Below are 72,089 nucleotides of genomic sequence, written 5' to 3'. Positions count from 1 at the left end.
AGTGATACTTCCCAAATTGTCAAATTGTGATCAGGCATACTTGCAAACATGCAATTAAATTCAAATAATGAATCATAATAATGAAAAAACAATGCTGAAATAAACCGCTGAAGATGTTTCAATGATCAATAATTTAAAAACACTTTGATTTTTCATGATATTCCTGGAACTTTTCAGTAAAAAAATGGTGAAATCATTCAGTTTCCAGAGCCTCAAACTATTGATTATGTTGCTGTTGGTGATGATATGCCATCAGTGTGACGTCAATGAGGTTAATATGGCATAACAACAGTATGCGGAAATGCAGTTTCTAGGAGGCAACAAATTTTTACTCCAAGTAAATTAAATCTTAAATTTGAGCAAAACCCGAGTAAATTTTTTTAAATTATTGCCAATGCATACACCTCCTATGGTTCAGTTTGTGGCAACTATCCACACACATTGTCCCACATTGCTACATTATGTAACTGCTCACATCTGGCTTCAATTTATAGCTTTCCAAATGGTTACAGGTAATGAGATATGATGCTATTTAAGTAACGTTGATTCTTACAAAAAAAATATATGCATCACTGTTGTATGAAGTGTACTAATGTGGCCATATCCATTTATCAATATTTGATTTCATGTGACACTGATAATCCAGTATATTGTTATACTTAAACATTTACTGGGGCTGCACTCAGAACAAACAACTACACTCCATAGTCTGTGTTTATTGACTGAAAACATGTAGTTCTGTAAAGTTTTCCAGTTGCATGGAAGAGAAATAAGATGTGTTCTCCTGCCCTACTACATAGTATTCACTGAATGCAAACAAAAATAATGACACACACATAGTGGATTTTCGACTTCTCTGCTCCACGGTAACCAGTGTGTATTCTCGTATGTGTACGAATCAAAATATGGTTCAAACTCTGCAAAAGTTCACATTTTCACCTGCTAAACATCTGTGATTGCTTTTTTTCCATAGAAATGACATTATGCTTTATGATTTCATAAGTGTTTTCTTCTCAACAGGTCTTTGAAGCTGGCTATCTTTTGTGAGGCACTCATGCACATCAACTGTTTTACATCAGCTGATTAGGAGAACATAGAAGAAGCAACCCCAGAAAATGATTAAGTAAATACAAAATACTGGCTCTTTGCCTTTACTAGGAAATTGTATTTTTCTTTTTCATGTAAGGATACTGATGATATATCTTCCTTTCTGATATAAATGTTTACCAAATCTCTCAAGCAAGCTGAAACCCTAAAACCTCAGGTTTAACCTTCAACAATCTTCTCAGGATTAGGCAGGCACAGATGCCACAAAAACATGCATGATTCCTATAGTGACATGTCTGAAAGGTCTATACCACCTCATCTCTCCAGTTCAATCTACATGAAGAATGCCAACATCAATGTGTTTGATGTCTTGCAGATTCCTGGGGAAAAATAATGTTCTCCTGCAAGACATTTTAAATAACACTGATGTTTTGCGAAAATCTTTTGTGGGAATACTTCATATACTATTATTCTACATTCAAGGTTTTATTTTACTAGGACCTTTTATTTAATAATTTTTCAAGTCAAATTGAAAATATGAAGTGCTACTGGCAGTTCTTCTTCTACTGGCAGTTCTTCTCAATGAATTTCCAAGCACAAAAAAAATCATTCAATGAAATTCATCAGCTCATCCACCATCAGTAGGCCATTTTATTAATAACCAAGCTGCAAATCAATGTAAAATGCATTTTATCAAAGAAGCAATTACCACAAGTGAAGCATCTGCCATATCCTCCAAAAAAACCACCATGCTCCCCAGGGACGTAGTCATACTCCCCTGAACTCTGGCTGCTGAGACTGCTCTGGCTACTAGCACCTGATGATAATTCACTGTCCCTGGAACTCTCATCTTCATCCTCTATAAAGATAACTGCAGCTGGGGCTGCACCGACTTCTCTAGTACCTCCAGTGTTTCTTCCACCCCCTCGAATACCACCTCTACGTCGATTTCGACCACCTCGACCACGCCCTCTTCCTGCTGGCCCAGCAGAAGCTGCAGTCTGATTTGCTTTAGTTTGTTCATCAAATTTGACCTGTTCAGCTGAAGAAAAAAAGAACATAAAGCCATAAAGCAATACTGCACTGCACCTCCTAATCTATTATATGATGATTTGCATCCATTACCTGTTAAAATTTGTCATAAATTTATTTGCTGATATTGCTGTTTTGCATTTAATGCCATTTCAGTTTTGAAATTATGAAAACATCTAGTCCAACAGAAAATTAGTAGTCTCAAACTAGCAGACTACTACTAATGTTGAATCTTGTATCACAAGAAAGCTCTTAGCAGAAACAGTCATCTGCAATCATCCGGAAAAATGTATCCAATGACATGTACAAGTAAAGACTATTTGTCTTTGATTCAAGATGTCATACTGCTCCACATCAGTATTTTCACAAAACTTTTGAACTGGCAGCAAAATGTTAGTAATAAACTGAAGGAAGAAAAAGAACAATTTTCTGACTAACTATAGATTTAAACAAAATATTGACAGAAAATTAAAAAACAGCCAATTCCACCAAAAGCAGGTTTTCAGCACGATAATTTTGAGGATGTGGAGAAATGTCATAATGATTACAATTTCAACATTCCTGCAACCTGGCCTTAAATGCAAACAATGTTTCAGCACTCAATTGATACAAAGGAAATTTTTATTACCTATCTGACCATATTACATTAGAAATTTACTACTGCTACCTTCCAAAAAACAGCCATCCCAGAAAGATGAACAAATTTGTCTTTCAAATCTAAATACAACTTTGAGTAAGAAAGAATTGTATCATTCAATAGAAATGAAATGAAAAAGGAGGAAATGCATGAGCATCTACATTAGTCACCCTTCAGAAGTCATTATGGAAAGGGTCCTCATGTGTGGGTTAATACCATTCTATTGACCAGATGCAACTCAACACGAGTTAATAGCTAGTGACACATGATTACTGTAACAAGTCTGCTGGATGTCTTGGAAACTGCCAAATGGCCAATCATATCACATCAAAGGACAATATATGGAAAAGGAAAGTGAAGGAGGCGATCAAAATACAACAGTGGAGGCCAACACTAAACAGGGACGAGGGGCTTGAATTACCACCTATCTACACCAGTCTCCTTGTATCATGTGGCCATTATAGGTCATGTGATCATCATTAGTTGCTGATGAAGGCAATATGATATTGCCAAAAATTTTGAACTCTTAAGATATTTATGCTCTGAGCAAGGGAAATTACTAATGATCATGAAATGCTCACATTTTGCAATTTATTCAAAGAAACATTTCCACTGATCACCAGCTTTATTAAAGTTGGCTTCGACATTCTCATTCAATGCAGTGATGTGTAATAACATACGTACTTCAGTTAACTTTCTTTGACGTACTTAACTGGTGACTTGGATTGTTCTACTTTGTGCACTTTACCTATGTGAAAGAATTTCACAGGACACATCACCCTAGCTATTATCAGCCAGTTAAGTAATCTCTGAAACATAGTTGTTTATCTCTGATCACCTTATTGTTTAACTGCCCCTGTAAGAGTTCTTACATACTATAGATTACGGCATATACCACAGTGGTCAAGAAAGACTGGGTGGGTGGGGGTGCTTTATAAAGTAAACTTTGCCACTAAGATTCCTGAAAACTCTGTTTTTGAAAACAAGATCATATTGGGGGTTTGGAAGTATACTGTGACTTGGATTGTTATGGCAGCTATGCAGAAATGCATTCAGTTTTTTTGTTCTGAAAATTTAAATGCATTTCTTTCAGAACATTTCTGACCTCATTTTGAATCATAATTGTAGCTGACATGCATACACTTGACCAATAGCATATCAAGAGTCATTTGATTCTAATAAAGTCAGATCTATAATTTAGGCATCTCATTATGTTGTAAATTCTTATGCTAAAAAAGGTGCCTGATCAAGTAAACCCATATCCTGAGTACACAGTCAGGAAAGGTAAAATCTACCTTAAATTTCTTTCAAAATAAATGGGTATAAAAATAGGTATGTGGTGCCTAATACGTAAGTTAAACAGGGCATTCTTTATGTTGTACTTCATAAGCTTTCTCCAAGTCAAAGAAAATGGTTGTTATACACTCTTTTATTACAAAATCTTCCCTTATATATGTTTCAAGTCACATTAAATCATTAATTATTCTTCTCTGATGCTTACATCCCCACTAAAAGTCTGACAACAGTTTACTGGATTCAAGGTAAAAGAGGAGTCATTCATTCCAAGGTTTATCAAATTTAGACCATCAGTGTTATGGGACAATTGTTGAAAGGTTTGGAATGGACTTTCCAGGTTTGGACACTGGTATCACTGTTACCTCTGACCATGATGGCATAAAGTCACCACTGTCCCCATGTTTATTGCACAACAATGTGAAGTAGTGCACTTAGGGCTGTATTAGATAAGTGTTTAAAAAACTGATAGTGTATATCACCTGAACCTGCTGAACTATCATCAGATTAATCAAGGTCTTCTCTGAGAGTGAAACATTTCTTATAATCTTCAGCCAAAGCAGATTTAAAATTTAAAGGAACCTTTTCTTTGTTTTTTTTTTTACATACTCTCTGGTGAAAAATTTGTGGAGAATGCCTCATCCAAGTGCTTGAAAATTTGTGTACATAACTTTTTAGATTTTTGTACAAGATTGATACAGCTGTTTTTATATTTGTGCTAATTATTTTCCATACCATAGTTCATACTAATTATTTTTAAACAAATGCAGCAACATTTCAACCTCAAGAAATATGATCTCCATTATATTATCTTGCTCTAACATTAATGTATTCCCAGCAACTTTTTGGGGTGTGTTAATAAATAAAAGTATCAGATCCACTATGATCAGTTATCAAATATTATTTGTAGAGGGACTGACAAAGTTCCCAGTAAACTTTATTCAATTTCCATCTCTGGCCTAGCCCTTATGGTTGGGTGAAGTACTTAAGTACACAGTGATCCCCTCTTATACGGCCACCCCTTCTGCACTGGGGAAGTGGCCTTATAAGACAGGTGGCCCTTTCAGAGGAGGACTATATTTGTGAGATGTGTATGTATATGCGTATGCATTTTAGCAGGAAAACTATGTAAGACTTAAAACAGTTAATATCTTCATTTAAAAGTATCCTTAATTATTAAAATGTTCTTCTTGTCTTAAAAACAGTTATTTCAAGGTAACATAAATTAACAGTTCTTATTCTTAGGCACGAAATGCTGGTGGGGTATTGTTGGCATGTGCATTACTAAAATCATTCAAAAATGTTTATAATTACTTACCTTAGGTAAATTGTCTATAATTACTTGCCTTAGGTAAATTGTCTATAATTACTTGCCTTAGGTAAATGGGGTTTGGGGTAAAACAGTATATATATCTTTATTCTAAATCTCTGATAACATCAAAAATATTCTTTGTGTTTCCAAATCACACTGACATTTGTACCTTTTCTAGTTTTCACAAGTTCCTTTCTTCGTTCTTTCATTTCCTCACTTAGATGTTCCACCATCTTGTCAATATAACTGTCTAATACAATGGATCTCATTACTGTGGTAATTGGGGACCTACACACTGGGCACTCCTTCTTTTGCTTCATCCATTGATTGATGCAAAGTGCACAGTATGAGTGGGAACAGTTCAGAGATGTAGCCTGCAAGTATATAACATAATACTTAATGATTATTTTTATGAAGTTTCAGTAATAAAGTGCTGCATGAACTCTAAGGTCAACTGACTATTTAACTTGTTGCATTTCATTTCTTCAACCGAACACCTAAGTAAGAGGGTAAATTTAAGATGTGGAATTTAAACCATCATCTTTGTATAACATTCAAATGACCACATCCATGACAGTTTATTCAGAAACTACAGCAGGTGAAAGAATAACCCATGAAAAATGATAGAAAAATTTCACTTCAAAGGCATTACACACCCTGTGGCAACTGCCTTTCATACCATATATCAAGGTTTGTGTTTTAAGGAGTGTGATAGTTCTCACATGCCAGTGTACTCCTTAACTTGCTTCCAGGAGAGTGATTCATCTCTCCCCAATCTCAATGTTCAAAATAAAGATTTCCTGATTTTGTTTCTCTCAGTGTTTTTCTCAGTTTTTGTCCCAGACTTTCTGGCAGTTGTGTTTCACAAATATTGATGTGTTTACAGGTTCTGCCATTTGGATATATGTCATGTACCATACACAATGATGTGCCTTCAATGATGATGTTGTAAATATCTGAGACTAGTGAATAACTCTCCTTGACACTTCCAGGTGAGCTGTTTGCAGCTCTCCTGCATTTTACAAAACTCAAGCCCTGATATATGCTTGCTTGAAAGTATAACTGCAAACAACAAAGTCCATGATCTGCCCTCGCATACTGTACCAACAAATCAGTGTCTATGTTGTTTGTTCCACTGATTATTCCAAAACAAAGTGCATAGATCCAGCTCTGATGGTGCATTTATGCAAAGGCAGGTCTGGGTCTGTGCAGTTTGCATTTGGACTTGATTTAAAAGCAAGATATACAGTAATTGTATCAAGAATTATAAAATGATGACTAATTCTTTGGGGACTGCTCCGGTGGCCTAGCGGTTAGAGCATCTGCCTCGGATGCAGGAGGTCGTGGGTTAGAACCCCAGCCGAGTCATACCAAAGACATAAAAATGGTACTAGCAGCTGCCTCGCTTGGCACTCAGCATTAGGAGGTTAGTGTTAGGACTGGTCAGCCTGGTGTCAGGATAATGTGACTGGGTGGGACATCATGCTACATGTTGGCAGCATAATGCCCCAGTGCTAGACATCATTATAAACTGTCACACTGCAGACATTGTAGCGATATGACTGAAAAATTGTTAAAGCTACATTAAAAATCCAAATCACACACACACTAATTCTTTACCAATGGACATGACTATCTTTACAGTCAGAAACAATTTATCTTACATCCAATGTCTGATCTGACAAAGTACTGTTAATCCAGTTTTTCAAAAGGTACCAAAACTTTTTGGATTTCATGTTTGCCACAAAGCAAAACCTTGAAAACCAAATGAACACTAAGTCCATACAAAGAATAGGGAAAGACCCCTTGCCCAATTCATGAGATGTAATACCAACAAAACTGTTATTTTTTGGCCAAATCACAAAAACCAATATCAATGAAAAAAGCAACAAAAGCAAAATTCACAGTACTAATCCAACAGTACTAAAATGGGCTCAAAATAATTTTACTGTTTGCAAAATCTGCAACAGTAATTTAATCATAAAATGTGCAATCGCACAAATCCTCAATAAATTTAATAAATTTTCTTAAAATGAGTGACTCCGTCAAAATTGTGCACAGATTTGCCATGCATCTAATGAAACAAGCAACCTTCAATAACATTTTTTTGCTCACATTCATCATGTAAGTGCTTAATTTCTATACCCTTTTCTTGATTAACCACCAAATCTAGCACTTACTAAGTGACAAATCATCAGAACAATAAGACTTTCATAGATTATCTCGGATTCGGCCAACGTGGATATGTGAGAAAGCTTGCCAGTAGCATCTTGAGGGTCGGTGGTTCTTTCTGGCGATTTCCTGGGTTCTTCCTCCACCATTAATACTGGCTGCCATGTATAGTCTATCGTGTGCTGAAAAATGGCGTTAAATCCTACAACATCATCATAGATTATCTACTTATTAAAACTATTTTATCAAATGCATTTAAGTATTACAATGGTGGCTATGTAGTTTTGGTTATTCAGTGATAATATCTCTGTTGTTATGCTGTTCTGATGTATGTGTCAAAACTTTCATTGTCATAAAACTACTGTTGGTGTTGTGCCAATATTGAAGATAAACAACTGCGCATTTTATCTTCTTTCATTAAAATTTGTCACACACTTTACTGAAATGTAAGGGGATCTATTAATAGCTATAATTTTAAAGTAAAAACACTCCCAATTAAAAAATGACAACCACAACAGAACAATTGTGTACTGCACCAAACATCTTCCAATGATAACCAATAGCAGTGAATTTTTTATGCCAAACTAATCAATTTGATATCTCACTGTACCTGTCAAACAATGGTTTCAGCTTAGTATATGTATCATTTGCAGGCACAGACTAAAGAGCATTCAATATTCTGTGACTTGGATGTGCTAAGAAACAAAAGATAAAATTGAAGTTCCAATCACAATTTTCTGCAAAAATATTTAATTCTCACATCAGTGACATACATAACAGAAATAACTCATTTGCTCAGTTGTCCAGACACAGACTAGCTATTATGAGTAAACAAAACTGACTATGATCGGGCACTACATAAAGCAACAGCACAGACCCTGAGTTGGAACTGCTTAAAGCAACAGTAGACTCTATATGGCACTGCTTAAAGCAACAGTAGACTAGCTGGCACTTCATAAAGCAACAGCAGACTCTATCTGGCACTGCTTAAAGCAACAGAGACTCTATCTGGCACTGCTTAAAGCAACAGTAGAATCTATCTGGTACTGCTTAAAGCAACAGTAGACTCTATCTGGCACTACTTAAAGCAACAGTAGACGCTATCTGGCACTGCTTAAAGTAACAGCAGACTCTATCTGGTACTGCTTAAAGCAACAGTAGACTCTGGCACTGCTTAAAGCAACAGTAGAATCTATCTGATACTGCTTAAAGCAACAGTAGACTATCTGGCACTACTTAAAGCAACAGTAGATGCTATCTGGCACTGCTTAAAGCAACAGTATACTCTATCTGGTGCTGCTTAAAGCAACAGAGACTATCCAGCATTGCTTAAAGCAACAGAGGCTCTATCTGGTACTGCTTAAAGAAACAGTAAACTCTATCTGGCACTGCTTAAAGCAACAGCAGACTATATCTGGTACTGCTTAAAGCAACAGGAGACTCTATCTGGCACTGCTTAAAGCAACAGTAGACTCTATCTGGCACTGCTTAAAGCAACAGTAGACTATCTAGCACTGCTTAAAGCAACAGCAGACTATCTGGTACTGCTTAAAGCAACAGGAGAATCTATCTGATACTGCTTAAAGCAACAGTAGACAATCTGGCACTACTTAAAGCAACAGTAGACACTATCTGGCACTGATTAAAGCAACAGTAGACTATCTGGCACTACTTAAAGCAACAGTAGACTCAGTTTGTGTTCCAAGGTACCTAACAAGAATGGCCACCCCTCTAACATGACCAGTGGCCAGCATAATAGTACAAAAATGTACAAATGTTCTCCTCATTAGCTGCCAAATTTGATTTTAAATGTGTTCAGAACCAAGAATTAATTCATATGGTAAGGTAAGTAATCCGATTATCTCTACCAATATCTGTCTTCTGATGTTAGGTGTCCATAACTGAAAGAAGTGTTGGCTAAAGTACGTGTTACACTGAGATTAAACTCATATCATTATCTGTAAAAGCCAACGTTTACAGGAAACTGGCTCAACAACGTTGTGATAGAGTTCCGGGTTCATACAGCTGTCAAGTTCTTCTCTCTGATGATTACAACTGGATGTAATTGTCAAGATCATAACATGGTCAGCATAAGCTAAATATAGATTCTGTGGATTAACACACACAGAAATTAACCTTAAACAAAACAGAGTACCAGACAAAGACCAAGAAATCATGTCACATGTATAAAGAGGGCATTTCGTCCACTCTACATAATTAAATCGCAGTACAGTACAAGCAGGAATAAATCATTACAAAACTTTAATGTGCCATTAGGTGAATGGAGAATTATTACACATGGGGGGGGGGGAGAGAGAGACTTACAGAATGATTTTATGTTGAAAGGACTTGAATAAAGAATGTCGCAATAGATAAGGAGAATTTTCAGCAGCAGTGGGAAAATGGAGGAAATGGAAAGAGAATTACGTATGTACCAAGATTTAAATGATGTTTTTGAATGGTTTTGCAATGTGCATGACAACAATACCCACTAGTATTTTATGCCTATGTCAAAAAAAAAAAAGGATAATGGGTGTTCAGTTAAAATAAGTCTATTCTTAAGAAAAGAAGAACATTTTAATTTACTTTTAAATTAAGATATTAATTGCTTTGAAGTATGTAGCTTTCTTACCATGTATGTTACATATAGTTCTTACAAAAAATTTAGTGCCCTTTTGGCAAGGGGACCTGTCTTAAAAGGCCACTTTCCTGGTGCAGAAGGGGTGGCCATATAAGAGCGGGACTACTGTAACATGTATTTATACAAATGTAAGCTGTGTGAAAATCTTACTGGCATTACATAAGAGTTCCGAAAGTAATCATATCAGTATAAATTGTTTACTACATTTATGTCCAACATCATAGGTATGATAAATAAAAAAACATTATTAAAACAAATGATGAAGATGAATATAACATTTCTTGGTTATAACAGTCTAGAAACCCAGTCCCCTGTGAAATGTTATAAATGATCTTCACTCTATATATATATATATATATATATATATATATATATATATATATATATATATATATATATATAGCATAATATAACAACCAACAGAAGTACAGTGCAATAACACATGTGGAATGATGAAATTATATCTTTCCATTCCAACATTCATGCCCCCTTTCACAAAATATGTGTAATTATAAGATACAACCTGGACAAAGAGTTCACTGCATATACTACACTGCAATTCTGTCTCCATGATCTCTGAGAAATTTGCTAGTACGTCCTCTCGAGCTCGGAGAACCTGCTCCTGTTGTTTGTCTTTTTCAGCCTTAGTTTCATTTAGCTGGCTCTCAAGCATTTTTTGTTTTAGTTCTTTGTTTTCTATCACTTTTTCAAGGTGTTCCTTTTGTTGTAAAAGTTCATCTTCAAGCATTTTATCTTTTTCTTCCAGAGCTCGAGTCATCTCTCTCTGTAAATTCTCTTCTACCATTTGTTTTTCCTTTATAAGTGCCTGACGCTGACTTTCCAGCTGACTGAGGAGATTTATTTCTTTCTCCTTCAACTGCTGTTCCAACTCCAGCTTCATTTTCTTTGCCAGTTCTTCTTTCTCCTGTTTTAATCTCTCCTGAAATCAATATGTGAGGCATTTATTATTGATAAAGCATAAACAGAAAATGGGTACGAAGGAACAAATGTTTAATGTATACTATCTACTAGCCCATTCTTTTCATAGAATTGCAACCCAAAAGGAATATTTATCTTACATTTTTCACTAGCATAAAATTCTCTTGTACCAATTTATTTATGTTAAAAGCAAAGCAGGTCACAAATATGCTGTCAGATTGTCAATTTGATAAACTGAATGTTTTTATTTTTGCATATTTTGTGGGGTTTAAAACCATTTTTGAGCATCTGATAGGCTGTACATGGTGACCTAAATATTTTTTATAGAAAGTCCCCAGGTAGAACCACCAACCCATGGAAGCTACTTGCAAGCTTTCTCACATACCCCTTTGGTCAAGGTTAGACTGGAACCTACATCGATTGAGGTGAGTGTGAATGATCTGTAATGGTTGGTGATGATAACTGGTCAGAATTTGATAATCAATAATAGGTTCCACTTAACCAACTGATAATCGATTATAATCGGTTACTAAGAGCAAATTTTAATTTTTTTTATACAGTTATATCTTTGCTCAAGAGATAAAAATGTTAATAAATGTAAAGGAGTTAATTATATCTTTTAATGGCATGTATACTTTAACCTGAAAAAAATATTACATTTTTTCTATTGTGTTGTGTTATATTTGCTCCACAACTTTGTTAAATGAAAGGAACTTTTAATACTTATCAGTCTTATGTAATGGAAATACTGTTCCAAGATCCTTTCATTTATATGTGATGTGTCATTAATTTAAAATATGGAAGGACATGGTTTTCTTGTTTGTCATTATTTACGAATACTGCAGAGGATTTTATGTTTAAACTAAAAGAAATCATCAAAAATTCAATTTGTTAACTCAACAATTCATCAGTTTAATTATATAATCATGACTATTTGTTACTAATTATGAAAGTCTGCATGTATGGAATATTGTATGGTGTTATATTTGTAAGTAGTTAAGGAAGTAAATAATTCAGATCAACTTTAGTGGATTGGAAGCCCTATTTAGCTTACCATTTACACAGAGTTTTACTAACCTTTGTGTTTTGCATGCAACTAAAAAGAAGTAGTCTCCCTTTATACACAAACGATTATGTAGTTTCACAATCAATTATCTTATTGGTTTGCTCAAGCAACCGATGATTGATTATAATCGATAATAGGAACAACACTAGTAATGGTGAAGACAATAGACCAAAATGCCACCTGGGGCCCCTATACTGAAAGTACCAAATTCTGTAGGATTTAATAACACCTACATATGATTTCTTTGTCTGATCTTGTGATTGCCAAAATCTTCAAAAGTGAAAAAAAAAACAACCACAAATTTTCTAATACTAATTTCCATAAGAGCAAAATATCTGATTCAAATTTTTGTTTGTCATGTTTGTACTTCCATATACCAACTACATTCAAAAGTAAAACTAAATCTTCTTCAAAATCATTAAAGCAAACCAACAATTTTTAAGCCCTAAAAGCACAACCTATGCAGGGCCATCACAAGTTTGTGCTGGATAAAATGGCAGCATCCTGGATGAGTGATGCCTATTTGGAAAAATAATACCATAAACTCACCCAAATTCACTCATTTATGAAAAAAGCTCTCAGTTAATAAAGACATTGTTTCAAGTAACATAAACTGATTGACCAGGTGCATCAGGGTAGGATAAACTTAATAATCTCTCAATGATAATATGCATTTTTGAGAAAAAGATAAATGCATCAATGAAAATCATGATGTACACTGAAGAAAGAAACCTTTTGAAATTCTTAACATCCAAAAACAGTTTCATGGACAACATTTGCACAGCTGGAAGTTTTTGAGACTCCAAACATGTGTTATGAGGCTGAGGGTGGGTCAGAAGTGACCAACAGAAAAAAAATTGTTATCTAATTCAAAATAACTAGTTTCATATAAACTTGTAGAATAATAATTGGAAATTCAAACCTGAAGAAAAGAAACTAGCTTTTCTGTTTCCTTTAAAGCATCTGATACACTTACAAATAAAAAAAAAACAGTGGTTGACCTGGTATTGTCAAATATCATCAGTACATATAGACATGTGAAAACACATAATCAATACCTATACTGACGTTATATAAAATCATACACCAAACTTTAAAATCCACTGGATAGCAAAATATAGGCTTGAATAGAAGCAGTATTTGCTGCTTTCAGCAGGAGGTTTTAAGGTAATGCATATGTCATTTGTTTTCATCTTTGCACTCATCAGTATGAAAGTACTGTTGTTCAAACTTCCTGCTGGAGTTGTTCTTGAAGGATATAATGTTAGCATTGTCAGAAATGTATCTGATGCAGTCTGACCATAAGATATGCTAGTCTCTATATTAAAAAGAATACACATCACATCTGGGACTGACCATTTCATTTGGAGAAGGGGTGTGAGAATGGGACATAATATTTTCAAGTTTAATGGGGGTCTTAGGGGTAATGCAGTAGTATTAAATGCCTGTCTAGTATGGATGTTAACTGTTTATCTATACTCAACTGTGCAAACACGAGTGTAAACTTACTGTCTTTCAATCAATCTATTTCAGCTAAAATCATGAGTCAATTTAATAGTTTGTATTTTAACAAGATAATGGGGGCCCCAAGTGGCCGAGTGGTCTAAAGCACTCACCGTTCCGGATCACTGCCATCTCACCTCTGTCTGCATGGGTTCGAGTCCAAGGCTCGGATAGCGTGGATACGTGGGAAAGCCTGCCAGTAGCTTCTCGTGGGTCGGTGGTTCTTCCCTGGGTTTTCCAGGGTTCTTCCTCCACCAGTTATACAGGCCGCCATGTATAGTCTATCTTGTGCTGAAAAATGGCGTTAAACCCTAGAACAACAACAACAACAAGATAATGAATAATAATAAAAAGAACTAATCTGAATGTTCATTTCTGCATGTCCTGGTTTGTCCCAATGTTATAGGTGGTGCTGTTTTGATGGAGTTGTACACTCTAGAATGACCTACATTGATATTTTGTTTGCTGTATGTGCAAAGAATTAAATGCTCCCCCTTTGCTGTTGTGCTTCACAAAATCAAATTCCATCAACCAGGAATTCTGAAATTTAGTTTTGATGGGCTTTGCTTGCAAAGCTGATAGCTTTAGTTTCCTGAATTACAGGAAATGCATTTTCACACTCTGCCTTAAAAAATGAATCATATTTGAAATCTATTTTTAAGACTGAAATAACCATGATTTGTATTTTTTATATGAAGTAAGATCCAAATTCAAAGACACGCAACCACTGTCTGCAAACTTGCTAAAAACCTTTAGTGCAGATGGCTTAAACAGTCTCATTCATAGCAATGGCATTTAAAAACTACTGTTCTTCATCACGCATCTCTTTGATTTAACTAGAACTTAAAATGAATTGGTTGTTCCATTTTGTGAACTTTACCTATGTAAAATAGCACAATGAGCTTCCCCAAAGTAGTCTTTAAAGGAATGAACACAAAACCCTAGCTATTGTCAGCCAATTAAATAATATGTGAAATGGTTGTTGTATATAACTGATCACCATGCCTTTAAACTGCCCCATGACAGCTCTATAAACTGCTCCAAGGATAGGTTTTGGATTAGTTCTAAGCATGACTGCTTACCATTTATACATGCTACATGTTAAAGGCATATATTGAGGTGGGTTGGGGTTTTTTCCTTCATTTTTTTGACTACTGAAAATCACGTTTTTTTTCCAACATGGTTGTGTCATAAGCTTTGTGAGTAAAACATCATGTTGTAAGCATACTATGTCGTGTTATGCAAGGTAGGAATTTTGTGACGTTAACATTTTTTCAACCAGTATGACCCAAGCATCATACATAAATGTTTTCTCCACTTCTACATCAAAAGAGTCAAATGCATGGACCTTTCTGAGGGTCTGCTTATGATTACATTATTCACTATGAACTTACTACTTGCTTATTTCTGTATTTAATCCGATGCAAAACAGTCACATAATCATACTGCCTCATTTCTCAGAAAATGAATTCTGAATTTCTACCAATACTCCATTTTCATTCACAAACTGCACAAATGACAGAAAGTGAAACAAATTAAACGATACTGAATTATCTATTCAAAACTCTATCTGTAACCAAACTCAAAAGATTTGTCTACTAAGTGTATCATTCCAACAAGTTCATCAAAATGTTTTTCTTTCCATATTACCATATATACCTGCTTATCAGTCGAGTCAAACTGCAAAAAGGAAAGATACTAATCTGTCACAGCATAATTGGCCTCAGATTATGGTCTATGTTGTTAATCCTACTGTTTACTCCTAATAAACTGCACAGATCCAGATCTGCAGATGCATAATGCAATGGCATATCTGGATCTGTACAGTTTGAAGTTGGACTTAACTCATAAATAAGTATATACAACTGGTTTCAAAAATATTTTTGGTTTTCATGTTAGAGAGAAAAACTGCATCTTTTCAAAGAGCAGATTGGTCAGCAACAATACTGTACTACAGTAAAACTCATCTTATGAGACCCCCCCTTCTGCCTTTAAGAATTCACTGGCTATGCCACTAGTAAGATGAGATGTAGAGAGAAGAGACATATTTCTATATAGAGTACTTGGAGTGCTACTGTTGTAGGGTTTAACGTCATTTTTCAGCACAAGATAGGCTATACATGGTGGCCAGTATTAATGGTGGAGGTAGAACCCGGGAAAACTCAGGAAAGAACCACCGACCCACGAGAAGCTACTGGCAAGCTTTCTCACATACCCATGTTGGTCGAATCCGAGACTCGAACCCATGCAGACAGAGGTAAGATGGCAGTGATCCGTAACAGAGAGCGATTTAGACCACTCAGCCACTGGGGCCCCCATTACTCGGATTGAAAGAGAGTGTTAATTTTGGGGATGTTATTTACTATCAAACTACACAGTTATATTGATGCTAATACTGAATTTAAAATATTTGCATAAGATCAGATTCAAACTTTGAATGTCTATCTCTAAAATCTTTCTGGATTCAAAAAGGTCTTGAAAATTAGTAAACATACACATAAAAAGTGACCAGTCTTTAATGTATAAAAATTGTCCAGTTTAAATTGGGTTAATTAGTTCCGTATGTATAGTTCTCTCACTGATATTCTGATTATATCATGAATTAGGAAATATCTGATAAGGACTTTGACCATAATGGTTTTTTTTTACCTTTGAAGCTTAGACAGGTGCTCAAAATGTATTAGACTCACACAGAAATTTAACCCACTTTGTTATCAAATCAGAGGGTTGTTCTAAGTTATCTAATATATGAAATGAAAAATTTCTACCTGCTTTTCTTGCATTTCTTTCTTCAACTCCTTTTCCTTCATCTTCAAATCTTCCACAATTCTGGATTTCTCTTCCCTGATTTGTTTTTCTCTTGCAAGCTCTTGGATTATCTCCTCCTGAGCATTATCCTTGTCTTGAAGGAGACGCTGCATATCAGCCAGTTTGGTTTCATACTCCTTGAGCTTGGCATCTGCCTCTTTTTGCTGCTTATGGAGTTTGTCTTGGTATATACGAAATGGTGACCAGTTGGGATCAGGCACCCTGTGAGGGTTATGTGAAGTCCCTAGCGGACCATCTGCCTGATCATCATCCACTTCAGGCTGGGTGGGGATCCACTCAGAATCCCCTTCTGGCCTTTCCAATTTCTGCTGAAAGTTTAAACAAAAAATAAATTCTACATACAGCACACACACACACATAGAGCAGGCACAAACCTAATTTTTTTAAAAGAAGGCAGCTTATCAAGCCAAGGAATGTCAATTCACTTTATCTTACGTTGACCAATACATGTGCAGCTAGTCAAAACAGTGTGCTTCTTGCACATGAAAGAGTTACAACCTGTGGCAAGCAAAATCATTTAACCAATGAGAGAGTGCATACATCAGTTTAATACTTATTCAAAATGATGACTTCCATGATATCCACATGCCTTGACTTCAAAGTAAAACTTGTCTACGAATGACTGGAATCTCAAAAACAATCTAATATATATTATAGTAACTACAGAAACTGTTATGATATTCCCAATGTAAATGTAACCTGACTGAACAACAGCAATGTATGCCCTCTTGCTGGCTGGAGTATATAATCATTAAAGATGCATATAAATCAAACCAGGCCTGATTTAAGTAAACAGGCTTGTATAATACTCTTCAGAAACTAATTTAGCGCTTTAAAGGATAATCAGCTGACCAGTAGAGAAATTGACCAAGGATATATCTGGGGTTGTCTGAAAAACTTTTAGCACTGAAGTAAGTCTATAATCACTAGACAGGGTCTGGATCTATGGATGGCTTTATGGTTACTCTTTTATACTAGCTCTGTATTGTACTAAGCCTGTAATTCTCCACGCATATCATTTTGATGTCCTGCATCATCAAATGGGACAATCTGCAGGGAACAGAAAAATGGACAACATCCTAACAAGATAACCCATTACTGGCTATATCGTGCAGAGGAAATGGGAAATAAATGCCTTTCCCAAAGCTATACTGAAGCAAAAAACCCAGACTGGCCTGAGCTGATACCAGAAACCACAACCCTTGAATTATCATTCCAACACTCCACCAAATGAGCGACTGCAACAGTGGCTTAATCAATGTTCTAGTTCAGGGGTCTTGAATTCAAACCACCTGAAGGCTGCATGAAGGCATTATCAATGGCCCAAAGGCCATACCACCTTTGTTATCTTTCATGACACCTTGTGATGCCAATCATTTTGTGGGCCACAGGAACAGGCTTGGCAGGCCACATGTTTGAGACCCCTGTTTTAATTAATGGATAGACAGCTTACAGGTGGAACATCAGCCTTAGCAAGGCCTATGAAAACTGAAATCAAGTGCTGGTTCTCAAATACTTTATTTATTAGTGAGATGAATTAAATGAATATGAATAAAAGGTGTATGCACTATTGAAACTATATTAAAAGAGAATTGTTAATTGGTTTCTATCAGCAAGACAAAATCAACATTATTTTATTCACTTTTGTGACAATGAGGCCAATGAACATTTTATATCAGGCTGTTTGTCCCAGAATCAGCATCCTCATCACTGAAATAGCCAACATTACAGAACTCTTATAACTGGTTAGAAAATATATTCCATACAAGCTACATAAAATAAACTTGACATAAGATACAGAACAGAAAATCAACATATTGTATGTCCAGGGGTGCTATTTTCATGCAGAACCAAAAAAGTCTTGGGATGAATGTGCATGCAAAGCTTTACACCAATCTTCACAGTAGTTCTAGAGAAGCAGCAGATGCCATGTTTAACAATTGTGTGATACAAGTTCAAAACTATTCCATCCATACAAAATGATAATTTATGTTACACATCTTCCTCATTCCAGCAGAAAAAAGAGGTAGCAAGTTCTACAACACAGCACGACCTCATCAACATCTAGAATTTCTCTGGCCCCCCAAAATACAAATGTGTTCATGGAAGACAGGTGTTCCACCACAGTGCCAAAAATTTACCTGAGAGCATATGGATAAGGGTTAACACTGTGCCCTAGAATGGCTATCAGCATTTTTTTAAAGCAAACATACAATTGAGCCTGAATGAATTCTTACCCTTTTGGCTTCCCTTTCGTTTGGATTTGTGATACTGTTTGCCTTGACCCTCCTCACTTTTAGTGACTCATGGAACTTGAAGAGAAACTCTGCTGGCTTATCTGCAGAAGTTCTTACACCAAGCTGAACAATGTCTCCATCTTTCAATGTGTGTTCAACCAATGGATCCAGTTTGACATCATTGACATGTATGCCATTCAAACTCTGAAAGAAAATAGGTGTGTAACGGAAAAGAACATAGGTGTATGTTCTAGGTCTAAAATATACAAATAACATTATTGTGTAATTTATATCACTGGGTAATCTGGGGTAGAAAAATCAATTACCCTAAAACCCGGTACAACAAAATTTTAGCAGCCCTGTGTCTGACTACTGTAGTCAGAACATGCAGCTATATTTTAATGGCTATAAATTATAACGTGTTTGTTGTTGTCGGGTTAACGCCATTTTTCAGCACATGATAGGTTATACATGGCCGCCAGTATTAATGGTGGAGGAAGAACCCGGGAAAATCACAGAAAGAACCACTGACACATAAGAAGCTACTGCCAAGCTTTCTCACATACACACATTCACTGAATCGGAGACTCGAACCCACGCAGACAGAGGTGAGATGGCAGTGATCCATAACGGAAAGCACTTTAGACCACTCAGGGCTCCTCTAATGAGTTTGATTAGCATGATGTAAAATTAATTTCTATGGCAACCGATGTGTCTGTTGGTTGTTATTCATGCCAGATGATAATTACTAAAAATGCAATACCTACTTGGCCATGGTAGTAATCCCACTCCGTGCTGACACTCAATGGTTCAAGATTGGCCAATGCCAGGTGTTAAATTCAATGCAACAATCCTTTCTGAAAATGATCAGTATATGCAATGCAACAATTACCCAAGAAAACAACTGGAACACATCTTTGCTAAAAATAGTCACATTCTCATTAGCAGGATTTTCAGAATGTCACATGATGAGATTTGAATTGCTTTCAATTCCTTCCACATTATGCAAAGTGCTTAGATCTGGATGACTTCAAAACCTTCAAAAGAAAATCACTCGCTGACAATTAAGTTTATAGATTATGCTAGTAAATACTTACACATCACTAATTATGACTGTCCTTTCCTCTTGTTATAGAATCTGAGATAGATAAATTAACCTGCAGTATACAGATAGTATACTGACCATCATACATTTGTACCAGTGTAGTTGTTGTCGCCTCATTATAGCCCACTTTGTCACCTGCTGTGAAACCTCAAGACGGAGTCAAATACACAAGGCAAAACTTAACCGGCTATAAATCCAAATTTGGGTCTGTAATGTCAAGTGGAATTAGCATCCACTGATTCAATTACAAGAATCACCTGAATTACACCTGCATGTCACTGAACTACACTGAAGCATCACTCTTTTACCTGTACAAGTGTAGAATGATCAATCCACTTTGCATGTACTGTACAAAAATTGATTTGGAAACTCAAACTATACAATTAATAAATAGTATAAGAGGAATAAAATCTCTATATAGTGAAATAATGTCAAATAATGTATAAAATATTTTTAAAATAGTAAACAAAAAATAAAACTTTTGGCATGAAGTACGAATGAAATTGATTTGGCATAAGCTGAATCTTTATATCAGGAGAAAAACTTGTAAACATCTGAAACTAAAACGTAATTCTGAACCTATAAACAATACTTGCACTATGCAATATACAATGAAAGATATGGCTATAACACTTGAAAAATGTTACATATACAGACAAATTACACTTTATGATATAGATGTCTATATTAGAACTGTAAAATCTATTCTTTTATATTGATGTCAGCATCTTTGTGTTTCAAAAGTATATAGTGAACACTTATAAAACCAATATTCAAATTCTGATGTTGATTAAATCACACAATTAATCTATTATTTAAAAATAAAGTTAATAGTTTCATTAGACAACTTGATTTACTGCTGATAAATTCTTTACATTTGAATTACATTTGGGAATCAGTGTTGCACCAAGAATACCAAGGCTGGGGGACACATTGTTCCCCATCCTCCAAATGTGAGGGATACAACATTTTTGAGGGACAAAGGAAAATAGCAGATACTACTAAGTGCACTAGTAGTGCCAAAATGAGATAATCTTATTTGCAGGAAAAGTTTTGCCACATTAACTTTCTTATCAACACTGTACTGTCATCTTTTTCTTGGACACTGAAATTATAGTACAGTAAAACCTGTCCTGAAAGACCAGTTATGTGAGACCACCTGTCTTGAGAGACCTTATTCTCAATGCAGATTTATTGATTATACAGTGTTATAACCTGCTATGAGAGACCACCTGTCTTGAGAGACCACAATTTGTTGGCAGAAGGGGCTGTCTTTCAAGACAGGTTCTACTGTATTTAATGTTTTATCTAGTACTCAAGTAACCCATGAATACATTAACATGTCTGACTATCTAGTTCACCTGTAATGAGCTGCACTATGGAATTTTCCATTTTGGATCTTGCTCTCTCATTTAGCTTCAGTTTACTTATTATTTACCAGCATATATTATATATATAATATATATATTATAATAATTTTTCACAATTGCTTTTCATTTCAAATTAAAAATTAATTGACCAAATCACAAACTGTGCATTTGCCAAAATTCAGTCCTCGCAAATAAATTATATCACAACTGCCATCAGTGTGCCTTCATTATGGAAAATATGTGACACTTTAAAGACTTTACATTGCCACTTGGCAGAGTAAAACAAACTTGAATACTCTGAATGCCAAACGTGTAATGACTACAATCTTAGATTTTATTGCCTGTAGCAACTTTGACTATGCTAGAACAAACATGGACATGGATAGATGCATACTAAAAAAAAAGTAGTAGTCACATTTTAAAATTTTTCCTGATTAATGAGAGTGCAAAGAGGCCATCTGGGTAAAAATCTGTGGGACACAGAACAAAAATTGAAATCCCATGCTCAAGATGTAACATGGGGGAATTTCTAACAAGAAAATCAGATGACTTTGCCGGCAACCAGATTTTACAGCTTGATTGTCCTGTTGGCAATTATGCTTTTATACGTTTTTCCAACCTTGTGTAAAAAAACTGCAACTCCATTTAAATGACTAGAACATGTGATCTATGAGTCAAAAATAAAGTTTAGAAATATGGTGAAAAAGATAACTGGCTGACAACAAGTGGTGTGAAGTTTTAAAATATTTCTGAGGGGTGGAAAATTATGGGAAATAAGGCAAATATACAACCCATATCCGACGTAGCTAGTCTACTCAGTTTTGGCAAAATGATGACTCATACATGAATCCTTCAGACTGACAAGATGGCCACCAAAAAACTGTTTCATATAACCTCAGAAAATAACTAATTACAGCTTTAACAACTCACATACTTTCTTCAATGTTGAAAGTAAAATTGAAACAATTTACTCAAACGTTAGTAATGATCTTATTAATATATCAGCTGACTGCAATTTGGTCCTAAAATTTACAAAGAAATTACAAATCTATGAGTCTTACTTTGTTATCTTTGATAGTCCATATTCCGTCATATTTCCTTAAAGTGGCATGACATCTTGAGATCATATTGGACATCAAGCACACTGTTGCATCTTCTGATCGGCCTATTGTCACCTAAAAAGGAAAATTGGCACTAGTGAAGTACTCACTTCATTTATAATACTAATGACGGCAGTTTAATTTTGCCCATCTATAACAGCATAAGTGATTGTATTTGTGTGTTCTTGCCTGCATGTAATCCCACTCATGTGTGCTGTTACCTGCATTCAGTCCCATCCAGAAGTAATAACATTTGTGTGCTCTTACCTCTATGCAATCCCATTCATGTGTGCTCTTACCTGCATTAAGTCCCATCCAGAAGTAGTAACATTTGTGTGCTCTTACCTGTAAGCAATCCCTTCCACAAATGCATTTGTGTGTTCTTGCCATCAGTTCTGACAATGTTAACATTATGTTCCTCCATAACAACTTGGTTCTTACCAAAATTCACTGATTACAGAGGCAACCAAAAGGGCTAAACAAATGAACCACAATGACCTACTAAAATATGGAAAGAAGGAAATGGCTGATAGGATGCCATTTATCTTGACCTACCATCCAGATAATCCCAAAGTAGGTAAAATCATTGAGAAACACTGGCCCATCGTGGAATCATCGGACGCACTAAAGTTAAACCTCCTAAACAAATCTGCAGTTGCCTACCGGAGACCAAACAACCTCAAGGACATCCTTGTTGGGGTGAAGCTAACGCCAATCACTAATCAGGACCACCCTAGTCAATCTGGCCCATGTGGCAATAAAAGGTGCAAAACCTGTCAACATATGATAGAGACCAGGACATTTTCTAGCACAGTGACAAGTGAAAAATTAAACATACATGGTCCAAACAAAACATGCAAAACAGAGAATGTCATTTATCTCATCATATGTAAGATCTGTAACGTTCAGTATGTCAGAGAAAATGAAAAGCTACACAAAAGGATCAACCTTCATAGATCTGATTGAATGATAAAGAAACTGTACAGAAGTCCGGTTGCAAAACACTTCTCCTCACCTAGCCACACTTTCAGTGACATAACACTTATTACAACTGCTCACAACCCAAACTGGAGTCCCCAAACCAGGAAAGAAAAGGACTCTTACTGGATATGCCACCTTAAAACACTGAAACCAAGAAGACTAGAAAAAGACAACCATGCACAAATAAAATTATCTTTTGCAGCCGACACATTTTCTTTTTAAGTAATTCTCTAATATAACAATGAAATATCAGGGATATAATTTGCACTCACATAAATTTACACAAAATAAATGATGTAGTATGGCTCATCAATTTCTAGGTCAATACAAATATTTTCTCCTATCAGCAACAAACTGAAATAAACTAGTTGAAACATAATAAAGTTAAAAGGTTGAATTCCTGTAGAAACAGCCATGTAAAATTCTGCAAAGAGAACCATTTTTCTGTTTTATTTGTTTGTCTTGTCCATGTTTTGTATTTGATTTTGAAAAAGACTCATTTAGAGCCAAAACCACTTAGGCTAGCTAGATACTAGTTTTGCACTGTTTGTTGTCAGTTTATTACATATACATATATATATATATATATATATATATATATATATATATATATATATATAAAATAACACAAACAAACATGCCACATACATTAAAAAATCATGGATTTTAAAGTGTTGGTATAAAGCAATTTGATATAACAATACTATTGGTATATCAGATTGTGATCCACCCATGGCACATTAATACACAAATATAAATACTGTTTCAAAATTATGTTATATTTCAACAGTAGGCTATTGCTTCCATATTCTCTAAATATGTGATGAATTAATCATCACTGTTCTTCTAAATGAATTAAACATGGCACACAATTTCATTAAAATGAAATCCTCTCTGTAATGCATAATTAAGATAATATGGAGATGTGATGTGACAGGAAAAACAGAAAACTGAACTTGCACCAAGTAACCTGCAAGAACCTGGGACTCCATAAAGGTTAAGTGTTAAACTTCCATGTGATCTTAATACAGTGTTCCCAGTACCAATGATACAAAGCTGCAGTAGCCTGTTAGGACTTGTATGGTATAATTTTTTATGAAGAAGGAATAGACACAGTGTAATCTATTTAATACTTTGTTTATTTATATTTATTTCTTCTTGTTTTATAAAACCTGTTCATAAGGGTCTAAAACCATATTATTTAATATTAAAATGTCAGAAGGCCACTCTACCCTCCCTCAACTGTTCTCCGTCATTGTGTGGGTTGGTAAGGCAGCAAACTAATCAACCAATAAAGAAACAGGGATGGGCAAGAAATAAATGCTGTTACGATCAGTATCCTACCACCACATCTCTCACTCTCTATCTCATCTGATCTGTCAGCCTGTTTTACCAGTCTTTCCCTCTTTCTCTCTGATCCTACGTAGAAAGATACCAGTGAATATCAGTTTTTAAAAAATAGCATGGCAGAGTTTTGTCTGTCTTGTGACAATTACTCTGGGCCTATGAATGATGGAAAAATGTAGTCACATGAAGCAACAGAAAAGGGAAAAGTGAGAAATGAAGGTAAGAAACAGTTGCACAGTATACATACTAAAGATATATTTTATTTAACACATACAAATACACACTGGTGCATTCCCAATGCAGTTAAGATAAAAGCAACTGTGTAATAATGGAATGAATGAACTTAGCACAGCCCTGTCAAGCGTATCCACTACAAAATGAAGTTCTTAACCTTTTGCAAATAATCTTGATCTCCTTTGCAAATTTATAAGTTGCTTCTTTTAGTTTTTGAACTTCTATCTTCATTCATATTGATTAAAGAAAATATAAGACATACTTATGAGTCAAACAAGAAAGATGGCTTAAATGAAAAAAGTTGAACATTACAAACACAGCATGATTGGGCTAATTACTTGAACACTGAATGCGCTGGCTTTCACATAGCAGTTAACATATTTAAAGGAGTTGGTGGAAATATAAACTAAAAGAAATATAATAATAATGAAGCTATTTAAAGACGGTAACACAATTAGCTAAGAACCAATCAACCTTGAGGCCCTCATACAAAGGATTTTTTTTTATATGAGCCATGTCATGGGTTCTCCAACTTGATTACACATTTCAAAATTGTACTGTAATTTTGACTATATTCCAAGTGCAATATCATATATATATATATATATATATATATATATATATATATATATATACCAGTGCACCTAATAGTTCATTTCTTTATATATATATATATATATATATATATATATATATATATATATATATATATGTTACTGCATTTGTATGGGAAAATATGAACGAGTTTTTCAGATGGAAATACTGCATGACCATGGGAGTGCAGTATATCTATCCAACAAAACAAGTTTAAATTAAAGCTGTACCGATTAAACAGCCATAATCATAATCAGGCTGATTATTGGAACAATTGGTATCGGCAGAAATAATAGGTGCCGATGTATACAAATTTCCAAAATATAAATTTAATCATAACATTCATCTTGACATGGCTCGAATTTAAAATCAGAATTAAATGGTGGAAATTAAGGAATAAACATTTGATTTGGGGTTTAATTAAAACACAGTATATTCTTAAAAGTAAATACTTTTTACAGGTTTGCTGTAAACTACCGCTGATTGTCTGCTCACAACAAATTATCAATACCATGCATGCACTCATCCCAATCACAGCAGCCAACCAGCCATTGAGGCCTCGTGTGGCTGTTGAACTTCCAGCATACACATTACTGGGATGGTCCTGGCTTTTAAAATGTTGTCACCAAAAAAAGTCACCAATCTCAATATTTTGTTGCCAATTTTCAAAAATGTCGCCAGAATATGTAATGAATATTTTTCCAAGACTATTAATGTAATAGGCAATAAAAACTGAAAAAGATGGAAGAGTTATTACTTAATGACAACAAGCAATACAGCCATAATATTACAAAATAAATAATTACATGACTGTTTTGCACTACTTCCATGGTCTTTGCATTGCGCATCACCATTTGTGCATAGGTCTAACTGTTGTCACCTGAAATAAATGCATTATCAAATGTAAAATATCTACTTTCCTACAGTCTCTCTTTTTTTAATAGAAACATCAGGCATTAAGCAAATCTATATTATGTATATTATATTCCAAATAATAGTTTTGTAAGAAACTTTATTTAGATAATGACATTTTAATACTAAAACCCAATGATTGTATTTTGCAATGTAAGATAAGTGACGTATAATGTGACCGTCAATTTCATGCATTCAGGAGTTAAGTGCCCCCCACCACCTTTATGGCTAGCTTCACGAACTACATCTCCGTCAACCAGGAGTTCAGAAATCTATTTTTGCTGTACTTTACATGCTTTGATTGTTAGTGAATTGCTTCCTAAATCCCAGGAATGATCACTGAATGCTGCAGATTTTTTCTCGACACACATATTATGATCTCTATTCCCACCAATGAAACTTACATCGGTCAACTTGACCTGGCACTATTGTACCGTATATATAAGCATTGATTATCATCATTAAATTAAAAGAAGGAATGAAGAAACATAACACAGAGCATATGTGCCCCCCAAAAACTAATTTGGAATAAATATGTTATTTAGTAATGAGTTTTATTTGCATATATGAGTTAAAAATAAGAAATAAGGTGGGATATAAAATGTGGGAAATAGTTTTATGCATTGTTAGTTATAACAAAAATAGGGCATAGTTTACTTGTCAATCAAATGACTGTGCTTTCACTAACTGTAGAACAGGTGGTTTCTTGAAACAATCGGTCTCATAATCGTTATCGGCAATTTTAATAATTGGCTACACGCAGAATTGGCATAACTGGCAAAAAGTGACATTGGTACAGCATTAGTTCAAATTTCCCATACAAATGCAGTAACCTTTTTATTATATGCTCATTTTCTTATTCGATCTAAGGCTTAATTATATAAACAAAAATACACTACAAGAAATAAAGTAAATGAATGTATTGCCATATTCCAAACTATACACAACAGCAGATTAATCATAACAACATTATTAATACACACATAACTCCACCCAATAAATCTGAATGTAGTCGCATGCTAGACACAACATTCAAATGAAAATGGCAATTTGGTCTACTTAAAAGTGAAATTTGGAGTCATATTGTGAATGAATGTGCATTGCAACCACTTTTGCATTTGATAAGGAATGAATAGATTTTGGTATTTTTGTCGATTCTATGAAATTTTATGATTATGAACTGGATTTATATGTGCCAATTCTACATAAAATACATCAGACTGAAGCAGTGAGGGAGAAGCGTGTTGACATCTGCAAGTGTGTTTCTGTTCTGTCATTGAATGTCTGAAATCATAATGTGGTAAAAATAAGAAGTCTTTCAACTGCAATTATCAAAAAGATGCTATGGAATATAATGTTTATTTCATTTTGAGTGCAGTATGGAGGATGTAATTGCACTTATCATCAAAATTACAGTACAATTTCAAAATGTGTAATCAAGCTTGAGAACCCATGACATGGCTCATGTAATTCGGATTTGCAGAACTAAGAAAGTACATTTTGATAAAATTCAGGATGTAAAACTGTAAGTATATTTTTTGCCATTCTTAGTAGCAGCTAAAGAAGACAGTTTATGCCTTGTCACTTGCATGTTATTTGTAAGGACCCTGTCTGGCATCTATAGCTCGCCTAAATCCGAAACACTATCAAAAAGTTAACGCTGAATGTGCCAAAGCTGCTGGTATGTCACAGTATCTGAAACATCTTGTTTAGTTCATTCAGAAACAAATTTAATCACCAAAATGTTAAGTATCTACTACCAGAGTGTACATGATTTGTTTACAAAGTAGTTCCTAATCCACGATTGGGTACATATGAGTTCAATATAAAGTTGCGTGCAAGTGCAATATAAAAAACTACTGAATGATTCTGACAATGTAAAGTTTAATGGAGAAAAAAATTAGCATATAATAATTATAGGTTACATGGGAAAATATGAATGAGTTTTTCAGTTGGAAATACTGCACAACCTTGGGAGTGCAGTATTTCCATCCAACAAGTTCATCTTTTCCCATACAAATGCAGTAACCCTTTTATTATATGCTCATTTTCTTATTCTACCTAAGGCTTAGTTATGTAAACAAAAATACACCACATGAAACAAAGAAACTGAATGTATGCCGTATTCCAAACTAAATACACAAGCGCAGATTCATCATTATACAACATTATTAATGCACATAACTCTGCCCAGATAAATCTGAACTTAGTCGCACGCTAAGTTTCAAAAGAAAATGGCATTTTGGTCTACTTAAAATTGAAATTTGGAGCCATAGTGTGAATGAAAGCGCATTGCAGAAACTTTTCCATTTGATCTGGAATGAATAGATTTTGGAATTTTTGTAATTTCTACGAACTTTCATGATTATGCACTGGATTTATATGTGACAATTCCACATGAAAAACATCGGATTGAAGAAGCGAGGGAGAAACATGTTGACATCTGCAAATGTGTTTATGTTTCTGTCATTGAATGTTTGAAATCATAATGTGGGGAAAATTATGAAGTATTTCAATTGCAATTATCAAAAAGATGCTATGGAATTTAATGCTTATTTCATTTTGAGTGCAGTAATGAGGATATAATTGCATTTATATTCGAAATTAGAGTACAATTTCGAAATGTGTAATCAAGATTGAGAACCCATGACATGGCTCGTGCAATTCAGATTTGCAGAACTAAGAAAGTACATTTTGAGGAAATTCTGGACGAAAAACTGTAAGTATATTTATTTGCCATTCTTATTACCAGCTAAAGAAGACAGTTTATGCCTTGTCACTTGTATACTATTTGTAAGGACCCTTTCTGACGTCTACTGTATAGCTAGACTAAATCCAAAAGATTGCATCAAAAAAGTTAACGCGGAATGTGCCAAAGCAGCTGGTATGTGGCAGTCCACGAAATATCTTCTTTATTTCATTCAGAAACAAATTTAATCACCAAAAAATGAATCGCCTACTATGCGAGTTTACATGATTCGTTAACAAATCAAAAGTGCTCGCGTCTGCGTCCATTATTTGTTTAAATAAGAAAGTAGTTCCTTTATGCACATGAATGCAATATGAAGGTGTGCAACATCGCAAAATAATGAACGATTCTGACAATGTAAAGTTAACTGAGACAAAAATGAGCATATAATAAATATGTATATTTAACTGGCGTAGGAAGCCAACACAGCTTACCGTCTATAAAGTTTTAGACCTATGCCTATATAGTTATGATTACATCTCTAAATGTCCATACCTCTTCTTTACCACTAAGATCTATTAGTTTATTTTTCTTAATACTGTCTCCTAGTCTCACGAGACCGGTGACAGTTGTAGACATTTTTCAACTAAATTCCACTTCTTCCACTATCCCGCGTTTATGAATACGTCATCAGTTTATGAGCTTTAATTTTACAACAAACTCTAACACCGTTCCAAACAGTCAGAGCGGAGTTCATCTGCAACACGATCAAGAGTTGAACTTTATAGCACACTAATATGTTTAAAGTTATTATTATTTAATTAATTGTGCCTTCTTTATCTCATTATTCCAGATAATTTATCCAAACAATTTTGTGATTTCATACTTTTGTGATTTTATAATGTACTGATCCTTTGATACGTTTTTTTTTATTTATTATCTACACACAATTAAGGAAAGACACAGATGAGGAACACGCACAGGCATGCACGAATACCGTCGCTGCAGAAACGTGTATGAGCGTGATGCAGACGAACCCTCTATTGCTCGCACGATACGCCTACCTCTCCTATGTAATGTTACATGTTAAGGCTCTCATAAACAGTAGCAAGAAAAAAAGTGAAGACAACAATGTTTGTAAAATTTAACAAATAATTTATTTTTCTAGAAAAGCAAGGTAAAAATGGTGTGATGCCGCAGACATGTAGCATGATGTCCCACCCAGTCACATTATCCTGACACAAGGCCGACCAGTCCTAACACTAACCTCTTAATGCTGAGCACCAGGAGAGGCAGCTGTTAGTACCATTTTTGTAAGTCTAATATGACTCGGCCGGGGATTGAACCGACGACCTCCTGGATCCGAGGCGGACGTTCAGCATTAAGAGGTTAGTGTTAGGACTGGTCGGCCTGGTGTCAGGATAATGTGACTGGGTGGGACATCATGCTAGATGTCTGCGCCATGATGCCCCGTTGTTAGCCATCACCATAAACTGTCACACTCCAGACATCGTAGCAATATGACTGAAAAATTGTTAAAGCTACGTTAAACATCCAAATCAAACACTATTTTAGGTGTTTACAACAAAATAGTCAGTTCAAACTAATTTCTGGAAAATGTCGAATACCAGTAAACAAAATAACATTGCTATAACATGTAATGGAATAAAAAATATTTTTAAAACTAACAAACAAACAATTAAATCAAATAAAATATAAATTAAATCAAATATACATACCAGTAATCATGCAGGTCTAAGTACAAACCATTTGATTCATTGCGTGTGTGATTAGGATTTTTAACGTAGCTTTAACAATGTTTCAGTCATATTGCTACGATGTCTGCAGTGTGACAGTTTATAGTGATGTCTAGCACTGGGGCATCATGCTGCAGACATGTAGTATGATGTTCCAACCAGTCACATTATTCTGGCACCAGGCGAACCAGTCCTAACACTAACCTCTTAATGCTGAGCGTCTAGCGAGGCAGTTGTTAGTATCATTTTTGTAAGTCTTTGGTATGACTTGGCCGGGGTTCGAACCCACGACCTCTCACTTCTGAGGCGGACGCTCTAACCACTAGGCCACCGGAGCGGTTAATTCATTGCGTGTGGCAAGTTAAATTTGGGTGAAAATGTGTGTCTGTGTGTGTGTGAGAGAGAGAGAGAGAGAGAGAGAGAGAGAGAGAGAGAGAGAGAGTCATTAATCAGTTGGATCAAGAACAGTAAAATGTAGATCTTTTCAAAATGACTGTTAAGTCATACCTTTTATTTTTTAATGCCTATCAAAAGAACAGAATTCAATGATATTTACTAGAATGAATTTGTGAAGTGTCGAATTTTGAATTGCGGTGAACCTTAATGCTGAATGCATTGAGAGTTACAATTTTATCGATTTAAGCTAGAAAGGTCTTTGTGAGGGGTCACTTCGACCTTTCTTCGTTCATTTCCCCACATGTCATTGTAAACTTCAAAGGGGCAGAATTCCAACTCAGTGAAATTGACCGGGATATCTTTACACGGTCTTTAGAAAATAAACATTTGAGATACCAACCCTAACCGCTTGGTAGGAACCTATGTCCACTTATCATTGTTTCAAAAGGATTTTTTTCGCACGATTGTTCACAGATTCCGAGCTGTCTAAACCTGATGAAAGGGATTATTTCTTTGCTAAAATTAGGGACCGCTGCCTACGATTGGGCAGAATAAATGAAGGCGTACACTTTACAGCAATCAGACTTTAAAGTGACGACCTTAGTCGAAATTCTTTAGTCTGAAAATCTCCTGAATGAGGAAAGAGTATCAACTCCGTGGAAAGCCTAAAGAGAATAGTGCTTTCCTCGTAATACAAGAAAGGGACCAGGTGGCCGTCTTGTAAAAAGAAAGGCAGTGTTTAGTGCTAGGACGCACAAGTTCTGAAAGAGAACAGCAATTAGGTACGCAATTTTAGTTTCTCGTAATGTTCTATTATTTGACTGCTAGTTTATGCAAACGTGTTTGATATGACTAGGTTTCCATATTATTATCGTTTATTCAATTTCATGGAAATGTGTTGATGCTGGAGTCATTATGCAATTAATTTTATTCAATTTCATGGAAAGTATTGATGCTAGAATTGTTATACAATTTACCTTTTTAATTCTACAGTTATTAGTTCATTGGCAGAATTGATTGCATGCGATCCAAATGTTCATATATTTCTTAGGTTTATATGAAATAACCTCCTTTGTTTGTTAGGACGATACAGATCATCGTGAGTTAACGATACTTACCAGTAGTAAAGTGGGGAGATGTAGTGCAAATGAGAACAAAGAAGGAAAAACACCCAGGGCCTGTATAGGGACAAGTTTTATAGGGCAAATGAGAACAAAGAAGGAAAAACACCCTGGGCCTGTATAGGGACAAGACTTATAGGGACAAGGGAAAATCTAGTAAGAAAGGTCATGGGCCTGTATAGGGACAGTGGGACTTATCATTAATACAGGAACAAAAGGAATGTAACAGGGAATGTGGCGTCACGGTACTGACGATGAGGAACGATGTTGCAAGGAGCTGACGTCAGTTGTACCAAACAGCAAGGGGAAAGCCTAGAACGCTTGGCGGGAACAGGAGTGGCGAAACAGAGACAGAGATAACACAGACAATAGATATTATACAAATAACTATACAACACATAAAAATAGTGGGCAAGAAAGCAAATCATTTCGAGGAATATGCTTTGGTTTTTGTTAAAATCTTTCCGTTAACACAGAGAGCAACGCATAGGTCTTCTTCTCGTCCTTAAACTTCTTCTGACTTCTGGTTCGTAGATAAGGACCCTCTTCAAACAGCCTTGTCTCTCCACATAAATATTTATTTTCCAAACACTCGCATTCGTGATCCTGATAATTGTTCACGATGATTTCACATACATGGGTAAGTCTTACGGAACAGCATCGACGATACGAGAGTAGAGAATTCTACGTTTGTCAACATCTTGTGACCATAACAGGTGAAGGGAATGCAGTGAAGTGCGGTTATTTATTGGAGAAGGGCGGATCGAAACGGATTGAATTTATTCACCTATCCAAACACGCGTTACAAAATTCAGTTACGAGACGGAGTCAGTCTTCCAATCCGAAGATAGCGGACTGTGACGTCACATTCCTATACAGATGCGCTAGAGTCTGTGCGCAGTCAATCCATGCGACACAGTTTTCAAACATGACAAACACTAAGAAGACAATGAATTGGTGTGCACCGGCCGTGGAGACGAGAAGCGATGCTATAACAGTGGCTACCAAAGCCAACACAGGCTTACTTCCAGAAGAGGTCGATTTTAATTGGGAATTAGTCGATTTTCTTTTTTTTCCCGCAAGAATTTGTTCCTGTACCAGTACCTTCCCCATCTTATCCTTCTTTACCACTCGTCGAGGATTTTAAACAGAGACAGAAAGAAGAATTGGAGACATTTTTACAACAGCAGAATGAAGCAGAACAAGCTTTTCTCCTTCAACAGCAACAGCGAGAAGAAGAATAGGCAAGAAGGAAACTACAGGAAGAAAAAGAAGCGAAGAAACAAGGCATTGGAGAGAAGGAGAATAGTGAACGCCAAACGGTAACGCTACTTTATGACATTTTAGCTCAGTTAAGGAGTCTGAAACAAATGTATCAGACTTCATTATTACGACCCAAGAGAAAAAGATCTTCCCGAGCTAAATAACCCAGCTCTGTTACTACACCTGCGATAACACCCCTAGTGATTTCTATCAAATCATCATCGACAAGAGCCAGTCCAAAAGTAAGCCTTGGCCGTGGCAAAGGCTTAAGGCAGTTAAAGATGATTACGTCCAGTTCCTGAGTTTATTTTTTAAACAAACAAATACCTAACGGTCCTTTTCAGGGCCACTCACTTCCCTAGAAAAGAGATATTATTTCAATTGCCAAAATCAATTAAAACTCAAAAGCCTTCTTTTTAACCCATGATGTACCTGTGTGAGTGCGTGAGTGTAGGTCCATATTCTTAAAATCAAAACCAAGAGACACTTACGTTTTATGTTTTATGCCTGGTCTATTCTGGAAAATTTTAAAATCGAACTGACATCACAACACAAGACTTTAAAAAGTTCATAGGCTTCTTCTGTGTCTGTGTACACTCTCTCTCTGTTTTTCTTAAATTTCTTCACTTTCACAGGTTTTTCCTCCTCTTCTTCCTAATTTTCTCCTTGTCTTCTCATTGTTCTCTTTCTGCACGCGTCTGGGTTCTTCCTTTGGGGAGGGTACCACTTCTTCTTCCTGTTCAGAACCCCTTTCTTCTTGCTCCTATTGTTTCTTAGGGCATTCTGAAGACCGATGTCCTTTTTCTTGACAATGATAACAGGTATCTTGACTTTTGTCTCTTCTAGCACATGTTTTGTGTTTTTGACGGTCTGGACACTCTGTAGTCCAATACCCTTTCTTCTTACAGATATAGCAAGTATGTTGACTTTTATCTCGAAAGGAGGGTGAGTAGTCCGTCGGCTTGTCTGAATAATTTTTTTTATGACACCTCGCAATGCTCTGGTCTGAAGTTCGATCTGTGTGGTCTCTTCCATCGTTCTGCTCGGTTTGAGAGTGAAATGAGTATTAGAAGGGAAGACACGCACCCTTTAAATATGTGCTGGTCTGACATGGATATAAAGTAGCCCATGGCGTTTGAAATGTAGTCAGTTGACTTTTCGCAGTCAAGATGAAACGATCGCATCATGCCGTGGAGATAGGAGAAGAAAGTAAGAGGCAGAAACGTGATTTATCGCCTCGTACAGTAGCTGACGTCTTGGCACAAATTCATGCCAGCGATTTTGAAGATGACATGAGTGAGCCAGAATCCAGACCCAGAGAGTATACACCCAGCCAAAGTTCACCACCATTAGTAAACCCTGAAAAGTACTATCACATTCTAGAGACGGAAAAGCACTCCTCTAGAAAATTTAGAACGAAAGCTTACACATACACAGTGAAGTTTAAAGATTTTCAAGTCCACTGGAGAAAGCAGAGGGCTTCATCACCGAGGTGGGGGATTCTTTGTTAACCACTCTGAAACGTAAATGTCAAACCAAAGAAGAAGATCACTTGAGACTTTCCATTCATCACGACAGTCTGAAATCCCCCGTATGGATCGAGTTTAGCAACCCAGCAGAATTGACACCTTCCAAAGCCATCGAAAAGATTCAATACGTGCAACAACCCAACGACATATTTCACATCACCGATAGAAATGCCACGCTATTCATGACCCACGACTCTCACCCCAAGGTGACCGAACAACACAAAAAAGTGTTATTGGTGGACGACCTTCGTAGCATCACGCATAGCCTCGTCCAAATTAACCTCCCTCAAGACCAGATATGTTTAGCCAGGGCTATCGTGGTGGGACGAACATATGCCTACAAGAAAGACGCAGTAGAATGGAAAAGAGCCTGGCAGAACATTCGAAAATCGAACCGAACAAAACAACGAAGTGAAGCAGAATTCCTGTTACAGCAAGCAGGGCTATCAAAAGGCACGCCCTGTGGCATTCTTGAAATGCAAATGTTGCAAGAAGTCCTAACTGCACGTTACACCTTGAAAGTGCACGACCAAGAAGTACGCGGACCTTTGTTATTTCGAGGAAAAGATTTCAAAGACGGAAAATACATTCACGTCTATTATCACGATGAACATTTCGATGCCATCACCAGGAATACCGCATTCTTGGGATACGGTTATTAATGTGAGAAATGTGACTATGGCTATAACAATCGAAAGCAACACAAGCACTGTGGATCGAAATGCTCATGATGTTTGGCCTCTCAACCCTGTCTGGACGAAGGACAAGAAAGAGTGCATTGCTCTGCTTGTCAGCGCACTTTTGTCAACCCTGCTTGTTACCAACAACATTTGAAGACGCAAGGTTCACAGCAGAAACGTGCTTGTCAACAGCTGAGATTGTGCACTACTTGTGGACAAGGCATACGTACCAATAATGCCAAAGTACACGTGTGTTCAGGAAAGAAACGATATCACATTTGTCAACAAATCGTGGACTTCGAACACCAATGTTACATTAAAAAATACCAATCCAAACGAGAGGAGGAAGATGACCAGAAGAAAGGGAATTTCGTCTTTTTCGATTTCGAATGCAAGCAAGAGACCGGCATTCACATTCGTATTTGCGTGGCTCATCGAGCGTGCGAGAAGTACATCCAAGAACCTATCTTAAGTCATTGCCCTCACTGAAGCAAGATTCCTTGAGGACGTGAAAAATCTTTCGGGGACCGAACACGCTAGCCGAATTCGCCCAATTGATCTTAGACCACATCGACGAGACGTGGAGCCAAGAGGACATCGAACGCTACGGAGATTGTCATAGCCATGCCACAGTGTTGGCTCAAAATTTCTCGGGAAAGTATGGACATTTTCTTTTGAGATACTATACGGAACAAGGCACCGAACGTTCTAAAGTCACTTTGAACAGAGCCAAAATCATTTACATGCAAGTGGGCCAAGTGCAGTTTAAAGATTCGATGAGTTACTTGGCCAACACGCCGTTCTACCCCATTTGCCTGATGCTCACGACTACGACCCCGACAACATGCGTACCGAACAACGAGAAGCTTTCTACGCTTGGTACCAGGCACACGCATCAGACCCTTTCGACTTTCAGGAAGAAATGTTAAAACATTTTCGTTCCAACGTGGACATTTTACGACACTGCTGCGAAAAATTTCGAGAATTGTTTATGGAACACGGAGTGGTTGATCCCTTGAAAAAAGCCTTCACCATTGCTATAGCGTGTTCCTTAGTGTACCGCCAACGATTCGTGCCCGAAAACACCCTGGCTGTCACCAGTCCTCAAACGACGAACTTTGTCAAACGTCAGTACTCGGTCAAAGCCCTATATTGGCTACATTACTTGTGCGACAAGGAAGACAAATGGATGCAGCACGCACACAACGGAGGAGGCAAAAAGACCATCGAATAGTATTCAGTGGATGACTGGGACTTAGAAAACCCCAAGAAAGCGTACGAGTTTAATGGTTGCTTATTTCAGGGTTGTCCCCTCTGCTACCCTCAACGTGACACTAAAAATCAGTTTTTGCAACGGACCATGGAAGACTTGTACCAGGCCACATGTCAGCAACGCTTGAAGTTAGAACAGTAAGGATACCAAGTGGTATAAATGTGTGAACACGAGTATTATTACCGTTTGAAAACCGATCCCGAGTTTAAACGCATCGTGGAAAGTTACAAGTTGATGGACCCACTGAACCCGCGAGACAGTTTGTACGAAAGACGGACGAATGTCACCTGTTTGCTGTACCAAGCCGACGAAGAGAAAGGAGAAGAAATCAAATACTTGGATGTTTGTTCGCTGTATCCTTACGTGTGCAAATATTGTCGCTTTACGCAGGTCACCCGCAATGCTGACGAAACACATCGACCTGGAAAACATTCGACAAAACAAAGGTTTGATCAAGTGCAAAGTCTTTCCTCCCACGGACTCCCGTGTTACCTCACCATTCCCAAGGAAAACTGATGTTTCCCCTGTGCAGTACTTGAGCCGAAACGTGCAATCAAGCCCAGCCTTGTCATCACAACCATGAAGAACGCGCCTTGACGGGAACGTGGGTCAGAGTGGAATTGTTCAAAGCTCTGGACCTGGGATACCAACTGTTAGAAATGTACAAAATTTACCACTTTCCCAAGACAGAACAGTACCACAAGGGCGACGAGACTCAAAAAGGCATTTTCGCAGACTACGTGGATGCCTTTTTGAAACTAAAACATGTAGCCAGCGGCTATCCTTCTTGGTGCCACACTCCCGAAGACCAAATGAAATTCAAAGAGAAATACTGGGAGCAGGAAGGCATGAATTTATACTACATCGAGAAAAACGAAGGCAGGCAATCGTTTGCCAAAGTGATGTTAAATTTTTTGTGGGGCAAAAGGGCACAACGACTGTGTTTACCCAAGACAGAATATTTGACAGAACCTTCCTAGTACATTCAGATGAATCACGATAAAACCAAATACATGAAACACGTAGACGTCGTTCGTGAGGCTTTGATCTTAGTCAATTACGAAGATGATCTGGACTTTGTACAAGCCGACAAATTTGGAAATGTCATCATTGCGGCTTACGCGATAGCCCATGGTCGCTTTAAATTGTACGAAGCTTTAGAACTGTTAGGTGATCTCGTCCTGTACTTTGACACGGACAGTTGCATCTACATCGATCGCCCGGGTCAACGTCACCCTGACATCGAAGGAGATCGTTTAAGAACATGGACAGACGAACACCCGGACGAGAAGATTTAAGTTTCGCTAGTGGCGGTCCTAAAAATTTCAGCGACAAATACCGGGACCAATAAGAAGTGCACACGGAGTGTAAAGCGAAAGGATCGACTCTCATTTATCGCACCAGTCGAGTGGTGAACTTTCGGGTGTTGAAAGAAGCCTTGTAGTCTGGAGAGAATGGAATCTTTAGAGTGACTACCTACGAACCACGTACGATTGTACGCTTACCCACTCACCAAATCGTCAGTCGACCCTTGGAAAAGCTATATCAAATTGTGTACCAGAAGCGAGTGCGGCTTCCCAATCACTTCACTTTGCCGTACTGTTACGTCGATATTGGTCAGCATATATAAAGGGACAACGTCCAAGATCGATAGTTCATTGTAACTACCAAGACCAACCGAGTGCGATGCTGTGCCATGCGATGAGAGCGATGAAGTAAATCATCATGGGAACTTTGTTATCACTAATACTACCTCTACACCTACCACGGAAAGTGATGCTGTGAGTGTCAAACCTGACGGATGATAAAGTGATGCCATTCGTTATCGTGGACTCTTTACTGGTTTTCATTGTGAATGTCAACCTTCACGTGACATCATACAGCTACCATCCTACGGATGTCATCAAAAACTGAGCAAACTCCTGCGGATTTCACCCTATGTTCATTCCTTTTGCGTTCGCCTGAATACTGAAACTTTGAAAATCGTTTTCGTACCGTCCAAGGAAAATGACCTAAATATCTGGGAGGACCTACCCCCGAAGAATTAGCCAGAGCAGGATATTTCTACCTGGGCGAAGGGGATAAAGTCAAGTGCTTCAGTGGCGGTGTGTCACTTCACCAGTGGTAGCAGAAAGATTCGGCTTACCTGGAACATTTTCGATGGTCTCCGTATTGTCACTACCTACCTTTAGTAGGACCGAGTTATTGAAGTGATATTCCATGTCGTTTAAGAAACCAGATTGGCTAAAACTCAAACGATGGACACCACCGAGATCAGCATTTAAACCCCATTTAAAAAATAATATTCAAGCATTACCAAAATAACTGCAAGAGAAGATCTACAAGGAAATTTGGCATGGACTTGCCAGAGCAAAATTACAATGGGTGACTGTAGAACATTTTTGTCGAGAAATTCATAAGAGGAAAGTGAAAAAAGTAAACAAACGGACCAGATTTCTCTGGATCAACTGTGCGTTCTTCCTATTATTCCGCTTTAGACCGTTTACATCAGAAGATTTTATTGATATTCTTGACTGTTACCCTGAATGGCAGTGGTCAGAAATTACTCACTATATTCATTACTTTTGTTCTAGGAGAAGATTTTAAATAAAATAATACTGACTGACATGATCATGGATACTTTACAAGAGAACATTCGTGGTTTGCCTGTGGAGTCGAGAGAACGCATTTACCGAGAGATGGTCAAAATACAAGAGAAACGAAAAGAACAATTGCATCCATTACGTCACCGATGTTTAAACCAATGGTACCTTAATGCTATAAGAGGACTGATTCATTGGAAAGTGCTCCAGTGGTCAAAAATTGTTCAACCGGACGAGGACCAGAAGAATGTGGTGTCTACTCATCCTACTTGTTACATGTTGGTCATAATACAACGAGTTCCAGAGGAAGAGTTAGAGGGTTACCGAAATCCTTTACGTTATCGAATTTTGTCTTTAGAGGAAAATTCTATTGCGATGTGTAATGTGTGAACTAGTGACTAAAAATTTATATTCGTCACTGGATCATCTCTGAGCATACGATCATCTCTGTGCAGAAAGTACATTTATTACCTTGGACAAAAGGTGGTATAAAACGGGCTACAATGCCACAACATTTATCAGAAGTGATACAGCAGATTCCATGGAAGGAAATCAGTGAGACTATTAAAACAGTGGAAGATTACCAACACTTATTATGAGAACTGTGTCCATTGAATTTGGGTCGACGTGTGGTGTGTGTCTTAGTGACTTGTTTTCTGGGATTTCGTTTAGCAGCCGATTCCTTGTGGACTCTGTACAAACAGTACTTGTCACCAAATAAAACATGAAAGTGGTCCCTTTAAATGTCCACGAGAGACTCATTTTGTTAAAGCCTTGCGTTTTCATCTGGATACTTCTCGACCTCTACGGGAAATAAAAGATTCGTCAACTTTTAGGTACCGAAGATGTGTATGACGATGTGTGTGTAGCTTGTGACACCCTCATTGGACAGGTGTACGTGACTGGAAAAATTGGGGTTTTGAGGCTTGGACCAAAGAAGTCCAAACGTCCAAGGAAAAAAGTCACTTTTAAACTAGTGTTAGTGACAGGACCATAAGAACCCGTCACCAATGACAATCAATCCCTTCAGGTCAGGACTGTCATGGATATTCCTGAAAGACCATTCCGGGAGGACACTTGTGTGACATTACCCCATGTAGAACCTGTAAGAAAATTACACACTGTCCCTAGGAAATCATGGTTACCACAAACATGTTGTACAGTGACTTGCTTATATTCCATTTTGATCGTTTTGGTGTGTATTTTATCGTTGCACGTAACCATTTGGTTTTTATGTATGTTTGTCTTTCGTGTTGTTTCATTTTAACTTGCAATACACGGGTCCTGAAAAAAATATAAAAACTGATGTATTGTCTGTCTTCGTGTCAAAAGTGATATTCCCTGCACCATGGCTACCTCGTCTGTCTCTGCTCCCTCTTCTTCCACTTTCAAAGTCATCGACGAACACTTAGATCGTGCCAGTTGGGAGGCCTTGTATCTTCGCCATCCCTTTAACGTTTTAGTTGCCATGCCTAGCAGTTCAGGCAAAACCGAATTTGTCAAACGTTTCATCGAACATAAACATAATTTGACCGATCGTCCACCTCAACGAATCGTGTGGTGTTACAAAGACTGGCAATCGGTGTACAGCCTCTTGTGAGAAAGTCAAGGCGATTTCTTCGTGTTTGTGGAAGGCATTCCTAGCGAAGACGACGGAATCGTGTCTGACCCCAGTCAAACCCATCTGACATTTTCGACGAAATGTTAGGAGAAAACGAAGAAGAAATTAAACTGTCGTTTACATGCAAAGGCATCATCGTAATGCCAGTGTCATTTACATTACTCAGAATTTGTTTCAACAAAGTAAAGCCCATCGCACCTTCAGTCTCGGTTGTCATTATGTTGTCTTGATTAAAAACCCTAGAGATAAATCGCAAGTTCAAGCCTTAGCGAAACAGTTAAGAACACTTTGGCTAACTCATGCGTACGACGATGCCACTCAAACCCCACAAGCCTATTTACTCGTGGATTTAAGACCCACTACCCCCTATTATTTGCGATTTCGTACCCATTTGTTTCACCACTGGTGCCAAGACGGACTGCCTGTCCTATACACGTCTCCGTCGTCGACTTAACAAACAAATAATCTAAAAAAACCTCGGACACATTCAAGATGACGTCCCTTCAGCCTCATCTTCCCGTCAAATTGATTCGTGCTTTGTGCGGCATCAGTCGCGAAAAAAATCCACAGATACGTGCTCGTGTCTTAGACACCAGTCTCTTTGAAGTCTTACGATGGTTTACGGTATTAGCACGTACATTACTGCAAGGCATCATTCACATTCTTTATCAAACCAAGCGCTTTTTTGAGAGAAACAAAGTAGCCTTGACGCAACTGGCCGATCCCCACATCGACACTGAAACCAAAATGCAAATCATTTTGAAACCTGGACGGAGCGATTCTCTAGGAGGTGTCATCATTCGCTCCCTATTAAAATGGGACCTAATGCCCCCAAAGTTCTCCCCAAGAAAAAGCCACTCCCTAAAAAGCCAAACGAAGCCCAAAGAAGAAGAAGAGCAACGGTGTCAAGACCTGGTCACAAACCCAGAAAAAGAAAAGTCACAGAAAAAGATAAATAAAAGTCCCCAGAAAAAGAACAGCCCATTATAAAACAGCTTCTATCCGGAAGAGAGAGACTTCGGCCAGGACGCAACGTTACATTCGCAAACCACGACCTGCAGCGACTGTGGCCACGTATCCAGTAGCCTCAGGTTCTTCCAATTCTCCGTTGTTGGTGATGCCTGCCAAATCCAATTTGACACCCGTTCTTCCTCATTTGATTAAACAATGGAAACCCACGTCTCCAAGAACTTCTCCTCCAGCGGTGACACCCTCGTCCTCTTTAGATCCAGTGGCATCTGCTCACAAAGTACCGGCTCACAAAATCAAAGTCCAAGAGAGATCGGGAATATTACAGAGTTTATTGGATTTGCCCAAGCAAGAAGTGTCCCGATTTAGTCCGTTGCGAACCCCTCCACGACGTGTGATGCCTGTCATCAGGTTGATACGGCGTAAAAACAATCAGTAGCGACCCGTTCCAGTATAAAAATGGCCTGAGAAAAAGAATGGACATTAGTGTTTTTGTGCTCCGGAACACCCAAAGATATCCCCCCCCCCGAAACCATCCCTCTTCTAAACCTAAAGGAACGAAAAGGAAAGGACTGCTTCCTCGTTTAGTTAAACATTGGTACATGTTGTCCCTCCTGTCCAAAGCTTCTCCACCCATGCGGGAATAAACCTCATTCAAACAGCCTCCAGTGATGTCATCGATATCGTGTGCGAATGTTGTTTGAACGTCTTGAAAGGCACGATATATTTCTCAAAACACCAGAAACAATGCTTAGCCAAACATCATCACGTTCTTCGCCAAATGGTTCAAAAGTAAATCCCATTTGTCAAAAGAAGAAGATGTTGGTACAACGCGGAGGAATTTCGCCTCTGTTCGTTAGGACACTTGCTAATAGGAGTATTGGGAACCATGCTGGGAGGACTCGTGGAAACAAGATAAAAAGGACATCTGAAGTCCAAACATCTCAGACGTGACCCTTGAAATAGAAATAGAATGGAAGGACGGAAACTAGCTTTAGTGCATTACAAACGATGGATGGAATACTATCGTTGGCAAGAACAACGCAACCCACATTTGCCTCACAATCCGAATTTGACCGAGATGTCCCAGTTACAACACGAATTTCAGTCGTTGATGGATCGCCACGATTTGCCCAAAACAAAAACATCGCAAAAAGTACGGTCAACTCTTGCAACGACTACAACTCTTTCACCAGAAAGATTTTAAGACCCTGATGAAAAGTCCACCACCACCCACAGCGGTCAAGACAGACACAACCCACGAAAGCCTGAGGAAGAAGAGGTACGAGAAGTCTTTCAAACACCGTAAGCAGCTCCCACTCCTAGTAAGATTGCAGCGTTCTTGTTGACCCCTTGCCCCGCACCCCGACGACAAGAAATGAAAGCTTGGGTTAAAAAGATGATGTCCACTCCTCATTCGACAGAAGTGAAAAAGAAAGAAGGCAAAGCAGAAGTGAAAAAAAGAAAACAAGACCAAAGCCATTCCATTACCGCCACCTCCACCACTACCTTCGACTTCTACTCCCGTGACCCATCGGACACATAAAGCCGTTTCCAAACCACCCTTTCGCCCCATCCAAAGTAGCATCAGCGAAGAGTGGGTGACTTATTAAAAATTAAAGAAGGTGTTAGCCAGCATTTACTACGATCCATCCCATCCTGCAGGTCACAGAGGGATTCAGATATTGTATCGTGCTGCCAAAACTCGACTGAAAAGCCTAAAACGCAAATCGTCTTTTTCTGCCAAATCTTTGTAGTGTATTGTGTTATCGGTGCGACCATTGCCAATTTGAGTTTGCAACAAGGAGACAAAAATTGTGGACCATTTTATTGAGCAGTTGCATCGGTTACCTTCTTCCTAATCTGTCCCAGAAATACTCCTCGAACTGGAACAGCGTGGATCTTACGTCCTGTGTCAGTCACCACTTCAAGAACAACAACCACTGACTTCCAGTGATCCCTCGGACAGCAGAACTCTGGAATTATGAACAACAATAACCAATTTTACTTGATGTTACCCAGTGACAGTTCCATGTTCCAATAGTTTATGTTGTTACACGGACAAATTACCTCAGGCCATCCAGTTAGATCATCAAGCCCATTACGAAGTGGCTTTGGTGGAAATCATTCAGCCTACACAAGTCCTAAGTGTCATTTTTAATTTAAAAAAATTTACGGTCGATGTTCATGACGAGCAAATGAAAAGTACCTGAATACCCATGTAGGTTATAAAGTGAAAACACTTAACTTACAAACTCAAAAGTGGGCCAATAACTTTATAATTTCCCCAGGCTATTATTTTAGAGGTCAACATTTGGTGAGCACAATTGCTACCAGGTTTAATGCCGTGTTTCTTAAAGCTTTGGAGAGTGTCAGAAAAAGTGTCACCACTGAGTACCATAAAGTAGCTCGTCGCCTACTGGTGAATTTTCCGGAGGGTAAAGTGTTGTCTATTTTATTCTGTCATGAATTGTTTGACATTTTGTGTGGGGACATGGAGATGAGAATGGCAATGACAATGGTCATCTCCGACAACGATTCTTTTACCAAGTTATTTCGTTCCCCGGTAGAAATGAACCAAGGACTGAATTTCATGTTTGTGTACCCCAATGTGGTGGAGTATAACGCGGTGGGACACACATCCATACCGTTACTGCGTGTCATTCCTTTCAAAGTGGATTCTACCACGAACGCTGACGAGGAAGATTAAAACACCAATAACGTTCACCATGAATTTGTACATCCTCACTATTTGCCCGTCAGAAGTCGTATTTTGACACTATCAACATTGCGAAAAAAAGGAAATATGGGACAAAATATTCCATTCACCAAAGGGAAAGTCACGGTGACATTCCATTTTCGAAAAGGATTCTCTAACGACTCGTAAGTCTTGTTTCCAGTATATTGAGGCGTCGCTCGACAGAAAGGACATGGTTTAGGAGATATGCTGAAATCGGCCTTTCGTTCGGTGTCCCCAGTGTTGAAACCGATGGTGACACGAGCATTGTATGCCTTGAAAGATGCCGCTTTGACGCAAGGCAAAGAATTTCTCCAAAATGTCATCATCGACAAACAAAACCCTAAAGAAGCATTCTTGAGAGAAGGCATAAATATCTTGCTGAAAACGGGCAAGCACATTTTGGGCCGACGAGAAACGCCTATAAATGCCCTGGACACTGTAGAGTCAGGCATTCCTTCTTCCCTGACGCGACAGCAAGGACAAAGTAGAAAGAGACGACGAAGAAAACACCCCTTCAGAAACTTTCATACTTATAAAGCTAGAAATACTAAGAAAAGAAGAACTGTCCGGGACTTAGACGTTTTTGATTATTTACAATTTTATGCATTCCTTGTTCAGTGGAGTGGATTTGTATTTGAATAACAAACTGGTCAGCAGCAGCATGGATACTTACCCTTACCGAGTCTACCTGGAAAATCTCTTGACGTACGGAAAAGAGGCCAACAATACTGATCTGGATGCTTGTGTGGTATGGAAACCTGACGCAATAGGTCACAAGTTCGACAGCACTATGATTGGTGGGGATAATCAAAATTTATCTGGATTTAAAGAACGACGAAAGAAAATTGCTGGAAGCCGTAGTTTATAACTGATGGATCACTTGCATTTGGACATATGGTTACAAGAGAAGTATTTGCTGAACGGAGTGGGTGTCCGCCTGAGACTGAATCGTGGCAGTGTCGCTTTCCATTTAATTGCTAATGTTGCCGAGGACAAAACCGGCATCCAAGAAGCCATACTTTATGTGCGATGTGTTGAAGTGTTACCTAACGTGGGCAATTACATCAGTCACACTTTGAGCAGAACGACCGCCAAGTATCCGATACGTGGCGTGGAAGTGAAAACCTTTACCATTCCCATTGGACAGAAATCCATGATTGAAGATCATCTGTTCCAAGGACAGTTACCTAAACGTTTAATCATTGGTATCGTCGAGAATTAAGCCTTCAACGGAACCCACGAAAGAAAATCCTTTCAACTTTCAACACTTTGGCGTGTCCAAGATTGAAGCCAGTCGCGATGGCAAGACCTTGTGTACCAGACCTTTCGAACCTAACTTTGCCCAGAAGAATTATTTGAGATTGTACTTGTCCTTGTACGAAGCCACCGGAAAGTTAGGAACCAACACCAGTCACAGAATTACGTACGAAGATTACGCAGGAGGCTATGATTTGTGGGCTTTTGATTTCACTCCAAACCAAGGCAGCGACGAGGGACATTTTCATCCTATAAAATCCGGTCAGATTCGTATGGAAATTCAGTTTGCAACCCGAGATCCTGATGTAAAGGTGAACGTCATCCGGTATGCTGAATTCGATAATACCATAGAAATCAACAGTTTGAGAGAAGTCATTCTAGAATATTAGAAGCAATGGAAGACTGTTATCCCTGTTTGAATAGTGGAGAATCTTTGGATTAGGAGGAGACCGTGGAAGTAGAACCCCAAGACAAAGACGAAAAGGACAAAGTGATGAAGTCCAGATGGCCAGAATAAGAACATTTAGTCTTCTGTTTTGCCAAATATTTGGCATAAAAAATTACAGAACTGATTCAAGAAAGATTGCGATGGATGTCAAAACGATCATCCCAGTCAAATTCAACAAGATAAATCTCTGATGCTGAGTCCAGAAGAAAAATTGGACGAGTATCTGGACGAAGCTTGGAGTCATATCTCGGAAGAATCCGTGTTGCATCAGTGGTATAAAGATTTGTGTGAACGTTCCTTTCCTCCACTGATGACTCTAGAAATCCATCACATCGAAGCTCTCTTGACTCAGAGTGCTGAGACGAAACGAAGAAACGGTTACTTGTCAGAGATTTTCAAAGAGAAAGTCAGAATTGAACTGATCACTTATCAGTACCTGTAAATAAAAAATAACAAGAAGAAGAAAAAAAACAACAAAACAACGAAAAATGGGTACCTGGGAACTTTATTACCTTTTGAACCAAGTTCGTACACTGCTTCTTGGAATCCTGTCGTGTGTGCTAAAGATGAACTACCTCATCTCAAACCTCAAGACCATCAAGCTTATGTCATCAACACTGACCACAGTCATCTCCCAGGAACCCACTGGGTAGCTGTCTACTTTCCTAAAGAAGGTTGTGTGGAGTATTTCTATTCGTATGGCTTACAACCTTTGGAAGACAATATCATTGACTTTATGAGAAGAAATGCTCAGACAGCACGATTCAATAATGTGAAATTACAAGGCACATTTTCAATGGTGTGTGGACAATATTCTGTGTATTTTCTTTATCAACGCAGTCTGGGATATTCTTTAGAACATTTAGTGACTTAGTTTGATCGTCATTCATCTAAAACGATGACAAAGTAGATCGATGGTTTTGTGACCATTATGGTTTTATTTTGTCTTTAGCTAGTAAACGTAGTGTACATCAATTACCCAATGACTTCCAAAAGTGGAAGTCGAACTTCAGTTCACAACGTTGTCAACCATGTCCAAAATAGATTTTTATTTGTTAAAATAATTGTTTGTTGTTTATTGAATTCTTAATTTAAAAATGTGTTGGTTGTAGATTGTTAGTTATTTGAATAAAATGTTGTGTTTTGATTAAATGTGTCTGTCGTTTGTTTGCCATTTGTACCATGAACCTTGCTCTTTGACTTCTCTCTATCCCTCTCCCTCAAATCAAACTATTCTAGCTTTCCGACTCTAAATATTGAAAGTATGTTTTCTATCGAATCCGCGCTTGAACCATATAAAGCGGGGTAGTCTCCAGTCCCAAGAGTACCATTCACACATAATGGAACTCCAAAAAAATACAAAAAAATCGGGTCCCCCTACAAATATCTAGACTTCCTAAATCTTAAAACAAACAGCAGTAAAGAACTAACATATAAAAACATAATATCATACTTAAAACAAATAAACAAGTATGACAAACTTTGACCCAAGGAGTTAAAGAGCAACAATTGCTGGCTGAAGAGCAAACTCAAAGTCTGAAACAAAAGCAAAAAGCAATCAAAAACAAATAAAGCGAAGGTTACTAAATAGGCACCAAATAAAGAGAACAGGCACCTTTGATAAGTCCCCAGGACCTGAATATTCAGCAAAGGTGCCTGCATACTCAATAAATACACTTAAACAATAAACAGGAATAAACAAACAAACAACAAAAGGGGAACGAACAAATAAAATATAGGCAATAGGAATTAATTAACGAGGACAGGCTCCTTTGATAAGTCCACCCGGACCTGAATACTCAGCAAAGGAGCCTATACCTAATTACAACAACAAAGCTACAAGGAAGTTAATTCCCCTCATAAAAGATAGATAATATGATTTAAACTAAAAGAGGACAGGCATCTTTGATAAGTCCACCGGATCTGAGTATTCAGCAAAGGGGCCTGTACCTATTAACCAATAACAAAGTTACAAGAAAAATAATAAAAAATGACAATAAAGACAAAATTAAGGAAAAGAGCGCACTCCTAAACACGCAGCTCTCTCTCCTTTCTCCACTCTCCCAACTTTCTCAAAATGCATGTTTGAACATACTAACCAGTAACACCCAAAGTCTGACAACAAGAACAGAACATTACTTAATTCCCTAAATTTAGAAATATAAGGTGACATAAGTCCAGTCATCAGGTCCCTCCGCACAAGGCGGAACAAAAATAAAGTTACAACAAAAACTATAAATTAACAACACATTACCAAGGGAACACAGCACTTTCTTCAGACCAATTGCTGACATCTTTATTCTTGGGGGGGGGGAAATTATATATATATATATATATATATATATATATATATATATATATATATATATATATATATATATATATATATATAATAGGGCTTGAGGCACAATGTCAATTAAGATGGTGGATGTGGGCAGTTAACAACACAGAAGAAGAGGACACCAACAGGAAAAGCCAGCAACCCGCAACAACAAGGGGAGGAAAAACAACAGACATCTATCAATTACCTCAAATAGGAGTTCTCACTTTGGCTATTGGAGAACTCTTTAGATACACCACTTTTTTGGCCCTAATTCAATATGTTCATTTTTGGACACCGCCATCAAAATTCACAACTCAAATTACAATACAAGAACAAAAATTACCGGGTGACAAACACCTAACAGACTGGCCTCATTTTCTTAATTTTTTTATTATTTATTTTATATATACTAAAGTACACTCAGTACACAAAGCAAAAAGGAAAAATCTATTGTAAGTCAAAAGTAAATCAAAATTTAATAACCCCTAAGATTAGGCTAATTCCATGTGGCTTGCACAACATTGGCATATATTCAACGTCCACTAGTACAACTGGACTAAATTTGAACAAATAGACTTTGGCGTTTCTAACAGCATGGACCTGTGGCGTTGGGCGCCTCCTGGATATATGTCTTCCCTCCTTTACCACGCTCAGACATTATAATTAAATAGTGCGGCCACCGCACATAAACACGGGGATGTAGTGGCTCTATTCCTACAAACCCGACCAATTAAATATCCTGGTCATCAGGCATTAACAAGACGCAAAAGTACATAGTTTACAAAAGCGTCTATAATTTATATTCGTATTCGTATAATCCCAACAGTTCTAAACTCGAAACAGCAGAGAGTTTTTCAAAATTGTGAAGGACGACAATTTAGACCAGATACCCTGAAGTCCAGGAGCACCGACCTGTGACCTTGAAGCCGCCCTTCCACCCTCGCCTCCCTTGCCGCGGCCAGACATTAAAAACAACAGCGTACAGTGCACGCCCTTAATACTGAAAATCCAGTACCAAACATATGAGTGTGAGATGGGTTCATTCCCACTCATGCATACCTAAATGCAGCTTAATAGTGACGACTGAATAGGTTGAGTATGTGCTGGCTATTCGTACTCGCCTTCAAGCCCTCCATTCAGAGAGTTAGGACCTCTTGTAAGGTCCCCTGCCTGGCGGCTTTAATTAAAAAGTGCTCCCTGAGCACATAAGTGCCTGGGGGAAGTGGCTCAAATTCCTTCCCCAGGAGCAATTAAATAGCCTACTGTGTACGCATAAAGCAGAGGTACATGCTCGGAAGAGCGCAAACCTCTTTAATTTAACACAGATAGATACAGTCCCAACACTACACCGGCATTAGTCAAGTGCATTTGGAGTTTAAAAAAGACAGCCCTTCTCAGAGCTAACCAAATCTCTAGAAAAAAGACTAATCAAGTTGCCAATTTGTGTGAATGTGAAGTAGTGTGATTATAAACACTCACTCATTTACTGATGTGTGTGTGTGTGTGTGTGTATTTGCATAAGCTCACGTACGTTTGTGTGGATAGTACAGTGTGTGTTTGGATAAGCGTGTGTTTGTATGAGCTCACGTAAGCTTGTGTGGATAGTACATTTTTTGGGGTTGTAAGCGTTCGCGTACGTTTGTGTGAATAGTAGTGTTTTTTCTTTTTCTTTTTCCTTCTGTGTGGATGATATATTAGGTCCCCTCCCCCCCGTGTGTGGATGGTATATTGTGGTTATTGACTGTATATTATGGTTTGATTTTTTGTTGCTACTTATCGTGTGAGAATAGTATATTTTGTTTTTGTTTTTTCTCCTTCCCGACCGCTCCGGTTGCCTGGTGGTTAGAGCGTTCGATCCCCGGCCTAGTCATACCAAAGACTTAAAAAAATGGTACTTACAGCTTCCTCGTTTGGCGCTCAGCATTAAGAGGTTAGTGTTATGATTGGTCGGCCTGGTGTCAGGATAATGTGACTGGATGGGACATCATGATACATGTTTGCGGCATGATGCCTCAGTGCTAGACATCACTATAAACTGTCACACTGCAGACATCGTAGCGATAACACTGAAAAATTGTTAAAGCTACGTTAAAAATCTAAATCACACATCACATTCTCCTTCCCGTGTGTGCATAGTAGATAATATGTGAAGTGAGAGTATGGGATGTTTTCCTTCACGTCCGTGACTGGCAAATATAAAGTCAACGCTTTCGTCATTCGCGCCATTCTACAAAGAATAAAGAAAACGTCCATAGCGTTGTTCAACGAGTTAAAGAACTGCTGGTACTGGATGATGGATGTAACATATGTGGTAGAAATTCTTGAGACATAATTGATGTATCGAGGTACCCTAGACTTCGTGACCAGTTTGATATTAGCGAAAGATCAAGTAGAAGGTATGATAGAGGAAGAAGTGAAGAAATTAAGAAGATTCATTCAACCGCCGTATGTGAGAGCAGGTAGCTTGAAGGAAGCACTTGATACTATAATCAAAGTCAGGTGCTTTCTAGAAGACTCGTTGTATTGGACTGAGTGTTCTATTGTGAAATTGGGCTTAGACCAGCAAAAAAAAAAAAAGCAGAAGAAATGATAAGAAATGTGTTGGAAACAGAGGTGAAAAAGATGAAAGACTCGTTGTATTTGACTGAGTGGTCTATTGTGAAATTGGGCTTAGACCAGCAAAAAAAAAAAAAAGCAGGAGAAATGATAAGAAATGTGTTGGAAACAGAGGTGAAAAAGATTAAAGACACATGGGCAAAGAAGAGAAAAGAACAAGACAACAGAAACGAAGAAAGAGGCATTTGAAAGATTGAATAGCAACTAGATCAAGATACAGGAGAAATTTAGATCCATGTGACATACTGACTGGATGCCAGAGACGGAGATGAAGAAGAAGAAAGAAATCGTTGAGAAAGTGAGAACATGGCTGAAGAACATGAGAAAATAGAAGAAGAACCCAAAGGCCCTTTTCAGGGCCACTGCTATGCCTCGAAAAGATTTGCTTTCTTGCCTACTTTTGTTTCTTAGCGTGTTGTATAGTTGTTCGTATTATGTCTATTGTCTGTGTTATCTCTGTCTTTGTTTCGCCAGTCTCGTTCCCGCCAAGCGTTCTAGTTCCCCCCCCCCCCGCTGTTTGGTCCGATTGAGGTCAGCTCCTTGCAAACATCGTTCCTCATCGTCAGTACCGTGACGTCACCTTCCCTGTTCCATTCTTCTTGTTCCTGTATTAATGATAAGTCCCATTGTCCCTATACAGGCCCATGACCTTTGTGACTGGATTTTCCCTTGTCCCTATAAATCTTGTCCTTATACAGGCCCAGGGTGTTTTTCCTTCTTTGTTCTCATTTGCCCTATAAAACTTGTCCCTATACAGGCCCTGGGTGTTTTTCCTTCTTTGTTCTCATTTGCCATATATCGCCCCACTTTACTACTCTTACCTAATTATAGCTGATTTTGTAATGTTTGAATAGTCTTGTAGGTTAAGGATTGCTGTGATTTACAATTCGTGAATTTCATGCAATAGTAATCGATCATGATGTAACATGTAAAAGAATACGGTAATATTCGATAGACGCTCACGTGGTAGTTTAAGACCTGCCGCTGGAAGCGAAGTCAATGTCCTACCGTACTAAGTCAGAATTTACGCAGTATGTGGATAGCAACATGCTCTGAATAACGTAAGTGAATTTTATATACCTCTAGAGGGTGGGGTATACAGAATTATGGGGTAATTTTGTCCTTTAAGGAACAGTTTCTGGGAGTGAGAGATACGGGACAGTCTGAAGACAGGAGTCAGAGAAGGAGAAGGACGAGGTCAGAATAAAAGGACCAGGAAGTTCACGAAGGGGCAAAACATAGAGCCTAGGAAGGATGAACTAGGAAACGTTGATATACGGTCAAAAGGAAGGAAGGTGATGCACACCAATCGTGGACATTGCGCTCTTTTCACCTCTTGTTATGATGATGAAATAAATCCAAATTGGACACTCCTGTTAAATTCTATTGATACAATCTAACCTTAATTGGAATTGCTGTGATTAATTTCTTCTAATTAAATTTGTTATTTTCTTGTCAAAGGGATCTCGTATTGCTTTGTTTCTACTCAGTATTCGCGCTCAGTTCTTTGTTGAAATTCTATTCTTCTTTCACTCCCGCTGGGCTATAATATCGAGGGAGGTCATCCTCTAGATAACGCCAGCCAAATCCAATTAACCACCCATCTTTCTAAGAGGGCGACGTTACATGATTGATTTTTGTAATATTTTTAAATTCTCTTTATAGTCATTTATTGGCTTAGACGAATGTATAATTTTAATTTGCCCAGCCCCCCCCCCCCCCCCCCCGCCGCCCGCCTTCACAATCTTGCTCCATTAGGACCCTATTAATATATGGAGTTTCACGAACTTGTACGACTTCTTCTTGGTGGCTCGTGTATGTGTTTATGATTGTATATACTGTGTCAATGTTATGTGACTTATTGGGGCCCCGAGTGGCCGAGTGGTCTAAAGCGTTCTCCGTTACGGATCACTGCCATCTCACCTCTGTCTGCGCCGGTTCGAGTCTCAGATTCAGCCAATGTAGGTATGTGAGAAAGCATGCCAGTAGCTTCTCGTGGGTCGGTGGTTCTTTCTGGGGTTTTCCCGGGTTCTTCCTCCACCATTAATACTGGCCGCCATATATAGCCTATCGTGTGCTGAAAAATGGCGTTAAACCCCACAACAACAACAACATGTGACTTATTTATAATTGTTTTAAACATTAGTTATTGTGTTAATTGCCTAACATACATAAATAAATCGCCATTATTATTATTATTATTGTCTTTGTTGTTGTTGTTGTTGATGATGATGATGCTGATGATGATGTTGTTGGGGGAGAGTGTGTCCCATTCATACAGTTAGAATGGCATTATAAAACTGTTCATTACATTAAATATCAAAACAAATTTACCTTTCCTATATGACGGCGGACATGTGATTTAAAGATTTATGCCACGTATGCTATTGTTGCTTTAGATTGGCATTGTTTGGATTGTTACTTTATATAAACTAAACACACACACACACACACACACACACACATACACACACACACACACACACATACACACACAAAACGTTTGCGCCGGAGGAAATGAAGTAAGTTGCAGGTTCCTCTATATCAGAGTCAAAATGTACAACAGAAACAAGATTTCCTGCGCGCATGCGCTCTCTCTTTTAAGTGGTGCCATTTCGTATTGCACAAGCACGTGTAAGTTTTGTTTAATTTATACCCAATTATTGCAATAAATCAGCACATCGATGTTCTGACCTTAAGATGAAATTAGACTTAGTTGCATTTTAGTTCATTAGACACTACTTAGGGAATTTTTATCAAAGTGGAATTTATTGGCAAGGTAATGGAAAATCTTTGTACACGTTCAATACGTTGGCCACAGGCATAGCTGACATTTGCAGGACTGGTTTTTAAAAAATGGGCGAGCTATCGGCGACATTAGCGGTAAAATTATAAAAACTATTTCAAAAACTAATTTTATTTTTTGCCCCCGACGTACATATTGTGATGTGCATTTCTTTAAATCAGGAATTTCACGCTACCGGGAAATCGGAAAAAAGTTGGGTGAAATGATAATTCTTTTTCCCGACCGTGAAAAGTTCTTGAATTTCGCAGATATTTACAAAGGTCGGAGAGAGAAAAAACGGGGAATTTTCCGCCACAACTTGACGCCCGAAACAATTACGTAATTGAGTCAACTGAACCGATCGTGAGTTCTAACCAGACTATTAGGGGTTGCAGGATGGATCATTTGGGTGCTTGCCAAAAATACATTTGTTGAGGCTATCCAAATGCTCAATGGATTAGATTCGTCCAGTAGACTTTTTGTTTCAGACAGTTTGATACCCGTATCTTTATAGGGAATGTAGGAAAACCAGTCTAGTATCACATGAGGCTAGTCCTACAATATAAGACATAGCACATGTTGGTTTTGTTTTAGTGCTATATCTTACTATCCAAATAACAGCCTTGTGAAGCGTGTTCCGATGTCGTTGACATCGAAAAGAGTGGTAAATGTTTCAGGAATATCTCGCACATTTGGCAGCATATATCGACACTCTTCCAATAATTTATGTATAACTAATATACTTACTGTTCTGTTTTTACCCTGGTGGGATGAAAATATGACACTAGCAAATGGACACATTTTCATGTTCCATTGACGTACATTTGAATTTGTTGCAGTACGACGGTAGTCAAGGTATGCCGAAGTCTGTTTAAGTAGGTTCATCTGGCGGATGTTTTTTGAATGAAATGAAACGTTGCTTTACAATTCCAATAGTCATAATATATTTTTATTCGTTTCGTTAAATAATATTTAAATTTGACCCGATTTCGGTATTCCCGGCTTTCATCACTTTCCAGTCAACTGAAATGTTGTTGTGGTGGGGTTTAATGCCATTTTTCAGCACATGATAGGCTACGCATGGCAGCCAGTATTAATGGTGGAGGAAGAACCTGCGAAGACCACCAACCCACGAGAAGCTACTGGCAACCTTTCTCACATACCCACATTGGCCAAATCCTAGACTCGAACTCGACTGAAATGTAGGCCAACGAAACTTGAAAATAGGTCCATTTTTTTGGTTAGAATTTTAATTTATTAGAGAAAAGACATCAGAGAAAGAAAAGTCTGACTAAAACATTACTTTACTTTGTGGAAAACGCTGTTATTTATGTTGCCAGTTGTGAGAGATATTCCTGAAATTTGACTTTCGTTATGATGTTAGTCGACATCAAAACACTACACAGAGCTGTTGGTTAGGCTGTTGTTGTTGTTATAGGGTTTAACGCCATTTTTTCAGCACAAGATAGGCTATACATGGCGGCCATTATTATTGGTGGAGGAAGAACCTGGGAAAACCCCGGAAAGAACCACCGACCCACGAGAAGCTACTGGCAAACTTTCTCACATATCCACATTTGCCAAGCCTGAGACTCGAACCCACGCAGACAGAGGTGAGATGGCAGTAATCTGTGACAGAGTGCGCTTTAGACCACTCGGGGCCCCCTTAGTTGGGCAGTAAGACCCTGATGCCCAAAACAAATATTTTTGTGAAGGTCTTGCATGTAGGACAACATGAGGCCAACATAGTGGCTTTAAAGCATAGCCGCTTAGCAGATGTTGTTTGACTGGTAAGCTATCTTATGGTGGCGGCAGAGTTCACATCTTTTTTTATATGTAATTGCTCAGAACCCACACTCCATCCTAAATGTCAAAATGTGAAAAATGGGGTTGGAATATTCAGAGGAAACCTGAATTAGTAAAATTTAGAATTTCTGAGCTGAACTTTGGTGTGAAACTATTACACCGTGACATGTAGCTTGAGGCATTGGTTTCAGATCTTAAAAAAAATGCAGGAGAAATGGGAAATTGTCATCCCTTTTATTGTATATTGAAAAACAAGAGCCCGTGTACCAATAAAGGTTTTGGGACTGGTTTATTGAACTACAAGAAGACAAGTTGATTTTACAGAAAATTGTCCTTATTTATATAGTAATATATAAATTTGAAGGTCTTTTGTCAAAATTTAAATCAACCCTTTTGCAATTGTCTTTAAATGATGAAATTTTTAATCAAATCTTAAGGAATTTAGGAAGGTTGAAAAATCTTGTTTGAGATTTTATTGGCACACTTGAATTCAGTGTTAAACCTTTTTCGTTAAAGATAAGATTCTAATACTTTGGATTTATTGGATTTTTTCTTCATACTGTGATAGAAAATGTTTACTTTGTATAACATGCACATATATTGCTCTAGAATTCTTTCGAAATAAAGGTTTGAAATGAAATACAAATTTATGCACATTATGTTGTTTCCACATAGCAACATAATGCAGGTCAACAAAGTAAAGTTAGAATTTGTATTCTGTATATTGAAATGCCTTAAAATGCCAATTTATAGGAATATAGTAAATTTTGTTTCGTGTGATTTATTTTATGATTTTGTACATGATCATCTTTTGTGATATATATGCTTTGGAGAGTCTTGAAAGAGAAACATCTTCAGGTTTGGAAAATGCATGCTTTATAATCCAAAATGTTCTTTAATTCCATTCAGCAATGACCATATGTTAACCTGGAAAAAATTAATTTCGTCCTGGAAAAGACCTGGAAATTTATATTTAGAAAAGCGTGGGAACCTTGTTAAAATGGAGCTATATTTCTGCAATGACCTGGTTAACTTAAAGTAGTTATAACCATTAATTAGTAAAAGAATTAACTGCTATAAGAATACTTTGCATATTGAAAGCTTTATCAAGGTAGAATGCTAGAAATTTGGGTAATATGACTTCCTAATTGATTTTTGGCAATTTTTCGAAGTTTTATGATGTTTTTCAAAACCACTTAGCGGTAATTTCCACCCCACCCACCATAATTTGTTAAATGTGTTGTTTTTTCTCTTCTTTTAAGGTAGTATCATACCTTTCAGTTACTTAAGTGAAGACATTTTTGAAGCAACTATTTCTCGTTTAAATACCTACATCCCAACTCCTTCATGTACATATACACACAACAAATACCACTTTATAATGTCTAGTTTGGCTTCATTGCAAACATTAATTCCTGACTCATTTTCGTCAAAAAGAGTTTAATTATTTTTAGGGAAGTAAATAACAAATACAAGTTGCCAACAACTACAATATTCCCCATAATAACAGTGATAATAGACATTAATTAAGTACTGTTTTATATATTCTTCCTTCTCAGCATTAAAAAGTTAATACTTCTGTTTCATTCATCCTGATATTTAATATTGTCAAATAATTGATGTATTTAGAGAAGAAGAGCTCTTGAGTTTATGTGTGGCAGTACTAGCAGAAAGTACCAGCCCATCATCAGTCACTTTCATTGTGATAACTAAAGATGCCAGCAGGTACTCTGGTACCTGCCCGTTGATAATAACCTGGGTAATGTACAACTGGATGGACCTTTAAAAAAGTTTCCAAGTTTAGATGGAGACACAGAATAGCAATTACAGTTCAAGGATTGTGTCGTGTGGACATTCATTGTCACAGGCGTGGATCATTGCTTACAATTTAATTGTCATACATGTACTGTATTATAACACAAGGTAGGCCACTTTTCTCCTTTCTCATGTGGCCTATTTAAGACTTGACACTGATATTTAAAGCTAGAATTCGCATAGTGTAATAAATTTGGTATCTATGCTTAGCTATGTATTCAACTTTGTTTGGCTTACAATCATGCATTTCTAAGAATGCCAGACCATTTTCCAAGGCTACCACTCAACATTGCCATGTTAGTACCCACTTAATATGCCAAGTACAACTTGCTGAATGGAATACTGCTCTCTCATTTGCCAAAGAAAATGACCTAGTAAACCTTTTAACTTATTTTTGGCAAAGGAAAATGACCTTCTAAACCTTTTTATAACTTATTTTTGTATTTTTTATATACATATATATATATATATATATATATATATATATATATATATATATATATATATATAGCTCGAAATTAGCGGTAGTCCGCTAGCCTGAGGTTAGCAGATTTCCTGTCTGACTAGTAACTTTCATAATGTTAATAGTCTGATGGGCTGGTAAGTTTTGCTTATCAATAGTCGACGTTTGTTTACACCGTTCCCTAATAAAAACTTGACTTAGCTGACGTTCTGCAGAATCAAAGCAGTGGCCATTGTAAACAGTCATAAAATATTAGCATGAGAAGATGAAGTCAATTTCTGCCTCGGAAAGGTGCATTTCTATAACAAGAATCCATCCAATTTTGTGCATTTAACAGCGCAAATTATGGTCTCATCATTTACAAAGGAAGTTTGGTAATTGAACCTAATTAATCTGATAACAAATTAAATGAAAAAATGACGTGGTATCACACTTTATTCACTCGACCACGGTAACAAACTACAAAGCGGTATACCACACAAAAGAACATGGCAAAAACTATTCAAAGAAATTAGTTTGCACGTTTTTATATTTAAGGTTCTTTTTTTTTTTTTTGCTCGCTACCCAAACGCTCCAACAGCCACAAACAGGAAACTACGTATTTTACATTTCTATCGAAATAATTATAAGAATTAGATAAATTTATTACGATTACGTTATTGACACATCCTTTCTATACAACTACTTTTTCTATGATGATAAGAATAGTTTTTATATTTTTCCCTTACAATTGTGAACAAATAATTGAATACACGTGGAGATATCCAAGCAGATGCCGTACATTTGTTGGGAATTAAAATCTCTGAGCATGGGCATCTAAGATTTGAAAATTTCCGCCTTACTGTTAATTTCAACAGTACATTGAGGTTCGATTAATTAGGAACAAATACCAAACTTATGACTTACGATGCCGTAATTGGAGCTGTTAAATGCAATATGCCAAGTGTCAGATGGCTTCTTTTGATGGGAACACACCTTTTCCAAGCTGAAACTAACACTATCTTATGCTAGTACTTTATAACAGTGTTTACAATAGCCACTGCTTTGATCATGGAGAACATCCGCTGAAGGTAAGTCTTTGTTAGGGAGAGGCCATTTACTTGTGGGTGGGGACAAAGACACGTGTTTTGAAACGTGTTTCTTGCTCTGAGTTTATTATATAAAGGACACTGTGCCATTCCTTTTCTTGCTTTTAATAATTTGCGTTGGCTATCCTATAACATCTTGTATTTCAAAACAAGGCACCATTCCTTCCTTATAAGACAGGCAAACTGTGGCATTTAATAGGTGTTCAGCCACCGGAAAAAAAGCAAAAGTTGAATGAGAATGAGGAGGAATAATTCTTATGATAGGGAAAAGCATAATGGAAAATTTCAGAAGAAATGGACAAAAGACAGGGAATGGCTGAAATATGACGAGGAAAGGAAAGTTATGTGGTGTAACTGGTGTACACAATTCACAAAAACAAACGCACAGAAACATACATGAAAACTGTGACATTGTTTTGTGAACAGGACTAGTAAAGATTTGGCAGGACTAGTAAATTTCTCAATATACTAGTCATTCTGGCTACAAAGAAATTTGTGTTAAATTCGAGCCCTGTGTGTGTGTGTGTATATATATATATATATATAGTACTGATCATTAAATTGGAAACTAGTTAGAACAATTGTGATTTGATTTCTCTTACTTTAAAACAAGGGTCTTGTTCAAGTTCTTTAGTTCAGATTTTCATGACTAATTATAAAAATCCACATTTTTCCCTTTGAGTGATAAAACAATTGGGATTTGACTAGCAATTGCAAAATCAGACTTTAGTACCCTTGTTTCAAAACAAGGCAGTTGCACTGTTTATACTGGCGGCCAGTATTAATGGTGGAGGAAGAACCAGGGAAAACCCCGGGAAGAACCACCGACCCACGAGAAGCTACTGGCAAGCTTTCTCACATACCCACATTAGCCGAATACTAGACTCGAACACACGCAGACAGAGGTGAGATGGCCTATCGTGTGCTGAAAAATGGCGTTAAACCCAAAAACAACAACAACAACACAGTATCCTGACACCAGGCCGACCAGTCCTAACACTAACCTCCTAATGCTGAGCCCCTAGCGTGGCACCTGTTAGTACCATTTTTATAAGTCTTTGGTATGATTCTGCTGGGGTTTCTAATCCACAGCCTGCTGCTTCCGAGGCGGATGCTCTAACCACTAGGTGATTGTAGCAGGACTTTTCAGCTTAATGGAGGAGAAATAAAATATCTTTATTTTTACTAAAAGTGTCATACTTTCATGATATGAGACTTAGTTTTTCACTCATATCAAACTTAACTTTTCTTTTTTTTTTAATCAGCAGATCAAGATGCAGATTTTTGTGCGGGCTTTTCAAACCCATGCCCTTCAGTTGACGGGTACGGAAACGGTACACAATGTGAAGGTATAATTATTAAAGTTATGTTGTCTTCCAAAATTTCTATTGCAGTAATCGGAATATATTACATTGCCTTGATACAAAACATGTAGGAATCATTATGCTTGTAAACAGAAATCACTTCACCCCACCTGTGCCACTACTCTGTTGGTCACACACAGTTCAAAACGGTAGTGATAATGAATTTTTAAAATTGTGAAAATTTGAATTTATGTTGTCAGATTTTTAAGTTTAAGCTCTACATTTATTCATTATTTGTTGACATGCAGCAGTATATCTGTTGTCGAGTCAGTTTTGCATTTTGGTTCTCAACTTGCATCTCAAAACAGTGTTTCACACAGAATCTGTACAAGGTTGTGAAATCATTGTCTGCAGAGGTCACCTTTAATGTGCTTTAGGAATTTTATAAGGGCAGACTTTATTATTGCAATGAAATGTTCAGAATAATCATATTGATAATAGTTTATTATTATTATCATATATGTTGATTAAAATGCATAATTTTAGGAGACAGATTTCAGCACAAGAAGCATGTTCATCTTTAATAGATTTATAAACAGCATACAAGGCTTTTACTATAAGGAGTCTTACATTTGATTATGATTTAAACATTCAGGTTTTAAGAATGGAACATTTTCATCTGATAGCTTATGTATTCATGCAGTTTTGACTGATGACTGTCATGTTGTAAAATATAATCGCCACCTAATAATACCTAGCTACATAATTGCAATGATTAATTTCCATAATTGTCACAAATGTATGTACAGTACAATTAGTTTTGCGTAAATCTACTACATACATATTTTGAAGTCATTGACACATTTCTGCTAGACATTTACACTTCAAAGTTGCTAATCAGTGTTAAGGTTTACAGTTATATACATGTGTAGAGGTTGTAACCTGCCTTTATTTAATTGCTGCAGTTAGTTGTAGCCTCTCTGATTAATGGGCAGTAACTGGCAGGTCATTTAGAATCAAGACATTTGACAAGAACAAGTCATTGACTACAAAGGCGATTCAAATTGGTGAAGATAATCCTTTTAATAACATCTATTAACTGGTGTGCCAAATGTTGTTTAGTGATTGGGCACACTGCAGTGAGCATTTAAAATAAAGAAAGACCTACTTTTTGCATTTTTATGTGAATCAGTATATCAAGCAGACAAGTGACTGTTTTTGTTAGTGAGATAGAGGCAGTTCAGGTTGGAAAGAGAATCCCATTAATTGTGTCTACTTGTTCCTTGAGTGGATGAGTAGTTCAGGTTAATATAGATTTGCCACTTACAGTAACTGGCATAATATCATGCGCATAAGTGACCATTTTTGTTAGCAACACACAAAAGGGGGCATTTTGCACCTCAAAAAAGGGCAGGTTGTAAGAGAAAAGGCTTGGAAGGAATGAAACAGTATGGCAAAACACCATCCTCAAATGGCTTTTGGAAAACACTAATGAATGACTAGTCATATGATGATGTAGTTATCAATTATTCCTATTTAAAAAGTAAATTGAATTGAACAGGCACCATTCCAGGTTTCAGAAAGTTGTAGAAGTGACTCTTTTTTAGCTAGAGATCAACAAAGATACCTTATACCAGTGAAGGAAATATTACATGTATTGTCTTTTCATTCATTTTTCAGAGGTTAGTAGGATGGTTCAGAGCAATTTCTTTTTCTTTTTTCACCTTGTGATGAAACCCAATACTGAACAGAAAGCTTTTATAGAACTAGGTATTCAGCAGTGTTTTTGCTTTTTTTTTTTTAAGGTATTGCACAGTGCAGTATCTCGTTAAAAAAAAAGATGGGTTGCTTTCTCAAAGAGATGTTGCACACTTTAAAATATTTCAGGAGCTGATTGCAGAAAGAGAAGGCTTCAGCCTGGAGGATCAGTTCATCCTCTACAATGGCAAGCCTCTTCAAGACCAAGATCAGTTGGTTGGGGTCTGCAGTGACCTGAGCACGCTCGATGTTGAAGTTAGAGTGTTGGGAGGTAAGCTGAGCATGTCATTCTCAAGATGTTTAAATAAATACAATAAAATGTAAGTGAGCTGGAAACAATACAGACATACATTTAGTCTGTACAGTTTGATGATAAAGTAATATGTCAGTGAGCTGGAAACAATGCAGACATACATTTAGGCTATACAGTTGGTTGATAAAGTAAAATGTCAGTGAGCTGGAAACAATACAAGACCAATTTAATCGAGAATTGGTTGATAAATGCTTTTGCTGTTGGTGAGTAATACTCCCTCATCTTAAAGGTAGGTCACTATGACACAGATCAGTCAGTCCCTTGTGTTTAATGTCATTTAATGTTTGCGCATAGAGAACATGCACTTCATTTGGTAATACATCTGCATGATATGAAAGTTAGTCTCATCTTTTATTGCCATAGTGGTTCTGCCCACCAGAGATCTATAGACAATTATGTTGTATGGGGATTCTCTGGTGAATCCTATGAACATTAATCTGTTCCTTGTTTCTGAATTTAATATGATCCTCCTCCTCTGTGTATGATTATTGTTCTTTGCTGCGAATTCCCTTTCATTGTCTGCTGTCTGAAAAGGCAAATGCATGAATAGATTGAACTAGTTGCTGTTCTTTATGGTTGTGCAATTTTCAACATCTTGCAGGTATTCTCTTGGATATCTCTGTTCCAAAAAGAAATGTTTTTACAAACATGAACTCTGCCCGAGTTTTACTTCCTTGAATCAGCGCTTTGTTGCCTCTTATGCCAGATTGTTTTCTCTTCCATAATGCTGTATAAGGGTTTTATGTCCAACATTCCCATAGTCTGCTTGTTCAGACGTGGATATCTTGAATATGCTCTTTTTAATTTGTTAAATCCTTATTTATTCAGTTTATCTGATCTTAAATTGGCACATAATCTCTCAGTGCTGAATGTCTGGAGCACAGGGGCTCATATCATTGCTTACAATTTACCTGTCATACATGTACTATATAATAACTGCTATAGTTATTATATAGTACATGTATGACAGGTAAATTGTAAGCAATGATACGAGCACCTTTGCATCCAACACATACATTGCACTTGCACTCTACATCAATTTCGGGCTCAAAATCACACTGGTATTTCCAGTGACATTTTCCCAGTGTCCAACAGACTGATATACATGAAATTTATTGTCATCATAGCTACCACCAGCCAGTATTTGCTGACTGAAAACGTCGTCTGAAGACAAACCCTGTTGTGATTCAGCCAGTTTGGTTTCCTATGTGGCCTTTATTTGAAACACACATTTGTAAAACTTCCATGATGAAAGTAAGGTTACAGCTACCATAAATGCTTGTTTCAGGGCCCAATGAAACAATCGGATTTAGTTTAACAGCCATTCATGTCGAACCGAAGTATCCAGCTATTTTAACGTTTGCACATTAAGCGTTGCAAGACTGCTACTGGCAGCATGAATTATGTCACAACATAACCGTTTCAAGTTGAATAATAATTGCATACTGCCCAAAGCATGTTTTATATCCGCGATATTAATGTAATTTGCGCAACACATATCACTGCTTTAAAAGTATGCAAATTCGTACAAATTTGGTGTACTCGCATGTGCTGGCATAATTTCTGACTCAATGTTTTATTCACATGAGTTAGACCGCTAGGAGGGGGTTAGATGCAGTTTTCAATATATATTCTTTTTTCTTCTGACAACCGCACCAGCGATCTCATTTTGATAACACAACCCACAACAGAAGGGATTTTCCTAACCAACATTCCACTGTCAGAATCAAAACAGCTTGAAACTCAACCACCTATGGAATTATTTTTTTTTTTAAGTGCTGTCTCCCAGGGGTGTGGGATATATGTTTCACTGGAACAGCCCTCACTGACTTTGCTTAAAGTTTATTTCATTTCTCCAGTCTGTTCATGCTTGAATCGTGAAATTAATTTTTCGCATCTTGGTTCCTACCAGATCTCTTCAACAAAAGTGGCTTCTTGGGACAAATATTTCATCTCATAATTGTTTTGCATTTAGCTAATGACATCTGATATTTAGTGAATGGATGCATCCATACAATGTTTGCATTGTTTTGCAAAATGGTCACTGTGACTTCATTGACATCTAGGAACTTGATAATTGGGTGTATCACTATTATTATTATTACTACTACTACTACTACTACTACACCCTTAAAGCTGTTACCTACATTTTATGCTTTACAAAGAGGAGTTAAGTAGTTGTGTTTCATACTCAGATTGATTCATCTGTGCTAGACCTATATACATACTACAGCCTATGTGGAAAGCATGCAGCATGCAGTCCATTCATCTTATTCCTGTATTCATATGAACAACACGCATTTAACCTGCTGAGTGTAACATCACAAGATGCATTGTGTAGTCATTTATATGGAAAGTTTACCATTGAATAAAAAACATTTATGACTGCTTCTAACTGCCATATTTAGACACGTGGGGGACATCAGATTTAATTCAGCTAGACTTTGGATAACAATAATTTTCTGATGAAAAATTGTTCTCTTTACAGGCAAGGTTCATGGCTCCTTGGCTCGTGCTGGAAAAGTGAAGGGACAGACCCCAAAGGTAAAATATTTTATAGATGTGTCTTTTTTTTATACATCTGCTGCAAGGCATATTGTATAATGTTATTATAATATTCCTTCCCTCCACCTCTCCATCAACTGTTTTGTCTCTGTAACTTTAATTCTGCTACATTTACCATTACCAAACTTTGCATGTGCATTGCCCTGTAGACAAAATCTCGGGGTGGAGGGAGGGTGCTAAAATTTGGTCATTGTGACCCACCAGAGCAAAATCAAGGCTGTCCTGACCAGTAATTTTTCCTGTTCCTAACACTTGCTATATTTTCCAATATTTCCATGACAGCCAGATAATCGTTTTGTTTACAGACTAAAGTTGAGCTGGATATTCCTTCCCTAATATGAAGATGGGGTGCATCTAAGATATAAAATACGAATTAAATTATTTGGTGATAAGAAAATCAAATGTTAAGTGTACCATTCACCAGGATAATAAAAAGATTTTGTACAATAACTTGGTGTACTAAACACACCTTCAACAAGACTTCAGATATGTTGCTCTTGATTATACCAGGAAGCCTATTCATTAGTTTTTAATCTGAAGGTTGAAATCAGGCTATGGTCATGGGGGTTTATTTTCTTTCATAAATCCTCTTTCTTTCTTTCTCTGAAGTTTTTTCTGTTCAGATTATTACAAGTCTTACTTGTTGCGAAAATGCTCACTTCTGTATGTCCTTTGTCCAGATGTTTAGTACTTTACATCATTTGTCAGGGTTCCCATGCTACGAGGGAATCTGGAAGAAGTCAGGAGGAATGATAAATTTTTCCCAACTGTGAAAGCTCTTTAAATTTGCAGATATTGATGAAAATCAGAGGTAAACTTGGAAATTATTTTGCCACCACTTTATGACAGAAACAGTTGCGTAGTTCTGACCAAATTATGTATAGACTGCAGAATGGATCATTTGGGTGCTTGCCATAAACATGTGAATAGTCTATTCAGTCACTGAGTCAGAAAAGGGGTACTATTCCTTGTAGATAGAGTAGTAAGTCAGATTTTATGTAGTTTAAAATGCTGAATCTCTGAGCTGAAAATTGGTGCTAAATTATTGTGCTGTGTAATGTGTAGCTTGATAAAATGAGAAGTGCTGTCCCTTGTATTATATATCTGGTAAATTTTAAGAAACGATATGAACCCGTGTGAGAATTGTCCATTAAAACATATGTACATAGGACCCAGAGAAGGCACTTTTAAAGAGGGGTACTCGTCCACAGATGCAATTTAGAATTTTCTTATCATTTTAATATGAACTCTGTGCAATCAAGGTACCCTGGCATATATTTTTTAAAAACTGCCTTTCCTGGGTACCATGTATGTTTAAATGGGGCAGACATAAGTGGATTTTACAGAAACTTTAATCCTTTTTTTTTTATACAGTAGTGTGTCTCTATATAGTTGTGAAGGTCTTATCAAAATTTCAAACAACTGTTTTGTACTTAAGTCATAAATTGTGATGGATGTTGAACCAAATTGTCTTAAGGAGTTTAGGTTGTTGATTAAACATTGTTAGTTTAAATTTATTAGCACAGATTAATTCAGAGTGTAAGCTTTTTTCTTTATGAGATAAGATTCAAATACTTTGCATTTGTTTTATTTTAAACTTTGGTAGCAAATGTTTACCTTGTTGATCATGCATATAGATTTCAACTGGTACATGAACCAAATCCTTGTATAATGTTTTGAATTAGCTGATACTAATAACATTTGTTTTCTGTAATTAAATGCTATTTCATTCAATAGATAATGTCTACTTGAGAAATTACTATCTTGATTTAGAACTTTTTCATTCCTTTAGAATCAAATGCTTGAAAGGAAACAACTAATTTGAATTGTTCCTTCAGTTTTTGTTTCTGCATACAACCATAATGCAACAGCAGTAGACTCTGCTGTCACGATTTACAATTGATTATTCTGCTTTCATTAGAGTCAAATGTTTTAAAGGAAAACAAAACTAATTTCAGTTCATCCTGGGGCCCCGAGTGGTCTAAAGCACTCACCGTTATGGATCACTGCCATCTCACCTGTCTGCATGGGTTCTAGTCTCAGGCTCAGGCTCAGGCAATGTGGGTACATGAGAAAGCTTGCCAGTAGCTTCTTGTGGGTTGGTGGTTCTCTCTGGGGTTTTCACAGGTTCTTCTTCCACTATTTATAATGGCTGCCATGTATAGCCTATCTTGTGCTGAAAATGGCATTAAACTCTCTACCAACAACAAATCAGTTCATTCTTTTATTGTTTCCTCATGACCCCATAATGCAGTTCAACAGAGTGAAGTTGATAATTCTATTATGAAATGACTTAACATGCAAATTTTATAGGAATTTTTAGTAGTCAAACTTGTTCTTTGTGATACATTTTGTGATTTAGTACATTGTCATGTCTGATTCAAATGTTGTGGGACAGTGATGAAAATGAAACATCTTTTGGTCTCAAAATGCACATTTTCTAAGCCAAAATGTTTTTTAATTCCATACATTGATGGTTATATTTGAACCTTAAAAAACTGAATTTCATCCTGGAAAATATCTGGAAATTTGTCTTTAAAACAATACTTGCAAATCATGATTTATGCAGCCTCCAAAATATATTGCAAAAGCAGATGCAAGTGACTAGAAAGTAAAAACAGTATGCAGACAGCAGCACAAGACCTTGCATATTTTAGTGCAAAATATTTTTATTTAGCTCCACTGATCATAGACCAGATGAGCATATGGGATGGCTTGGTTTTTTTTGTCGTTAATTCAACATTTATCGGTCCTTTTGAACAAGTTTGGTATTGCAGCTCCTCCTAAACTACTTGGAGGATTGCAGTGATGGGAATTTTACCACAATCCTTCTTGTGTTTAGTTTGGTCCTTAATGAAAATGGTGATGCTTAAACAGCCAGTATGGTCACCATTTTAACAATTTTGAAAATCCTATCACTGTTCCTCCTGATTGGAAGGTAATATCTGTATGGAGCTTTCACTGAAAGACTTGCTAGTTTAGTTGGTCCTACATGAAAATGGTACTTTTCTGTCATCTAGTATGGCTGCTATATCAGCCATCTTGAAAATATTGTTACTGCTACTTCTAAAGACTCTCATCATAGTTCTAATTAATGATAACTAGTTGGTCCGTCCTACAAGAAAAGGCCAATCATACCTCAAATGTGGCCACTCTGGCTCCCATTTTGAAAATCATCATCTTGCTGCTCCTTAGTGGAAAGTCATATTGATATGGGGTTGTCAAGAGAAGATGGTACTCCTAACTGGAAAGTCATATTGATATGTGGTTTTCAGAGAAGATGGTACTCCTAAATGGAAAGTCATATTGATATGTGGTTTTCAGAGAAGATGGTACTCCTAAATGGAAAGTCATATTGATATGTGGTTTTCAGAGAAGATGGTACTCCTAAATGGAAAGTCATATCGGTATGTGGTTTTCAGAGAAGATGGTACTCCTAAATGGAAATTCATATTGATATGGCGTTTTCAGAGAAGATGGTACTCCTAAATGGAAATTCATATTGATATGGCATTTTCAGAGAAGATGGTATTTAGTTGGTCCTGAAGGAAAATGGCATCAAGTATGGCCACCATGATGGCCATCTACAAAATCTTGTTCCAGAATTGATGGTCATTTAGATACAAGGTTTTCACCAAGCAACTTTTCTCTAGTTTGTCCTAAAAGAAAATGTAGCCTTGCAGCCATCCAACATGGCTGCCACAATGCCCATGTTTGAAATCTTGCCACTAATTGATCTGGACGGATGGTCTTAATGGAATGGGGAACTTCACCAAAAGTCTTCTAATGGTGTCTGGTTTGTTCTCCATTTGAAATGGTGTCTATCTTGTATCCATTATAGCTGGTGCAATGGCATGTTTGAAAATCTGTTAACTCTGGAATATCAGAGATGGGTTTTTTTTATACTTAGCAGGTGAATAAAGAAATGGTCTAGTAATGAATTTATGAAAATTCTTTTCAGACAGTTTAGTGTCAGTTTCTTTGACAACCTCTTATTAAAGAAGTTTGTTGCCATCAGAATATTTTTTGTCATCATTTTGGCAATGGCTAGCACCATCATTGTATCATTGTTAAAGGCATGAAATAGCATTCTGCATAACCTTTGTATCATCCATATCTAAATAACAAGCATACTTGACAACTGCAGTTTTCTTAAGAAGTCTTTAACTTGCTTTTTATCAGGTCGAAAAGCAGGAGAAGAAGAAACAGAGGACAGGACGTTCCAAACGTCGCATGCAGTACAACCGTCGCTTTGTTAGCGTCGTTCCTGGCTTTGGCCGCAGGAAGGGACCTAATGCCAACTCTTAAACATTCTTTCAAAAATGTACAAATCAGGACAATAAAATCATGTTGGCATCTGTGAATTGGGTCCTTCTTTAATTGTGACATGTAGATTAATTTGTTTGCACTGTCAAAAACAAAGAAGTCTGGCATGTAGTTTTCTCCTTGTCTATCCATGTCAGACCTTGAATATGTGATATGTTAAGATTAGTTTTTCATTTAGTAATAGACTTGTGGATTTCTCTTGGCAAGTGCGAAACAAGTATGTCCTGCATTTTTTTGCAGAAGTTCTGCTTATATGTTGGTTCCTTTGCACACAATTTGCTATGGTGTCACACAGCTTTGTGTATGGATACCTTCTGGTGAGCATAGCATTCTTCCTATATGACATGCATGGGTATAGCATGCTTCAGTTATACAGGTTCCATCCATCGTGGAAATCTTGGAAAAGTTTGTAAATTACAGAAAAGTATTTCAAGGGCCTTGAAAAGTTTTGAAAATTTTCAAAAGTCTTTTAAAGTTTTGGAAAAGTAATGGAATTTGGTATTTCTCATTACCTGGTCACATTTTTGCACTCGAAAGAGAATGACCTATCCAGTAGGATGAAGCATGCCCAAAGCTAGTGAAAAATGTTTTTCTGTTAAATATACATGTTAGGTAAGTATTAGAGGTCATAATACAGGGTTTGCACGGTCGTTGAAAGTCATAGAGAAATGAACACCTCAATTCAAGGCCTTGAAAGTCATTAAAATTCACCTAGGTCATTGAAAGTCGTTGAATTTTAGATGTTTTGCATAATAAATAAACTTTTTTACTTTCAAGTAATTTATTTTACATTGTGTGATGATTGGAACTGTTTGATTTTCTGTCATATGCTAGCAGTTCCTCTATTTATCCATGTGAAGTAATCATATCGCCCCTTTGACATGTCACTAACATTGACTTCAGTAAGTTTAATTGTCACATTGGGTGACAAGACATTGTCATAGTATGAACCATGCATGTTTAAAATACGGGCTACCTAGACAATCCAAAAGGGCTGAATCCCAGTGTTGTTCATCTTAGATGATTCATTTTGGCTAATGGGCTTACTGGCTGATGATAGTGATGGCAGTTTATTTTAAAGCTATGAATTACATCAAATTATTGGCATTAGAAACATACTGAAATTGAGAATTTTAGCTGATGTAACCTGGTTGAAATTGAGCTTTGAATTGAGTGGGTCACGCATGTAATCAGAACTGAAACTGACATCATTTTGAAAACTCAAAATATTACACTGCAAATGTATGTGAACATTTTTACCAATCTCGGCACACCATATAACAAATTCTTAACTTTTCAAACACTAAATTTATAATTTTAATAAGTCTGATCACCAGTGTTGGAGGTGTAAACTTCTTTACTATTCATTTGGCGATCATTAGTACCAATATATGGAGTTATAAACACATGTTAACTCTGCCTTATTCTTGAGGAGTATTTTAAAGTATTGTGTGGATATTTTATTTCCAACTCTGGTTACAGGTACAAGGATGAGTGCAATTGAAACCCTGAATAGTAACACAGTTTTATATTTGATTCACCTGGATCAGAGTAAATCAGTGAGGTGAATTCTAATGTACATTTACTGCCAAATTATCCTAGAAAGGGAAAAACATGGGGATATATGTTTTCACACCATCTTCTTAATTCTCTTGAAGAACTGTAGGAATATCATCTATTTATTTTAATTAGGGTAGTATAAAAAGTTTATATTTTTGGCCAGAGTCCATAAAGTTGTGACTACATGCTATTTTTAGGTTCCATTTGTTAATCAGCTTGTAAATAATGGCATAATATCTTGAGGTTTATGATTTTTTAAAAACCCAAAGAAACGAACAAAAAAAAACCAAACAAACAAAACCCCATAAATATGTACTAATGAGGGTAAATCCAAAAATATTAACAGTTCTTATAAATACATTATTCAAAATACCTTGAGCATAAATAACCTTATCTTTAATAAATAATCTAAAAATAAAATTAATGCATATATTTATTTGATCAAAATACCACTTTCTGAACAAGCAGACTGTGGCATATGCTGACTTGAAATCCTCATATAGCATTTTTGAACACAGAGAAAATCTGCATTGTAGTCACTAAAGCACTGATCGAAGAAAGTGAAACTTTAGCAGAGCTTAAGTTAGTGAAAAATCTTGTTTTCGATACAATGTATCCCAAAGACATAACCTATGAGCAGTGAAAAATGTACATAATAAACATAAGGAAC

At 37.1% G+C, this 72,089-nt stretch overlaps 2 protein-coding genes across 5 annotated transcripts in view; one reads left to right on the top strand and one right to left on the bottom strand.

Annotated features, from left to right (window-relative positions):
• LOC149804990 (E3 ubiquitin-protein ligase RNF8-like) overlaps positions 1-29,726 on the bottom strand; it is a 44,580-nt gene extending 14,854 nt beyond the window's left edge. Inside the window, exons 1-7 of one of the 3 annotated variants that reach the window (XM_089946296.1) lie at positions 29,596-29,726; positions 22,245-22,358; positions 18,709-18,912; positions 16,411-16,779; positions 10,658-11,074; positions 5,491-5,695; positions 1,757-2,089 (exon numbers count right to left, since the gene is read on the bottom strand). In XM_089946296.1, coding sequence (XP_089802422.1) covers positions 1,757-2,089; positions 5,491-5,695; positions 10,658-11,074; positions 16,411-16,779; positions 18,709-18,912; positions 22,245-22,358; positions 29,596-29,679 — 1,726 coding nt within the window. In that variant the 5' untranslated portion in view covers positions 29,680-29,726. Of the gene's footprint in view, positions 1-1,756; positions 2,090-5,490; positions 5,696-10,657; positions 11,075-16,410; positions 16,780-18,708; positions 18,913-22,244; positions 22,359-29,534 lie in introns of all 3 variants that reach the window. The other 2 variants (XM_089946304.1, XM_089946312.1) reach the window with 2 other exon arrangements.
• A 24,430-nt stretch (positions 29,727-54,156) lies between these two features.
• On the top strand, positions 54,157-69,970 carry LOC149804989 (ubiquitin-like FUBI-ribosomal protein eS30 fusion protein). Of its 2 annotated transcripts, none has more exons than XM_089946281.1 (5): positions 54,157-54,270; positions 60,859-60,942; positions 62,785-62,926; positions 65,457-65,512; positions 69,716-69,970. In XM_089946281.1, the coding sequence occupies exons 2-5, from the start codon at positions 60,868-60,870 to the stop codon at positions 69,839-69,841; spliced, it is 399 nt and encodes a 132-aa protein (XP_089802407.1). In that variant the 5' UTR covers positions 54,157-54,270; positions 60,859-60,867; the 3' UTR covers positions 69,842-69,970. The 2 variants fall into 2 exon arrangements, with proteins under 2 accessions (XP_089802407.1, XP_089802413.1); XM_089946287.1 differs by having other exon boundaries at positions 54,171-54,270; positions 60,862-60,942.
• Positions 69,971-72,089: the final 2,119 nt, after the last annotated feature.

This window comes from Sinohyriopsis cumingii, chromosome 2, assembly GCF_028554795.1.
Source record: "Sinohyriopsis cumingii isolate HCF-2022 chromosome 2, ASM2855479v2, whole genome shotgun sequence".
Lineage (NCBI taxonomy): Eukaryota > Metazoa > Mollusca > Bivalvia > Unionida > Unionidae > Sinohyriopsis > Sinohyriopsis cumingii.
Note: the sequence above shows the minus strand (reverse complement) of the source record. Positions and strands in the feature narration are given on the sequence as shown.

What these genes read in the sequence shown, in the direction of transcription:
- LOC149804989 (XM_089946281.1), top strand. Translation starts at nt 60,868, where the DNA reads ATGCAGATTTTTGTGCGGGCTTTTCAAACCCATGCCCTTCAGTTGACG. An exon ending in TGAAGTTAGAGTGTTGGGAG is followed by an intron (nt 62,927 to 65,456) that starts GTAAGCTGAGCA and finishes TTCTCTTTACAG; the next exon opens with GCAAGGTTCATGGCTCCTTG. An exon ending in TGAAGGGACAGACCCCAAAG is followed by an intron (nt 65,513 to 69,715) that starts GTAAAATATTTT and finishes GCTTTTTATCAG; the next exon opens with GTCGAAAAGCAGGAGAAGAA.